This window comes from Conger conger, chromosome 10 (assembly GCF_963514075.1).
Source record: "Conger conger chromosome 10, fConCon1.1, whole genome shotgun sequence".
In the NCBI taxonomy this organism is placed as follows: Eukaryota; Metazoa; Chordata; class Actinopteri; order Anguilliformes; family Congridae; genus Conger; species Conger conger.
Window position 1 is genome coordinate 19,477,696 of NC_083769.1, and position 66,310 is coordinate 19,544,005.

General features: G+C 39.9%; 1 protein-coding gene across 1 annotated transcript; it reads left to right on the forward strand.

Moving 5' to 3' along the window:
* The first annotated feature begins 15,679 nt into the window (after positions 1 to 15,679).
* On the forward strand, positions 15,680 to 53,500 carry bcas1 (brain enriched myelin associated protein 1). Its single transcript, XM_061259070.1, has 24 exons — positions 15,680 to 15,788; positions 15,957 to 16,000; positions 19,079 to 19,160; positions 23,583 to 24,052; positions 24,651 to 24,929; positions 25,527 to 25,805; positions 26,404 to 26,682; positions 27,280 to 27,558; positions 28,157 to 28,435; positions 29,033 to 29,311; positions 29,909 to 30,187; positions 30,784 to 31,059; positions 31,566 to 31,844; positions 32,464 to 32,733; positions 37,263 to 37,445; positions 39,594 to 39,653; positions 40,600 to 40,749; positions 41,107 to 41,145; positions 43,070 to 43,285; positions 44,187 to 44,240; positions 46,601 to 46,708; positions 47,178 to 47,240; positions 49,537 to 49,788; positions 51,547 to 53,500. Exons 2-24 carry the CDS (start codon positions 15,980 to 15,982, stop codon positions 51,613 to 51,615), a joined length of 4,545 nt encoding a protein of 1,514 aa, XP_061115054.1. The 5' UTR covers positions 15,680 to 15,788; positions 15,957 to 15,979; the 3' UTR covers positions 51,616 to 53,500.
* Positions 53,501 to 66,310: the final 12,810 nt, after the last annotated feature.

The window sequence follows — 66,310 nt, forward strand, 5'->3', positions numbered from 1 at the left end:
TATTTCAATGTGAAAGGCAAAAATGCTTCTGTGAGTAAAGAGCCAGGGGAGCCTCTGGAATTAATGAATTTGTGAAAAAGATTCATTTTTATAAAATGTATATAAAATTATTGTAATTCTTTGGCTGATAAAAAATATTACACAAACTCATAGAAGAGTGATCTGGTAATCATGGAAATGCTCAAAAGGTAATAAAAAAAGTACTCTATTAAGTAAATGTCTTCTGAATGCTGTGTGATTGTGATAAATCTATTATTTTGGAAGACATGCTGTAGCTATCGTATCGAAGACATAACTGTTGGTTTGGAATCTTGAATTAGTTGCATTTGAACTGCAGCATACAGTAACTTTTCTGAATCCATTCTCTAAATGTGGTACCATACATGGGTGGCATTATTCCCCGGTGACTTCATTGTTTGGGATGGGGCTGTGAATATTTGAAATTAGATCAATTATTCTTAAGGAAATAGTTGCCCTTGAAGATCAGCAGCATACAATAAGGTTGAAACACAGTCAGATCAGGGTGATGGAGAACATACTGAATAGTAATACAATATTTTGAGAATGCATTTAGATGGTCAGTGATATAAAATGAGGTCACGACGATGAAAATGCCCTCTATTGTGGAGCCAAAGGTGTTTTCACTGTCTTCCTCAGAGAAGTTCATACATGGGCTCTTCTTGTTCCAGACAGCCTATACAAAACACAGATAATATCATTCATGTGTACAAGTACTTTTGTAGAAGTATGCAGTGGCGAAATGGACAACAATGATAATTCCTCCAGAGAAATTCTTCGTAAACAATGGACATTCTATGGACGTTTCTCCGTTTTTAGAATTGCATTACTGTGCTTTTGGTTTGCTGGACCCTTGCCGTGAAAAGGACACTGACATTACCTTATTTAGTGTAATATATGGATTTTTTAGTATTGTCACGTGGGAGTGACTGGCAAAAGATGTGCTGCGGGCCTCCTTCCCTCAGCTGCCAGAAAGGAGCAGTCAGCAGTTTCTCTTGGAAGTAAAACAGGCAGCGATTCCAATCACCACCTCAGGAACTACATCCATTGTGTCGAGGTATCTAAATGTGCAACTCTGTCTTTCGCAACAAACTGGAGGACAATAACAATTCTGTAAATCCATGGAATGGCTGCTGAAGGGCTGTGGAGCCCTTTTTTAATCCATGTTCACAGGGAGAATTTTAAAATGCGCACGCCATTGTGGATAATCCGTCGAGGTGCCAGCAGGATCCAGCGTGAGAAGACGTGATCGAGCCTCCGCATTCCGACAGCCCCACCTCTGCTGTTTACTGAGATGATAAGATTTATCCCTCCACCTTTGCTCCTCTGAATAGACCATACAATATGCAAAAAAAACATGCAAAAATGCAACCTACCGTACAGTAGGGGGACCAAATGTAGGTAATATTAACAAATTGTAGGTCTTGTCAAAACAAAACTCATTTCAATGCTTTCACGTGTCAGATTTGAATTGCCTGTGGACACAGCAGCAAATGTATCACTCCTTAGGGGCAGGCTTGTAGTTTGATGGAAGTGCAGAAAATTGGCTTCAACTTTGTGGACATGCTGCAAGTGCACCCTTGGTATGCGGCCTAGATCAGTCATATCTACACTAGCATGCTTCATATTTTTGAAGCATATTCAATGGTGTTCATTCAGATGATCTTGGCTCTTACACACCTTGGATTTTGCCCAGCTTCCATTTAAACAGGTAGGTGTTGAAATATCAAGGTGAAGTACATTCTTTGCTCAAGTGTGCAATGACAAACCACCTGCCTGGGTTCAAAAACTGCGAACAAAGACTGGCACCACACTTTTCACAATTAAGTTCCCATTTGTAAAGGTCAACGCACTTGAGCGGAGCTATTATTAAAGCATTCCCCGCTAGCCACGTATGAAGCACGCGGATAATGGTTCGAAAACTCTGCGAATCCGGGAGTGTAGAACACATTGTTATCGTCACGCCCAAATGGCAAGCTAAGTGCACGTTTCACAGCTGTATGCTGCCGATCGATCCATGGCAATAGAGACCTTCTGGCTGGCAGTCACCGTTCCGGCGGATAATTAGCCTCTCACTGAGCGGTTGGGAAGTGCCTTTCGCTCCAAAAACAGAATTTGCGATGTGAATAAAGCCGCCAATGCACTTTCACCTTCGTCAGATGTGAATATTTAGCTCCGGTTTCATTTCTGACTTTTTTTGGTTTTTGGAATGCTAAACCCTGGGGTGTATCTTATATGAAAACGGCTGGTGTGGGTACAGGTTTTTGTTTTAACCTGATTCTACATATCATTGCCTTAATGGAAGACTGTACCCACACCGGCCCTTTCTGGATGAGATTGGACAGCCAACAGGTCTGACTACCCTTATTATGCTGTCTGTGGTCTTCAGACCATTACCATGCTGATGTGATAGCAAAGCTACGGCCATGTCACTGGCTGCTTGCATTCAATTCCCATCATAGACTCCATTGCATTCAATTCCCATCATAGACTCCATTGCATTCAATTCCCATCATAGACTCCATTGCATTCAATTGCCATCATAGACTCCATTGCATTCAGTTCCCATCGTAGACGCCATCCTTGCCGCAGATCACACCAAACACTCCAAGCAGACCTCCGTTTGGCCTTCTGTCCGTGCACTGGTGAACTGCTCTTCAATGGTGGAACACTCTTTTCCAATCGGACAGAAAGGCTGCCTGTTTTCCGTCAATGTCTGAAAACCCCCCTTTCCAGACTACATCTTAATTAAATGATCCCTTCCCTTTGTTTTTTCAGTGGCACTTATTTGATTGCAGCCTTGCCTTCACTGATCTCAAGCCCTAGTGATGTTTACTTACAACAACGGCATTGAACATCTTAAGTAAGTCTCTTTGGCAAAAGGCTGCTTCCAGATGAATACATTGTATATTGTAAAGCTTCAGAAGTGCACTTTACTCAGAGAGCCTGCTAACATTTTCTGTAATGTAAACACATGAAATGTATGATGCAATTATGTTAAAAAAATACAAAAGCTTTGTCAAGTGGTGCGAATCGAACAGTTTGGGTGAATACAGTTCTACAGAGAATAGCCCTGGCGGCCGTACACACCAACCAGAGTGATCCTGCCAACTGTAACCCTCCCTAATCGGGTGATGCAGGCGTGGATTATAAACTCCCCCAAGAGACCCCGGGCCCCTGTCGACATTTACACTGGCATGTGTCAGTGTTCGTTTCTGGACCGCAGAGCATATCACTGTGCCAAAGTCAAACTGAAACCAGGGGTGCACAACTCCAGTCTTGGAGGGCCATTGTGTAATGTGGGTTTTGATCTAACCAGTTACCATGGCTTAGCTGTAGCTCAACATTTTCAAGCAAATAATTAAGAGCAGAAGCTGGAACCAAAACCTGAAATGGATTAGCCCTCTCTGCACTCCTGACTTTCACAGTGAATAACTGGTGTGTGCCACCACCTATTGATCTGTAGTGTAACTGCATCTTTAAAGTGCAAAAAACATGAACGATATTCTGACAGAGCAATGCCGATGGTGACTGGTGGATATTTGCAGGTGCCCTGTGTGAATTACCAGGTAACCAAGTAACCACCAATCACTGTCAGCATTGATCAATTTGTTGTTACGAATGTACATTGTGATTGGTGGAGCTCGTCTCTGATATGCTCATTGTTATGACCATGACATCCCCTTGTTAACTTCCCCTGACCAAAAGACCTGAACAAAAGCTTGTGATTGTGCTTACTTAATTGTTATAAAAATACTTGAAGTTTGCTTTGGCTCAATTACTTAGATTCAATAATTGAAGAATCAATATTATCCATGTCAACAGACCAATGGCTAACCTATACCTTAAAATATACCTATCCCTATTAAAACTACACAGGCTATTTAAATTATTCATATTATTCTTGGAACTTCATTTTCTGTGCATTTAAATGAAAGCTCCACAAAGACCTGTGAATTATGAAAGTAGCATCGATTTCTTCCGGCTGAACAAACGCTTGAGTTCTCTCAATCGATGGGATTTGTCAGACGAGGGGAAATGAGGCTGGAGTCGGCCTGATCTTTCCGGGCGATTAAACGTGCGGACGTTAGGATGCAGGGCCCACATAGCCTGCGGCTTCTGAATGCGGCCCCCTCAGGGACCAATTTAAATAAACATTCTTGGAGTTCAAACTCCCATTTGAACTTTCTACTCTATAGCTTGCCATGCAAAAACAGCGGCAGGGATTCCATTTGTAATTTAATTTCAAACACGCTGCCGTGAATCTTCTGGATATCTAGAATGCAGAACACAGGCTTCAATATATGTAGGCTTCAACAAGTCGTCAGCGAATGCCCATGTACATTTGAATTATTCAATTTATTTTCCTATGCAGTCCAATTTAAATTTAGTTTTAAGTCCTTTGTGTTAGTTCTTATTTTGTTTTTGTTTTGTCATGTCTTTTAAGAATTTGCTTAAATACGTTTTAGTTTTTATTCGAGGGGGAAATAAAGTGATGCAGGAATCAATCACCTTTGTTTTAACAGGAAGAGAGTGAAAGAATCAACTTCAAATTCACTCATTACACAATTATTACTAATACATTTTTACAGCATATAATGTATTTTCATTTAAGAAGAATGATTATTTTTTAATGACTGCTACAATTCACAGATTAGTAAAAAGGTAGATGGCCTGCACACTGACATACAAATGGAAAAAATCGAAAAATGAGGCTTTAGCAAAGGTTGAGCATTTTGACTTTATAATAAAGCTGTATTTTTCTGTTCATTTTCAACCAACACACCTGGTTTCATAGTTCAAGATAAAAAAATCAAGAAAAAGGTGAAAACTTGTCCTACAGTATTTCACAGATAAAAATGAACAGCAACCTCAAAACAGAAGTATGATTATTTAAGCCAGATATTTTCAGCCAGGAAATGTGGGGTCAAAAGCCAGTAGTGCAACCATGTGCAAATGTGCATTTAAAACAAGGACTCAAATGACACTATACACTGTCAATAATGTATTGAAAGTAATCCCAGGCTTAGCTCTGTCTTTTTTCTCAACAAAGGCCTTGAGAGCTAACAACATTTTTGTTTTCAGAAAACATTAATGCACAGGGTAACACATTGCCACCTAGTGGTTACATGTATATATAAAAATAAAATAAAAACCTCAATTTGCACGTATTAGGTACCTAAAGGTTATTCATGAGTGTGTGCATATAATCAGAGCTTAAAATAATTAACAATGAACAATACAGTCACATGGTCCTCCATTTGAAAAATAACTAAAAATTAAAAAAACAAATGAGTACACAAAGCATGACGAATCGTCCTACTGCTCCTGAAGTGAAACTATAAATGCAGCAGCAATGCAGGCAGGGGGTAAGTGCATGTTTTGCCATCAGCAGTGATACTAGCTAGTAATCTTGTTCCTAGTAAAGTTCACACAGGTAGCCTATATACAACAGCACAGGATGACCCACAGACCCCCAAAAAAGAATAATTGTGCCTCCCCTTTTGCTTGCATGCTGTACAGCAATGATACAATAGGGATTAGAAAGTCACGGACTGTACTCCAAAGTTACTACTTACACCCTTAAACTCTAAAGCCCAGGGTTTGGGCCCAGGAAGTGCCACGCCCTAGGGGTTCAAGGTTTTAAGGTGTGTTCCAGATTGTCGTTTCTTACCAACCCTCAGTTGCGCAATCCCTCAGGTCCTAGAATCCGTTTTTCATGGCATAATGACATAATCAAAAGGAGAGCCCTCAACTTGGAACATAGTCATCACCTTACTAATAGAAAATGGAGACAAGTTTAATCAGTTTGAGTACACTGGTCACAACCATGTGAACAATGCCAGTGGATGTTGGTGGGTACTTCACAGTACTTCCTGGTAATTCTGCAATAAGGTGATGTCATGACTTATGTCTTACTTACCCTCCATTCTAAAAACACTCAAGAGATTGGTTGTTTACTGATCAATTCTTTATTTACTTCTGTAAAGGAGAGACCGACAGTCTGCACCCTTTAATTTTCCATGCTTTATTCAGACTAGTAGAAGGCAGAGGGAAACAGATTATTTTTTTAAACCCAACACCATATTTTCTTCTTTTTCTTTGCTATCTGTTTGTGCTGTACAATCAGTGGGCACATTCCAATTTCTTATTTTTCTCCTCTTTTTCTTTTACTTGCTCCTCGATCCAGGTCCGCCATCTTTAAGGACATTCCAACCTGTTAAATGTTCCTTCTCAGAGCAAGAAGTAGAATTTAGGTACACCCAAACTTTCCTTTGAGCAAGAAAACATCAGCACATCCTTTGTGGAAGTATTTTTTAGAGAAGCCCGATGTTTAAATGACCAAACTGTGAATTCACCTCTCCCCATCTGCCACCTCTGTAACTGATGCAGCTTCGTACTTTCAAAGTATTTCAAAGAGCAAGGACATACCATTTGCCTTATTCACATTTTCTCGATTTCCCCGTCTTTATCCTTTTCTTGCCACTTTTCCTAGCCTCTCCTGATAGGCAGAGCTAGGAAAAGTATCCTAACTCTGACTTCCTATCTCTCAAAAAGCTCTTAACCCTGGCTGGCCAGCATTCAATCCCAAACGCTGACACTGTCTCTACACCTCACAAATCTCACTAAACAATCTCAAAACACTCACTAATCTCTCTCTCTACACTAAGGGGCTGCAGTGGTTAAGGAGGCCAGGAGGGATGGGGGGCAGACAGGGTAACAGATCCAGAAGGCATGGCGGGAAATCAAACCCCTGCATACACGGTTTGCACGTACAGCTTGAGAAACGGGCACCCTACGGACTGCGCTTTTTAGCCAAAATTAGCACAGTTCTTCAGCTAGCTGTAGAGCTAATTAGTGAAATGAGCTGGCTGAGTTCATGGGTGGAAGAAACACATGGCAGGAGTTTTTATTTCTGACCTCGGGACTTTGCACCTCTGCACACACTTTTCAATCTTACCATTTCATGGCCTTTAAAAAAAGACGGGCTTGAGAGCTTTGATTCTCACTGTGCCTCAAACACGAGGATAAACATGACCCGATACCGAAAACCCCGGCAGCTCCCCTGGCAAACCAAGCACATTCACTTTTATTGTCATGCAAAACTAAATGAGGGATTTGGCAGGAGATGCAAACGTGGGCGTTTTCGGAAGATTGGAGGGGAGCGGGAAGGTTTGGCAAATTTCCTGCCCGCACTGCTACGTGATTCGTGTGGAAAGTTCATTCGGTGCCTGTCCCTTGGGGGACTTGGGGGACTCGGCCTTCGGCCTTATCATCACGGTCTGTGCATGATGATAAAAAGACACAACTGTATTACATGAACGCCAAAATAGCGGGGTCACTTTTGTTTGTGTCTGCAACTGCATTTGCGTGATGTCATTTCAGTAATATAGACCAATATACAGCTGTACAAGTACAGAGACTGCCATTTTAACTTACTGGGGTCCATTAGAATGTGTACAGTAATAATAATAACCAAGAAGAAGAAGATTATTATGCAGAAAGATTAAATAGCATAAAGCACTGTTCGAAACTAATTTACATATGTACTGCAGCACCCTAGTCCTGGGAGGCCACTGTGCATGCTGTTTGACATCCATGTTTTTGAAAAAGAATGCTGTGATTTAAATTCGCTCACAAAACTCAACACGTTTTGTGTTTACCATCAACCCTCTTGTGTGGCTCTATGAGGAATCTCAATTTGCTCATTTGCAAAGTTACTCTCTCTTTTCCCTCACTTTCTCCTAGCTTTCAGGCTCGTATGTGAGCCTTAGAGGATTAATAACATTAGCACAGCTGAATCCTCCTGTGGTGGTCTGGCTTTGTGTGGGTGTGTGGCAGTGTTCACACCTCTGACGTGTGACATGTCTATGTCTGTCTTCGCAGCCTCACGCAAAAAAATTCAAAGCCAGTAAAGTGTGGTAGCCAAGCAGAATCCTCATTTGTGGGGGAATTTCAAACAATCATGCTCCAAAGGGTAATGCCTTATGATAAACCCAGTAGCCCTAATATCTAGGATGTGAAATGGTAAATGAAGGAGCGTGAATTCTGGATTTTTTGTAACAGGCACTCCCCTCCAGATACAACAAATCCAGAATTTTCCACTTCAGGATACTTTTTTGGAACTCAAGCCCCTTTTCCACCAGAAGAACAAGGGGCATGGTTGTAACACTCTTTTTATCCCTGATTGTAAGATTAAGAGTACATTTCTGAGGTCTGCAATTTATACTGAACATCACTGTCAAGCGCAACAGTTGCCAAGAATTGCCAGACCACAAGCATAATTTTTAAATACTGGCAACAATAAAAGCTTTTAACTCTAAAACTAGGATAAGTGAATCTTGCCAGTCCAAAAGCTGTTTGCGAGGTAATTATCACTGGAAATGGACTGTCCATTTGTAATATAAATTAACAACATTTTATATACTGTCCATCTTGTAATATAACTGACTGATCTACAATCAGTTTTCCCAGCTAACCGTAGCTGCTGTGAGCTAAAAAGCAATAACTGATCTTAGATCAGTATCAGTAAATATTTGCCCAGTTGCCTTTCCACATGCTACTGCTGCTAGGGAGAGTGAGAGGCAGAGAGCGAAAGGGGTGATTTTGTGCTTTCAGTCAGAGCGCCATTGATTTATCACTGGTGTTGATTTACCATGCTCCTTGTAGTTTCTTCATGCGGCCTTGGAGGAGCTAGCATCAATGGGAATGATAATCAAGGCAAACAGAGTCTCTGTTTCCTCATCGCCTGATAGCTTGAGGCCTGTGGCTAACAGCCGGGAACAGACTGCTGAGGCCATACTGGCTGTTGAATCTCATAGTCCCTTGAGACCTGAGATTCAGAGAAGCTGTTTACCTTTTCACAATTGAGTGTGTCACATTTCAGATTTGTCTGGAAATGGTATATAGTCTGGCCAGTAAAGACAGAATGGCCACTATCAGCCAGCCATCGGCATAGTCATTTGTCCAGCAGTGTTCTATTAATCGGCTCTACAGCAAGCCAAGAGCAGACAATTGGGGTGAGGTAGGTGAGATAAGGATCAGCTGTTGAAAGATGCAAATTAGTTGGCGGGCTGCTGTAGTGCAATTTTGCAAAACCTGGCAGAGGGAACGCTGGCGCTGATAGAGGTTCAGTTAGTGTTCGCTTGCCAGGATGTTGCTCAACCCTTTGAAGAGTAGATTTTTGGGAATGTTTTTTTTTTTTCAAACTTCCAAGTCGTTGTTCCAGAACTCCATTACTTTCAATTACCTGTAGTGATTGTTTCATTAGCTATATAATGTGTTTTCATCACATATTACTGTATCTTACACCTTAAATGGTTTAAAAGGATAAAACTGTTGACAGGACCTTTGAGACAGAATTGGGGCAATAACGGGCTTCCCGCTGCTCTTCTTGCCATAACTAACTTTGCTTCCCATATCAGCACTCCATTGTTGTAGGCTGCTGTAGAGTCGAATGTTCTTATTTTACCTGTAACGCAAACCTGTATATTCCCCCCAGGTCTGCTCAGACCACAGTGATCAGATGCATGTGATCAGTGGTGGAGGTGCCAGCTTGGTCTCTTTGTGTTCCTGCTAGCTGCAGCTTCAGCTCAGTAAGTCTGTGGCTAGCCCTTTGGGGCCATGTTCCAGGCAATAATAGACACGTTCAGACAGATACAGTGGGTTCCAGAATTATTGGCACCCTTAATAAAAATGTAGAAAAAAGGCTGCATATAATAAACAACATTAATAATGATACATACACTCACCGAGCACTTTATTAGGTATTTATTAGACTTATTTTTTAGACTTTTACTGCTGTAGCCTATCCACTAAGAGTTATGATGTGTTGTGTGATCAGAGATGCTCTTCTGCATACCACTGTTGTAATGTGTGGTTATTTGCGCTACTCTCACCTTCCTGTCAGTGTTGACCAGTCTGGCCATTCTTCTCAGATGTCTCTCATTAACAAGGTGTTTCTGTCTGCAGAACTGCTGCTCACTGGATTTAAATTTTTTGCACCATTCTCTGCAAACTCTAGAGACTAGAGACTAGTGTGCGTGAAAATCCCAGGAGATCAGCAGTTTCTGAGATACTCAAACCACCCTGTCTGCCACCAACAATCATTCCACGGTCAAAGTCACTTAGATCATGTTTTTTCCTCTTTCTGATGGTTGCTGTGAACATCAAATGAAGCTCCTGACCCTTATCTACATTATTGTATGCATTGCACTGCTGCCACACAATTGCCACACAAATCGCATTAATAAGTAGGTGTAATAAAGTAAAAATGTTCCTCATAAAGTGCTCGGTGAGTGTACATGCCCAAGCCATTTCCTCCATATTTTATAGATGAAGGGGACCATGGGCTGTTCCTTCCTTTGCCCACAATTTTGGCTTTCTTCATTTTGATAATGGTTTATTTTGGTCTCATCTGTCCAAACTTTGTTCCAGATCTTCTGGCTTTTTGGCAAATTCTTTCCTTTCTTGCTGCTGTTTTCACCTTGCAGTGTAGCCTCTTTAAAAAAAAAAAAACCTACTCACACAAAGTAAAGACGAACAGACAAACTCCATCACACCACCCCAGCCTTGTCAGGAACAAATGCGTAACACTGCAGTGTAGCCTCTGATCTGCTATTGATGTCTTTTTTGTAATGGTGGCTTAGCATATTTCCACCCCTGGACTTCTGCATGTCCTCCCTCTCTCTGTGTCCAGCGGTGATCATGTCCGACACTGATTTAATGCGGGCGGTAGTATTGTGCAGGTAGCGAGGTCAGGTGGTGGAAGTGGAGATTGGATTGGATTGTATGCTGCACAAACCCTTTCACATGGAACACAGCATTCATTCGCTCTCCTCGGGCAGCGAGAGTGACAGGCACTGCGATTGAAAGCTCCCGCTGCAGGCTCCCCTGGGTGCGGGGATTGTGGGAAGATTGAAAACAGCCTCTGGTAAGCTGCTAGCATTGTGCACCAAAGGCCCTCCATCATCCGGTTTATGCTTTTCATTCCAGCCCTTGACTTAGCACTTAGTTTGAATAACAAAAAAATAACCGATAACAACCATTTGGATACAAACCCTGCTTTTTCATTTTAATTAGTTATTGTGTTCATTCAGGTTATTTTTATTCTGTTATTTTTTAGGGCTTATTATAGGTCTTTCAGTGGGAAAAAGGTGCCTTCTTGACCTCACCAATATTTCTGATATTTGACACCCATAATGTAACCTTAAAGTAATGACCACTGGTCTACATTTCAGAAAGAGAACAAACCATTGTTAAGAAAATTAGGGCTAAAAGGCACATTTGCACTCTATTATTGGCCTGTCTTGCTCTACTTTCAAAACCAACAGTTTGCCAACCGTAAATGGTAAAAAAAAATGTCTTGGTCTCGTAATCACAAGCATTGCTCTTACACCACTAATTTATAACTTAAAATCAATAATCAAATCATTTTAAAATGTTGTTTAATTGTTGTTGTGTAATGTTGTTTATTTTCTTTTTTGGGGGCTGGGTTGTATTTTTTTCTTGCTCAGGGGTGAATTCCCTCATGGCAGATTGACACTTCTGCCAATTCTTTGGCCACCCAGTCACCTAGCTCCTCATTACTTCACTACACATGGCATTTGTCGCAAAAATCTTCAAAAAACCACAGGAATCCCACAAAGAAGTGAAAGAAGAAGACTTGCCATTCAATGAGACCCCAGACATGCACACTTATCTTTACTTTCAGGCACTTTACTTGATCCTCCCAAAATGTATTGACTTTGTCAATGAACTTGTCCTCCATAAATGTGCACAATTGTAGTTTCTACCTTCATTGTAGGTGATGACATTTCTTTTCAGTCATATATGACCCAACAAATTCTGAAAACAAAAATCTGTCTTTCTATGGGGACAAGCTAGGCTATGAAGTGATACATACCCACAGAATGGGGTAGGGAATTTAAGACTATGCTTTTTGGCATGACAGTTCTGCTGTGAACATGAACCGTTACACCTGCCTTACATTAGTTTACCACTAGAGGGAACCATAATTACACATCCGGCATATTACAAATCAATTTTTTAACTTTCTATGAACACTGTATTCTGTTTGGATTTAACCTTTTATGAAACTATGAAACTATGAAACTATAGAATTTTGGCTAAATGCTGTGTTTTGTGTTTATGTATTTGTTATTTTTCATTGCGGTTAAAGGGTTGTATGAGGTCTTCGGTGGGGCTGACACAAGCATTATTCCCTCCGAGATACCAACAATGGAGTTCACAAGCCAACCACATTGGAATCTTGCCTCCGCCCCCACTGGGTAAATTGACAATGTGGTACTGTTCATACCGACGTCGAAATCACAGTTTGTCAGTGCCTGCCATCCATTAGCATCAGATGCAGCTGTGAAATTTTACTCCAAGACCTATTTCTTAGGAGTCGGCATTCTAGAGTCTGATACTGAATAATTAGAACACAGTTAAGAACTGAACTACCCAGCCTCGCCTGTAAATGTAAAAAAAAAAAAAGCTAAGGCGTGTCTTGCTCAGTAGCCTATAACTATAGTCAAGTAAAAATATTAGCCTACTTACTATAATTAGATTTAAATAGTATTGCTTTAAAATATCTTTATTGCTTTATAACTTGCAAACGCAGGAAAAAACAATCAGCGAGCAAACCTACATATTTCATAGCGGGTGTTCTATGAATGTATCTAGGCCTGTATATTCCTTCTCTTATGAATGCGCTGGCTCTCGTGGCCGTAGGCAAGACTCCAGTAACGGCATGGAATTTTGTCAGAGGAATAGTTATGGCATTGTTACTGCTACTCACAGCTCGCTGAAAGGAACAGGCCTGCCCCCTATTATTTCAGAACTTACAACAGCTTTATAGTTACTGGCAGAGCACAACATTTGGTCTATTGCATTGTTCGTTTTTAATTACCATGATGACCAGAAAATATTAGATAGCCTCCACTCTCAGAAAGCATTTTGGCTGGTCTCCATAGAGGAACAGTTTTTAGTTCTTTATGGGACGCTCTATCATAGAAGTGTGAAAGCTCCCAGACAAAGAACCATTTTTTGCCCGACAAAGAAGTCTTGGACTAGATAGGGTTGATTACAGGGTTTCTCTTCTGAGAATGTATGTTAAATACCCAGCCAGTGAAATCCATCTCTCTCTCTCCCTATCTCTCTTTCTCTCTGTGTATAACATGACTCGCCAAAGACTATGGGGCCATTTACAAATGCATACTGCACTTGCCTTCCTCTGCCCTCAGTGTATTTTCTTTAGCTGTCTTTTCACTGGCTCAGAGGCTGATGTTGGGTGCAAGCAAATTAATTGACTTAGCCAGCCAACTGCACACACTGGGTATGTTTGTCTACCTAGAACTTTGTTTGCTACGTAAAACAACAGGCAACTTCTTTATATCGGCATTCATGGTAGTGCACCTTATTGAGTAGCTGTTATGTGCCATTGCAAAATATTACAATACATTACAGTCATAATCTGTATAACAGCCTATGAGAGCAGCTAAAAAAGAAACAAAACTAGCAGAAAATCTGCCAAAAATGCACAGCACATGTTTCCCCTGCACAGAATTCTAAGCAGAAAATGCAATGTAGAGGAAACAAATAAAATCTCATGGGGTTCACAAATGCAGTCCTGGGGTCTATCTGTGGGTTTCATTCCTGCTACAATTACAATTTCTGTATTTTGCCCAACTGTTCATTGTTATTTATTAGACACATTTAATATACACTCAGTGAGAACTTTCTTAGGTATTTAGTGTTTATCCACTTTGAGTTATGATGCGTTGTGTGTTCAGAGATGCTCTTCTGCATACCACTATTGTATTGCATGGTTATTTGCGTTACTGTCACCCTATCAGTCTGGCCATTCTCCTATGACCTCTCTCATTAACAAAACATTTCTGTCTGCAGAACTGCTGCTCACTGGATGTTTTTTCATGTTTTTCACACCATTCTCTGCAAACATTCTCTGAGACTGTCTGGCACCTACAATCATTCCCAGGTCAAATTCACAAAGATGACATTTCTTCCCCATTCTGACATTTGGTCTGAAAAGCAGCTGAACCTCTTGACCACGTCTGCATGCTTTTATGCATTTAGTTGCTGCCAAATGATTGACTGATTAAATATTTGCATTTACAAGCTGGTGTACACCTAATAAAGTCATCACTGAGTGTATATGCATGATGGTTCACTTTGTCATGGATAAATGCAACATACAGTTTCTGCATTCCAGGACTTTAGATCTTTGCCATTTAGAGTCTTACATGGCAAAGAGTTATTTTTGAAAGAGGTTACATTTTACAAGAGTTATAAATGCATATAGGGGGGGCCCTAATCCTAAAAAGGGTAGAAAACAGGTTTAGTGGAACTAAACCATTTGTGGCAAATGAGCATCACAAAGCATTAATGAAGCACATGAGGTGAACCTGTATTGTGTTAAAGTGTAAGGGGAAATAATTAATGAACCATGTATGCACATGTTTTCAACAACTTTAATTAATCAAGTTTGGCAGTAACAAACACCAGTGCACACCACAGGGGCCTAGTGGAGTTTGAAAACCCCTGTTGTGAGCATGAAAGCCTCTTTCCAAGTGAGATCACAGCAGCTATCTCCACTCAGTCTCCCAGTGTGATGTGGTAAGTTTGCTGTGTGCAGGCAGACATGTAGTAATGTAAGTTCGGCAGCACTGCCATCAGAACAGATAAAAAAGTGAAAAGGACTGGGGTTCAACTTCAGGCCATAGTTGAGGTTGCCCTGCTGTACAGTTTCTAATCTGCACATCCAACCAGAATACCTATTCAGCAGTTAGCATCCAGCGTGTACTACTGTGAAAACGGTAGTGCTTTATCTGTCTGGCCAAACCTTGGTGCTAAATGGTGAGAGAACTGTGTAAGATTTGAGGTGACTCAGAAGTGACTATGGGGCAGTCTGTAGCCCTGTGGCTGAGCTACATGACTGGGACCCTGAAGGTTTGTGGTTCAAGCTCTGGTGTAGCCACAATAAGATCTGTATCTCCTTTACACAGGTATTTTACTTCAGTTGCACCTGTCCAGTAAAACACACATACACAAACACAAACACACACACACACACACACACACACACACACACACCCACGCACATACACACATACACACACAGACTAGGTATTGCAAGTGAGCTTGGAAAAGTGCAATGCTAAGCAAACAAATAGTATGTTTGAATGATTTACTTGGCCCAAGAATATCCTCCACTTGCATCCGGCTTCCAAGCAGCCACACCCAGCTTGTGTGTCACTTTTGGAGTGTCTCAGTCAAAAAACAGATGTCATCAGAGCTTAACTATTGATGCATCACTCATTTCTTTCATGCCAAAAATTGCCAAGAGTTGGTTTTCACAGCATTCTCTGCAAACGTTCTCTGAGACTGTCTGGCATCTACAATCATTCCCAGGTCAAAGTCACAAAGATCACATGTCTTCCCCATTCTGACATTTGGTCTGAAATTAAGATATCAGTTATCGACTAAGATATCAAAGATGGATTTCATAAGTGTACAATTGCTTGTGGCAAATCCTCAATGTCAGAACTGATCAACAGAGCTCCACCCCTGATCTGCAGAAAGGGATGCACACGTATAAACACAGTTGGGCAGGTAGCACATTCAGTCATTTAGCCAGGGCAGCTACTGAAGCTAACACGGATAACGCACTCAGATTAGTGCAGACTCCCAACAGAGTCGACCTCTGTTCCAGAGTCAACACAACGTGCTTGGAAAAGGAATAAAAGGTAAGGAAATAGTGTCCTGGTGCATGGCATTACTACATGCAATTTTCTTATTGCTGTTAATAATGGTTTGTTTCATTTGATTTATTTTAGTTATTTAATCAGAGAATGAGTTGGAGAGAGAGAGAGTTAACTTCAGACTAGTTTAAATGAATTTATGTTTTTCTTCAGACTCATTGAGAGCTTCAAGCAAGATGGGTAATCAGGAATCTCAGGTATCTTTGTGCTTACATTTCACTTTGTGAGAAAAATTTGAAATTAAAGAAAAGTAAATGAAAATATTCAGTTTGAGTACTAACCTTTGTACAATTCTATCTTCTTACTGCAAATGAATAATCTGATAAGATACTATTCACTGTTTACATAAACCGAGATCCATTGAACAAAGCCTATATCATTTTTACTTTGTTCATATGCAGCCTTTTCTAACAGCTTGTAATACTACCTTAGAGTACACAGTGCCAGCTGTGTCTGCTCCTACAATATTGCAGAAAAAGTATTTTCATTTGCCTAAATATATCTAGGCCAGTTATGGATTTTGGTTTGTTAAACCTTTTTATGGGAGTTTCAGGATTCTTAACAGCTTAATATGATGACGTTCACAGAGAAGGCGTTCAAGGCGTTGGTAGCATATCCCTTGCTTGCAATAACTGCATCAAGCTTGCAACCCATTGACATCACCAAACTGTTGCATTCTTATTTTGTGATGCTTTTCCAGGCTTTTACAGCAGCCTCTTTCAGTTGCTGTTTCTCAGGGGTTTCTTCAGGAGGTGAAATGCATGCCTAATTGGGTTAAGGTCTGGTGATTGACTTGGCCAGTATAAAACCTTCCCATGGTTTTGCTGCATGTTCCTCTCAATTATTTTGGACGCATTTCTCCCTAAGTTGGCAGACAGAATTGGAGACTTCTGAATTCATCCTGCTGCTACCTTCACAAGTAAATATTAGTGAGCCCATTCCAGAAGCAGCCATGCAAGTGCAAGCCATGACACTTCCTCCACTGTGCTTCACACTTTGTCCTTTCCATCACTTTATCAGAGGTTAATCTTTGTCTCATCAGTCCATAAAACCTTTTTTTTTTGTTTGTGGCTTATCTCTGTAATCTTGCCTTTGATTCGTACGACTGATGAGTGGTGTGCATCTTGTAGAATTTATTTATTTTTCAGGACATTCCAAGTTGTTGTACACACTATCCCAAAAGCTCTGATCGATTTCCCCTTTTTTCTTCAAAGGAGACATTCAGAACTATTTATTATTTAACCAATCAATCTAAGAGGAGACATCTGGGCAACAGGAAACACCTGTCAGTCACATGTTCCAATACCTTTGCACACTTAATCATTGGGTCTGATACAAAGTCTGATATGTTCTACTTTGTTTAACAAATCTGAAATTTGGATCTGTCGTCTCATATACATCTTTTCACCTCAAACTCAATTGTCTTCAGTGTATAACAAAAACAATGGAATTGGCCTTGCTGTTCCAATACTTTTGGTGGGGACTGTATGCTATATTAAGAAAGCATTGTGAATGAAATTCATTCATTCATTCATTATCCTAACCCGCTTATCCTGAACAGGGTCGCAAGGGGGCTGGAGCCTGTCCCAGCATACATTGGGCGAAAGGCAGGAATACACCCTGGACAGGTCGCCAGTCCATCACAGGGCACACACACCATTCACTCACACACTCATACCTACGTGCAATTTAGACTCTCCAATCAGCCTAACCTGTATGTCTTTGGACTGTGGGAGGAAACTGGTGTACCCGGAGGAAACCCACGCAAACACAGGGAGAACACGTAAACTCCGCACAGAGAGGCCCCGGCCGACAGGGATTCGAACCCAAGACCTCCTTGCTGTGAGGCGGCTGTGCTATCCACTGCACCATCCGTGCCGCCTGAATGAAATTCATGAATACTTATTTTCTATTACTGTATATTAACAGAATATTAAGAATGTATCCCTATGTTTCTGCTGATAATTCACTACAAACACTGCTTACGTATCTAAAGCACTTTTAGTCTATGTGCTTACGCTTACAGGTTTTTATGATAATGGATGTTTCTCTGTTTTTGTCTGATTTGTGTCTTGGTTCTAGGTTATATTTAACTTACATTAAGTGTTTTAGGGATGTTGCATATAAACCCACTGGCTGGGGAATGTTATTAACTAATGTTGTAAGTTGTTACCACTTCTGCTCATTTAATTTACACTCACTGAGCACTTTATTAGGAACATTACTTTATTAGACCTACTTATTCATGTGATTATCTAATCAGCAAATTGTGTGGCAGTAGTGCAATGCATACAATCATATAGATATGGGTCAGGAGTTTCAGTTAATGTTCACATCAACCACCAGGATGGGGAAAAAGTGACTTTGACCGTGGAATAATTGTTGGTGGCAGACAGGGTGGTTTGAGTGTCTCAGAAACTGCAGATCTCCTGGGATTTTCACTCACACTAGTCTCTAGAGTTAGCAAAGAATGGTGCAAAAAAACAAACAAACAAAAAAATCCAGTGATCAGCAGTTCTGCAGACAGAAACGCCTCAATGAGAGACATCAGAAGAGAATGGCCAGACTGGCCAAAGCTGACAGGAAGGTGAAAGTAACGCAAATAACCACACATTACAACAGTGGTATGCAGAAGAGCATCTCTGAACGCATCTCTGAACACAATGCATCATAACTCCAGGTGGATAGGCTTCAGCAGTAGAAGTCTAAGAAAATAAGTCTAATAAATACCTAATAAAGTGCTCAGTGAGTGTATGTGGATACATTTTGCTTCTCTTAACTAGTCACTGTGGATGAGTGCATCTGGTGCATCTGCTTAATGAATTCAATGTCTTGATGGCATTTTTGAATTTGAGGGATATGAAGGTTGTTGGGTGATGTTGTAATTTCTATATACTCAGTATGAAAACAGTATATCTCATGCGGAGAAAATATGTTAATATGTTGTTTATATTTGCAAAACTAATGGATGATGGTAGAAATTCTAATGGATTTAATTGCTGCAATGCTTTATTGAACTGTAAATGGTTCCAAATATGGTGTTGTGATCCCACATCCACTCATATTATTGATTTCTATGAACAAATGTATCCTGACAAACAAAATGCATATGCATCTGATTGGTTAAACATGACTCAAGTTTGAAGTTGCACAGGAGCAGCCCTAAATGATGTAATTGAAGATTGATGCCTCAGCGGACAATGGGAGAGGATTAATAAAGCTCTAATGCCATCAGCATCTCATGACTGCATTGCTAATGGGCTTATTTGTTTTAGGTTGAGCCTGCCAATGCAAAGCTGCAAAATGGAGCAGCAAATGGCCATGCAAACATTCCATCTGAAGACACGGGTGAAACTGGTATGTACATAGATGAAAGCACCCAGAGATGTTTCTTTGGTTAAGGGTTCAATTTTGAGGTGTCCAGCTGAACTAGTTTGTTTGCAGGTTTCAATAAAACTTGTTAACAGTACAAAAATATGTTTTTGTTCAACTTGAAAATCTGAACTAGGCATGAAAGGGCAATGCCATTATGTGCTTAATAGTCAGGTCTCTATCTCTTTGTGGATCTTAACATTTTTACTTTTTTCAGCTTTTCAAACACTATATTTAAATGGGATGATGTAAAAATAGCAAATGTAAACAAATGTAAAAATAGGGACTCACAGTAAACACATATACAATGTCATACCGTATGTATAAAAATGTCATTTCCAGGCATTGTCTAGTTAATTATGTTAATTTATTATGTTGGCTCTATTGAAGTAATGCTTGTATCATATGATTAAAATGGGTGTAGTGTATTTGTCTCCAGCAGTACAATAATTGTCATATGGCATTTTTGTCTGGACTGATTGGTTGCACTGTGTGTAAACTTTGGGTGTAGCTTTTGTCATGGCTGAATTGCTGTTTGATCGGTCCTTGTGCAAATATTGTTATTCCTGTGATAAACGATTCCCATGCAAGGATTTGCCAAAGTGCTGAGGATCTTGCAGAAGGCTCATACTGATAGCAGAGAGTTAGATGTTGCCACAGGCAAACACAAGGTCATGTGTGGCAAGAACTGTCATCTGTCATATAGACTGTTATCAACACTCTATTGAGGGTCAAGACTCCAGTCACAAGTATTGTGAACTCATGCTCGTGCTGGATGAGCAGTTTTCTGGAATAATTGTATGCCTGCCAGACCATGCTGGGAGGGAACTCCTTTGGTAAAGTTGTGTGCACTCTTGACTTTGCTGTGTTCCCCTCGGGTGTGGCATTCCTCACCATGTGACGCTGATCTGTGGGCCTTTTTTTTAAAACAGTGCGAGTTTGTGGCATGTCAAACATGTAGATTTGAGACAGAATGTTTAATTTGGGATTATTGTGAGAAAACCAAACAGACACATGTGACAGTCAGCTAAAGTGTTCATTGGTGAGGTAAATAGAATCAGTGTGGTGTTCTTAGTCAAAATAATTATGTTATGGTTCTTGTATAGAATGTGAGGATTTGCTTTATTTAATATAGGGCTGGTTTCACAGACACAGATTAATCTTAGTCCTTGTCTAAATTTACGATTGAATCGAGTCAAGGACTAGATTAAAATTTGACAAAATAGTAGCATCACTCATCAAGCACATAATTACTGTACTATGAGCATAACCAAGTTGACATTCTGACATGCCCAAATTCTGATTATGACTCTTGTTAGTAAATTAATCTTAAATTATTATTAATTAAGTATTTCTTTCTGAAGAACCATGATTTTATGAAGGGAGGCTCCAAATGAGAAGCAGCAGTTCAAGCCAACTCAAACATGTCTGGCTCAAACTTGTGAGAACCAATGACATTGCCGGAAACCAATCTCACATACTGTAGCTTCCTGTGTGCTCCAGGGACCGGGTCTATGCTAAACCTGAGATAAAAGCTGGGGAAATTCTTGACTGGACATTCCAATGTTGAATAATAATAATAATCATCTCAAAATTTCTGTTGCTTACTTTTAGTTAATGCTGTAAGAATTGACATTTACATATACAGTCCCCTCCAAAATTATTCAAACAGCATGGTCAGTTCCTTTGTTTTTGCTTGACACTGAAGGCAATTGAATTTGAGGTCAAAAGATGTACATGAGACGAGATTTCAGCTTTTATTTCCTGGTATTTTTATCTAGATTTGTTAAACAGCTTAGAACATAACACCTTTTGTATCAGACCACCACATTTTTAGGTGAGCAAAAGTATTGGAACATTTGACTGCTGGTTCTTGTTGCCCATATGTGTCCTGTAAGATTGTTTTGGTTAAACAATAAATAGTTCTGTATATCTACTTTTAGTTTTGGTTTTTCTTTGGGAGAAAAGCAAGCCATTTTGAAGCTTATAAAAAAAAGAGGGGAAATGCAAGCATTGAGGATAGCTTGTACTACAACAACTTGGAATGTCCTGAAAAAGTAAGAAACCGCTGGCGTGCAAGCAATAGACATTGAACAGGTCGATCAAGGAAAACAACAGCAGTTGATGACAGAAACATTGTGAGAGCTGTGAAGAAAAATCCCAAAACATCAGCCAGTGACTGATGTCACAAACAATTTCCATAGGGGCTGAAGGTTCTTAGAATCAACCGTTTGAAGAAGACTTAGAGAGCAGCAACATAGAGGCTATACCACAAGATGCAAAAACCACTCATCAGTAGTAAGAATCGGAAGGCAAGATTACAATTTGCAAAGAAGTACAGAGATGAGCCACAAAAGCTCTGGAACAAAGTTTTATGAACTGATGAGACCATGATTAACTGCTAACAAAGTGATGGAAAGGCCAAAGTATGGAGAAAGAAGGGATCTGCTCATGATCCAAAACATACAAGCTCACCTGTGTCATCATGAAGTGTCATGGCTTGGGCTTGCATGGCTGCTTCTGGAGTGGGCCCACTAATCTTTATTGATGATGTAACAGATGATCTACACAAACATTCTGTCTGCCAGCTTACAGAAAAATGCATCCAAAATAATTGGGAGGAACTTCATCATGCAGCAATGCAGCAAGGCAATGACCCAAACCACACTGCCAACAAAACAAAGCACTTAATTAGAGAGAACAAGTGGAAGGTTTTAGACTGGCCAAGTCAATCACCAGACCTGAACCCATTTGGGCATGTGGTTCACCTCCTGAAACAAACAACAACTGCACTAAAAGCCTGGAAAAGCATCACAAAAGAAGAATGTGTAAAAACAAACAAATTGGCCTTGCTGTTCCAATACTTTTGGAGGAGACTGTATTTTACTATGCCCAGCCAACCTGTACCATCCAAGCTGTGCAATCATATTTTGCACTTTTATTATGTGATCTTTGAGGTGCATATTGCACCATTACATGTTTCAATGAATTCTAAAAGTGATGTTTATATCTTTTGTTGCCAAACTACAAAAGAAATAGAGCATAATACATAAGTAATAGGTCTATTCAGTTATTCACACCAATGACTTTACATTTTGTACAGTTTAAATCAATTGTTACTTCTTGAATATTATGAAGTAATTGGAGAAGCAGGTGTGCTGTCATGTACATAAAGTACATAAAAAATATCTTAATTAGCCACATCACAAACCCACAGACATAGCTGTGTAAATAATTTAAAATGTCTGGATTCTACTCTCCATAACTGTTGTTCATTTTTTGCTGCCCTTCTCCTGAAACTCCAGAGAATGTCGACCAGGACAAATGCAGTTGCATTTTTTATGAAACTGCATTCTTTCATGAATTTTTTAAACAAAATTGAAATGATGGAAGTTATGCTTCTTCCCTCCCTAATGCAAGCTCTAGGGATAGCTTTACATTCTTCATTCTCATTGAGCCTGCTTCCATTCAGTCATGAAAGGAAACAAATAGTTTTGTCTCACAGTTTTTCTTTGTTCATACAGGATAAACAGCACATACTAAAGCTATTCTTGTTAAAATGTTTCAAATTTATAATAGATTTATTTTTCAGGCAGCATTTAGCTGTGATGTGCATTTTAGCGTTTGACTAATTAGGTGTTTACTGTCAGACACCAGAACACTGAACCCAATAGCAAGACCACAGGAAATGTACTGAAAGTTAAAGTCTTTATTAACTTCCATGCAGTTCAGACAGGCAGGGGTCGATTTCCAGCAAACAGTAATGGCAGAGATCATATTTCATATTTCACCTGCTGAGCAGTAGGAGATGAAATATCCCTAATTTGCAATGGAACTTATGTACATTTCTACATGTGCAAAGTGATAGCACTCTCATTCTTGAATAAATTCATTAATTTTACATGTTTATGATCCAGCAAAGACACCTTGCTTTTTGGGGTTCCAGAGATATCAAATAGGTCAGATGAAATAAGAACAGAGAGTTCTCTTGCTCTGTGTTTTACTATAGCAATCAAAAACACCTCCTCCCCATCAGCAAATAACACAATGTGGTTGTTGTTCTGAATAATGGCATGTTTGTTCAGAGGTAATGTTTGCTGAGTTAGCTGTGCACTCAGAAGGGATGTGTGCTTCATTCTTCCCATTCTGAGCAAACCAGCTCCTCCTTCATTATGTTTTTAGGCGAGTTGCATCCTGCAGTTTATCTAATGGTAATTTTCAACAGTGGCCAATGAGATGACCATTTAGGGGCTCCCCTGGAGGTCAGAAAACCCACGTGCTGCCAGAGAATGACCCTTTGGTTGAACAGACGGCCACATTGTCTGCCCACCACAGTATGTTGCACGGTGAATTCTCCCAACACAGGGACTGTTAGGCTGCATAATTGACATCCTCCCTCTCTTGCAGTTCCCTCTGAAGCAGCAAGTAACAAGCTACAACAAAGCGGTGAGCTCCCCTGCCTCTCCACGAAGGAGGCCAGCCCCCCATCAGTCAATGAGGTGGATGGCGGCAGGGACATCACCAAGGGCACCCCACCAGCTCCCAAGAGCGACGTGCTGCTGTCATTGTCATTGTCACCCAGTACCGATGCCCCCAAGGAACCATCAGACCCCCCGGTCAGCATCGAGGTCTCTGTTAAAGAAGAGGCCAGCCTCCAGTTTCTTAAATCCGCACCGGAAACACCAACTGAGTCTGACTCCACCCCCAAGGAGGAGGAGAAGGTGGAGAAAAAGGGCTTTTTTAAAAATGTTTTTAAGAAGAAAAACAAAAATGAAATTGAGGACGAGAACAAGCCAACTGTGGTGGAGTGCGACAGTCCACCTGAAGATCAGGCCCCTTCAATAGAGGCTGAGGTTCTGACCAATGGCGTTCATTCTGTAAGTATTCCAAGAGTACTAGTCTATTCTACCTTTTCAGTTCTATTTTCAAAAAATGGAGAATGCAATTGTCTGAGAAGTTTCTCAGCACTTTTTCTCCCTTACAAAGAATGAACGATGCAGTTCATATCCACACATCAATTAGACATGTACAGCATGAGTTGAGAGAGAAACACAAGTGCTAAAAATGCTAAATGGAGATATGCTGGTCACCAGTGACAACAGCCAATAATTTTATGCCTTCTGCATGTACACAACCAAATACTTTTACTTTATTTAATTTTACCTTTTCTTTAGAAATGGGGTCAGCTTGTGTAATTACTGTGTAATTGTCCCAAGACTTATGGAGCTTATGTTTTTATGTCTAACACTCCAAAAATGTATTTAATTACTGGTTTACTATTTTCATAAACAGCATTTGTATTAATAAATGGATTTATTTCAGTCCAATACAGGCAAAAAGGGAAGTCAAGTACCAAGGAACATATAGAACCTTAACTCAATAAAATAGAGTTGTTTTCAGTTAAATGAACCTAAAATGTATTTCGGTGTACACATTTCATGGTAAAATGAACTAATGCATTTTATTTCCCCAAAGGAACCCTCAGACCCCCCTGTCAGCATCGAGGTCTCTGTTAAAGAAGAGGCCAGCCTCCAGTTTCTTAAATCCGCACCAGAAACACCAACTGAGTCTGACTCCACCCCCAAGGAGGAGGAGAAGGTGGAGAAAAAGGGCTTTTTTAAAAATGTTTTTAAGAAGAAAAACAAAAATGAAATTGAGGACGAGAACAAGCCAACTGTGGTGGAGTGCGACAGTCCACCTGAAGATCAGGCCCCTTCTATAGAGGCTGAGGTTCTGACCAATGGCGTTCATTCTGTAAGTATTCCAAGAGTACTAGTCTATTCTACCTTTTCAGTTCTATTTTCTAAAAATGGAGAATGCAATTGTCTGAGAAGTTTCTCAGCACTTTTTCTCCCTTACAAAGAATGAACGATGCAGTTCATATCCACACATCAATTAGACATGTACAGCATGAGTTGAGAGAGAAACACAAGTGCTAAAAATGCTAAATGGAGATATGCTGGTCACCAGTGACAACAGGCAATAATTTTATGCCTTCTGCATGTACACCACCAAATGCTTTGACTTCATTTAATTTGACCTTTTCTTTAGAAATGGGGTCAGCTTGTTTAATTACTGTATAATTGTCCCAAGACTTATGGAGCTAATTATTTTGTCTAACACTCCAAAAATGTATTTAATTTCTGGTTTACTATTTTCATAAACAACCATTTGTTTTAATACATTGATTTATTTAAGTACAATATAGGGAAAAAGGGAAGTCAAATACCAAGGAACATATAGAACCTTAACTCAATAAAATAGAGTTGTTTTCAGTTAAATGAACCTAAAATGTATTTCGGTGTACACATTTCATGGTAAAATGAACTAATGCATTTTATTGCCCCAAAGGAACCATCAGACCCCCCTGTCAGCATCGAGGTCTCTGTTAAAGAAGAGGCCAGCCTCCAGTTTCTTAAATCCGCACCAGAAACACCAACTGAATCTGACTCCACCCCCAAGGAGGAGGAGAAGGTGGAGAAAGGGGGCTTCTTTAAAAATGTTTTTAAGAAGAAAAACAAAAATGAAATTGAGGACGAGAACAAGCCAACTGTGATGGAGTGCGACAGTCCACCTGAAGATCAGGCCCCTTCTATAGAGGCTGAGGTTCTGACCAATGGCGTTCATTCTGTAAGTATTCCAAGAGTACTAGTCTATTCTACCTTTTCAGTTCTATTTTCTAAAAATGGAGAATGCAATTGTCTGAGAAGTTTCTCAGCACTTTTTCTCCCTTACAAAGAATGAACGATGCAGTTCATAACCACACAACAATTAGACATGTACAGCATGAGTTGAGAGAGAAACACAAGTGCTAAAAATGCTAAATGGAGATATGCTGGTCACCAGTGACAACAGCCAATAATTTTATGCCTTCTGCATGTACACAACCAAATACTTTTACTTTATTTAATTTTACCTTTTCTTTAGAAATGGGGTCAGCTTGTGTAATTACTGCGTAATTGTCCCAAGACTTATGGAGCTTATTTTTTTATGTCTAACACTCCAAAAATTTATTTAATTACTGGTTTACTATTTTCATAAACAGCATTTGTATTAATAAATGGATTTATTTCAGTCCAATACAGGCAAAAAGGGAAGTCAAGTACCAAGGAACATATAGAACCTTAACTCAATAAAATAGAGTTGTTTTCAGTTAAATGAACCTAAAATGTATTTCGGTGTACACATTTCATGGTAAAATGAACTAATGCATTTTATTTCCCCAAAGGAACCCTCAGACCCCCCTGTCAGCATCGAGGTCTCTGTTAAAGAAGAGGCCAGCCTCCAGTTTCTTAAATCCGCACCAGAAACACCAACTGAGTCTGACTCCACCCCCAAGGAGGAGGAGAAGGTGGAGAAAAAGGGCTTTTTTAAAAATGTTTTTAAGAAGAAAAACAAAAATGAAATTGAGGACGAGAACAAGCCAACTGTGGTGGAGTGCGACAGTCCACCTGAAGATCAGGCCCCTTCTATAGAGGCTGAGGTTCTGACCAATGGCGTTCATTCTGTAAGTATTCCAAGAGTACTAGTCTATTCTACCTTTTCAGTTCTATTTTCTAAAAATGGAGAATGCAATTGTCTGAGAAGTTTCTCAGCACTTTTTCTCCCTTACAAAGAATGAACGATGCAGTTCATATCCACACATCAATTAGACATGTACAGCATGAGTTGAGAGAGAAACACAAGTGCTAAAAATGCTAAATGGAGATATGCTGGTCACCAGTGACAACAGGCAATAATTTTATGCCTTCTGCATGTACACCACCAAATGCTTTGACTTCATTTAATTTGACCTTTTCTTTAGAAATGGGGTCAGCTTGTTTAATTACTGTATAATTGTCCCAAGACTTATGGAGCTAATTATTTTGTCTAACACTCCAAAAATGTATTTAATTTCTGGTTTACTATTTTCATAAACAACCATTTGTTTTAATACATTGATTTATTTAAGTACAATATAGGGAAAAAGGGAAGTCAAATACCAAGGAACATATAGAACCTTAACTCAATAAAATAGAGTTGTTTTCAGTTAAATGAACCTAAAATGTATTTCGGTGTACACATTTCATGGTAAAATGAACTAATGCATTTTATTGCCCCAAAGGAACCATCAGACCCCCCTGTCAGCATCGAGGTCTCTGTTAAAGAAGAGGCCAGCCTCCAGTTTCTTAAATCCGCACCAGAAACACCAACTGAATCTGACTCCACCCCCAAGGAGGAGGAGAAGGTGGAGAAAGGGGGCTTCTTTAAAAATGTTTTTAAGAAGAAAAACAAAAATGAAATTGAGGACGAGAACAAGCCAACTGTGATGGAGTGCGACAGTCCACCTGAAGATCAGGCCCCTTCTATAGAGGCTGAGGTTCTGACCAATGGCGTTCATTCTGTAAGTATTCCAAGAGTACTAGTCTATTCTACCTTTTCAGTTCTATTTTCTAAAAATGGAGAATGCAATTGTCTGAGAAGTTTCTCAGCACTTTTTCTCCCTTACAAAGAATGAACGATGCAGTTCATAACCACACATCAATTAGACATGTACAGCATGAGTTGAGAGAGAAACACAAGTGCTAAAAATGCTAAATGGAGATATGCTGGTCACCAGTGACAACAGCCAATAATTTTATGCCTTCTGCATGTACACAACCAAATACTTTTACTTTATTTAATTTTACCTTTTCTTTAGAAATGGGGTCAGCTTGTGTAATTACTGCGTAATTGTCCCAAGACTTATGGAGCTTATTTTTTTATGTCTAACACTCCAAAAATTTATTTAATTACTGGTTTACTATTTTCATAAACAGCATTTGTATTAATAAATGGATTTATTTCAGTCCAATACAGGCAAAAAGGGAAGTCAAGTACCAAGGAACATATAGAACCTTAACTCAATAAAATAGAGTTGTTTTCAGTTAAATGAACCTAAAATGTATTTCGGTGTACACATTTCATGGTAAAATGAACTAATGCATTTTATTTCCCCAAAGGAACCCTCAGACCCCCCTGTCAGCATCGAGGTCTCTGTTAAAGAAGAGGCCAGCCTCCAGTTTCTTAAATCCGCACCAGAAACACCAACTGAGTCTGACTCCACCCCCAAGGAGGAGGAGAAGGTGGAGAAAAAGGGCTTTTTTAAAAATGTTTTTAAGAAGAAAAACAAAAATGAAATTGAGGACGAGAACAAGCCAACTGTGGTGGAGTGCGACAGTCCACCTGAAGATCAGGCCCCTTCAATAGAGGCTGAGGTTCTGACCAATGGCGTTCATTCTGTAAGTATTCCAAGAGTACTAGTCTATTCTACCTTTTCAGTTCTATTTTCTAAAAATGGAGAATGCAATTGTCTGAGAAGTTTCTCAGCACTTTTTCTCCCTTACAAAGAATGAACGATGCAGTTCATATCCACACATCAATTAGACATGTACAGCATGAGTTGAGAGAGAAACACAAGTGCTAAAAATGCTAAATGGAGATATGCTGGTCACCAGTGACAACAGGCAATAATTTTATGCCTTCTGCATGTACACCACCAAATGCTTTGACTTCATTTAATTTGACCTTTTCTTTAGAAATGGGGTCAGCTTGTGTAATTACTGTATAATTGTCCCAAGACTTATGGAGCTAATTATTTTGTCTAACACTCCAAAAATGTATTTAATTTCTGGTTTACTATTTTCATAAACAACCATTTGTTTTAATACATTGATTTATTTAAGTACAATATAGGAAAAAAGGGAAGTCAAATACCAAGGAACATATAGAACCTTAACTCAATAAAATAGAGTTGTTTTCAGTTAAATGAACCTAAAATGTATTTCGGTGTACACATTTCATGGTAAAATGAACTAATGCATTTTATTGCCCCAAAGGAACCATCAGACCCCCCGGTCAGCATCGAGGTCTCTGTTAAAGAAGAGGCCAGCCTCCAGTTTCTTAAATCCGCACCAGAAACACCAACTGAATCTGACTCCACCCCCAAGGAGGAGGAGAAGGTGGAGAAAGGGGGCTTCTTTAAAAATGTTTTTAAGAAGAAAAACAAAAATGAAATTGAGGACGAGAACAAGCCAACTGTGGTGGAGTTCGACAGTCCACCTGAAGATCAGGCCCCTTCTATAGAGGCTGAGGTTCTGACCAATGGCATTCATTCTGTAAGTATTCCAAGAGTACTAGTCTATTCTACCTTTTCAGTTCTATTTTCTAAAAATGGAGAATGCAATTGTCTGAGAAGTTTCTCAGCACCTTTTCTCCCTTACAAAGAATGAACGATGCAGTTCATATCTATACATCAATTAGACATGTACCGCGTGAGTTGAGAGAGAAACACAAGTGCTAAAAATGCTAAATGGAGATATGCTGGTCACCAGTGACAACAGGCAAGAATTTTATGCCTTCTGCATGCACACAACCAAATACTTTTACTTTATTTAATTTTACCTTTTCTTTTGAAATTTGATCAGCTTGTGTAATTACTGTATAATTGTCCCAATATCTATGGAGCTAATTTGTTTTAGGTCTAACACTCCAAAAATGTTTTTGTTTAATTACTGGTTTACTATTTTCATAAACAACCATTTTTATTCATAAATTGATTTATTTAACAGGAAAAAAGGGAAGTCAAATACCAAGGAAAATGTAGAACCTTAAATCAATAAAAATATAGTTTTATACAGTAAAATTAACCTAAAATGTCATTTGGTGTACATGTTTCATGGTAAAATGAACTAATGTATTTTATTGCCCCAAAGGAACCGTCAGACCCACCTGTCAGCATCGAGGTCTCTGTTAAAGAAGAGGCCAGCCTCCAGTTTCTTAAATCCGCACCAGAAACACCAACTGAATCTGACTCCACCCCCAAGGAGGAGGAGAAGGTGGAGAAAAATAGCTTCTTTAAAAATGTTTTTAAGAAGAAAAACAAAAATGAAATTGAGGATGAGAACAAGCCAACTGTGGTGGAGTGCGACAGTCCACCTGAAGATCAGGCTCCTTCTATAGAGGCTGAGGTTCTGGCCAATGGCATTCATTCTGTAAGTATTCCAAGAGTAATAGTCTACTCTACCTTTTCAGTTCTATTTTCTAAAAATGGAGAATGCAATTGTCTGAGAAGTTTCTCAGCACTTTTTCTCCCTTACAAAGAATGAACGATGCAGTTCATATCCACACATCAATTAGACATGTACAGCATGAGTTGAGAGAGAAACACAAGTGCTAAAAATGCTAAATGGAGATATGCTGGTCACCAGTGACAACAGCCAATAATTTTATGCCTTCTGCATGTACACAACCAAATACTTTTATTAAATTTAATTTGACCTTTTCTTTAGAAATGGGATCAGCTTGTCTAATTACTGTATAATTGTTCCAAGATTATGGAGCTAATTATTTTGTCTAACATTCCAAAAATGTATTTAATTTCTGGTTTACTATTTTCATAAACAACCATTTGTTTTAATACATTGATTTATTTAAGTACTATACAGGAAAAAAGGGAAGTCAAATACCAAGGAACATATAGAACCTTCACTCAATAAAATAGAGTTGTTTTCAGTTAAATGAACCTAAAATGTATTTCGGTGTACATGTTTCATGGTAACGTGAACTAATGCATTTTATTGCCCCAAAGGAACCCTCAGACCCCCCGGTCATCGAGGTCTCTGTTAAAGAAGAGGTCAGCCTCCAGTTTCTTAAATCCGTGCCGGAAACACCAACTGAATCTGACTCCACCCCCAAGGAGGAGGAGAAGGTGGAGAAAAATAGCTTCTTTAAAAATGTTTTTAAGAAGAAAAACAAAAATGAAATTGAGGATGAGAACAAGCCAACTGTGGTGGAGTGCGACAGTCCACCTGAAGATCAGGCCCCTTCAATAGAGGCTGAGGTTCTGGCCAATGGCGTTCATTCTGTAAGTATTCCAAGAGTAACAGCCTACTCTATGATTTCAGTTCTAGTTTCTAAAAATGGAGGATGAAATTTTCTGAGAAGTTTCTTCACACTTTTTCTCCCCAAATGGAGTTTTGCTGGTCTCCAGTGACAACAGGCAATAGTTTTATGCCTTCTGCATGTACACAACCAAATACTTTTACTTTATTTAATTTTACCTTTTCTTTTGAAATTTGATCAGCTTGTGTAATTACTGTATAATTGTCCCAGTATTTATGGAGCTAATTTGTTTTAGGTCTAACACTCCAAAAATGTTTTTGTTTAATTACCGGTTTACTATTTTCATAAACAACCATTTTTATTCATGAATGGATTTATTTAACAGGAAAAAAGGGAAGTCAAATACCAAGGAACATATAGAACCTTAAATCAATAAAATATAGTTTTATCCAGTTAAATTAACCTAAAATGTCATTTGGTGTACATGTTTCATGGTAAAATGAACTAATGCATTTTATTGCCCCAAAGGAACCCTCAGACCCCCCGGTCAGCATCGAGGTCTCTGTTAAAGAAGAGGCCAGCCTCCAGTTTCTTAAATCCGTACCAGAAACACCAACTGAGTCTGACTCCACCCCCAAGGAGGAGGAGAAGGTGGAGAAAGGGGGCTTCTTTAAAAATGTTTTTAAGAAGAAAAACAAAAATGAAATTGAGGATGAGAACAAGCCAACTGTGGTGGAGTGCGACAGTCCACCTGAAGATCAGGAACCTTCTATAGAGGCTGAGATTGTGACCAATGATGTTCACTCTGTAAGTATTCCAAAGTAATAGTCTACTCTACCTTTTCAGTTCTAGTTTCTAAAAATATAGGATGAAATTGTCTGAGAAGTTCCTCAGCACTTTTTCTCCATTACGAAGCAATTACTGTATACGATGTATGTTGTACGTCGCTCTGGATAAGATCGTCTCCCAAATGCCATTAATGTAATTAATGTAATGCATAATTTTTTGAATATTTGTCATATAAACAATTCCTTTCATTTCTACATGATGAGAGCAAAAAAAAAAAAAAAAATACGCTTTAATAAGCTGAAATTCTGCACTTATGTAACAATATGAAAATTGTTTGATTGCAAATTATGGACTATAGAGCCAAATCAAGAAAGAATCGGCCTTTGTCCCAAGACTTATGGAGCTCATTTTATAAAGTCTAACACTCCAAAAAAAAAATTTTTTGTTTAATCAGTGGCTTCTAATTTCATGAAACACAATTTTTCATAATTAATTGCTTTATCTAAGTCAAATACCAAATAAAACATAGTACCTTAAATCAATAAAATGTAGCTTTACCCAGTTAAATTAACCTAAAATGCATTTCGGTGTACACATTTCATGGTAAAGTGAACTAATGCATTTTATTGCCCCCAAGGAACCGTCAGACCCACCTGTCAGCATCGATGTCTCTGTTGAAGAGGAAGCCAGCCTCCATCTTCTTAATTCCGTACTGGAAACAGCAACTGTATCTGACTCCACCCCCAAGGAGGAGGAGAAGGTGGGGAAGAGGGGCTTCTTTAAGAAAGTTTTTAAGAAGAAAAACAAACATGGAATTGAGAATGAACCAACTGTGGAGTGCAACAGTCCACCTGACGATCAGGACCCTTCTATAGAGGCTGAGGTTCTGACCAATGGTGTTCATTCTGTAAGTATTCCAAGAGTATGTTTTCAGTTCTAGTTTCTAAAAATGTAGGATGCAATTGTCTGAGAAGTTTTTCAGCACTTTTTCTCCATTACGAAGAATGAAAGATGTAGTTCATATCCACAAATCGATTAGACATGTACAGCATGAGTTGAGAGAGAAACACAGTTTTTAAAAAAGAAAAATGGAGTTATGCTGTTCACCAGTGACAACAGGCAAGAATGTCTTCTCCATGTACCACCAAATACTTTTACCAAATTAAATTTTACCTTTTCTTTTCAAATTTGATCAGCTTGTGTAATTACTGAATAATTGTCCCAAGACATATGGAGCTCATTTTATAAGGTCTAACACTCCAAACCTATGAAATATAGTTTTATCCCATGTCTTTCGGTGTACCCGTTTACTGGTAAAATGAAATAATGCATTTTATTTTACATGCTGCTTTCCCCACTGTTTGTCTGTATTTTCTGACATTAACAGAATTGCGTATTCTTACCGTTAAGGTGACAAAAGGTGACAAAACAAATGCTGAAACTCCAATAGAAGAGACCATTAGTGGCCCTAATTTGGCGATACTGAGCAAAGAAGAAATGTTGGGTGATAATACCCACAGCACATTGACAAAGGAGCCAGAATCCATTTTAATAATTAATAACCTTGCAGATGATTGACGAGCTGGAATTCTCTGGGACTGACATCCTTGAAACATCTGATCCAGTTTGAACTGTAGAGCTTGTTGTGGAGGACAGTCTCAAATTTGAGGAGTAATGGAACTCTCTAAAGCCAGAAAAAAACACAGTACTTCCAGAAGTCAAGAATATTTTCCAGGTAGAGGCTGAGAAGAAAGTAGAAACTGGAAGCATCAATGTTACCACGCAACTATCGGAGGGCACACCCGACATCATACTGGATTGCACCAGTTTGGACAGGTATCTGAGTGTTCATTTCTGGAACATGTTGACAATGTGGAGACCATGATCGAGACAATTGCTCAACTTGATGAAGACATTAAGGAAACAGCCAAATTGCGATTCCTTGCAATCTGAAATCTGAGTCTGATTGTTTGGAAAGCACAGAAACAGCATTGTGTGACATTGATGAGGTGTGTACAGAAGAAAGCATCAGCTGCCCTAATGTGGAGATCATTCTGAGCAAAGAAGATGAAATATCGGGTGATGATCCACACAGCAGACAGACAGAGGAGTCCATTTCAACAATTACCAATGAAGAACTTCCCAGTGCCCCAGAGGTGTCTTCAGACAAAAGTATTCCTCAAGTGCCAGAAGATTGTGCTAGCCTTCCAAGCAGTTAAGGGGTCTTCCCCAGCTTACCTACAAAAAATCATCAGACCCTACACCCCTGTCAGACCTCTTCGTTCAGCCCCCACAGGCCTCTTGGCACCTCCCCCTCTCCGAACTTCCACCTCACGCTCACGACTACTGTCTGTTCTGGCTCCACGGTGGTGGAACGAACTCCCCGTTGAGGTCAGAACTGTAGAATCTCTTCCCACCTTCAAGTGCAAACTTTTTACTTTTTTGTGTATCAGTATTTTTAGTTTGGCTAGGTAAGCAGTGTTTGGCTAGTTAAGGGGTTTGGTCATACTTTTGCGTTTTGTTTGTTTTTCTGTTAAAATAATAATAATAATTTCAAATTGGCCCTGGTCCTTATCTTTGTTGTACTGGTAGCAGTTGTACTTCCCTCTAGGGTCTTTCAGCACACTTATCCCTGGTTATGGGTATGCACTTGTTGTACATCGCTCTGGATAAGAGCGTCTGCCAAATGCCATTAATGTAATGTAATGTAATGTAATTGTATCTGAGCCAATTGGAACTGTAGCGCTTGTTGAGGAGAAGAGTCTGGAGGAGAACAGTCTACTTCCAGAAGTTGAAACTGTTTACCAGTCTGAGACTGAGAAGGAAGCACCAGTTTTTACCAGTTTGGAACCAGGCAAAACTGAGTCATTTAAGTGTTCATCTCTGACACCTACTGATAATGTGGAGACCACAATGGAAACAATTCTCCAATTTGACGAGGCCATTGACGTAACAGAGCCAACATCTGATTCCTTGTAATCTGAAATATTTGTGGAGACAAGCCTGAGCAATGGAGATGAAATGTTGTGTGATGATCCACATTGCATATTGACAGAGGAGCCCAAATTAATGTCAACCGCCAATGAAGAAATGATCTATAATCCAACAGCAGAGCTTTCCTGTGTTGATGTATCTTCAGAAGAATTCCCCAAGGTCCAGAAGAAGAGATTGAAACCATAAAGATGATACAACAAGAAGTTGGAGCACTTGATGTTGTTTAAGGGTATGGGGTATGTGCACACAGTCTACACAGCCATTGGAAGGGTCCAAACAGAGTGCATCCCTTTAATGACAAACACCAGCTTATTCTGCCCTTCTTACAATTGCTGTTCCAATTGCAAGGCTACCTGAATAGAAGGCACTGAAGCATGAGCAAGCAATGTTCTGTGATTGTTGGTTTTAATGCAGACTACAAGGGAAACAAAGGATAAAGTCCTCTAAAAGGAGAATGTTGGAATGACATTGATAGTTACTATCCCTAGCCCTCTTTCATCCCCTGCCTACATCCATCTGTTTTTCTGCCAAATTCAGATGGTAAATGCATTGGTATTATGGGCACGTATTGGCATAATGGTTTTTCTACTGGGGCTAATTATAAGTGAAGCTTGAAATCTTTACATTGCAGTGTTATGGCAAATAGAACTTGATCATGTTAATGTATTAATGCATTATCTTATGCATTGTGGATGATGAAAACCAACAGATGTGCAATAAATTATCATTTTAGATTAATTAGTCTGGCTTCTTCTCCTGCTTTAAATGTGTTTGCCCTTCAACAGCTCCACCCCATATACAGAACGTTTACTTTGACAAAGTAACCTTCTTAAAGACTATAAACCTTTATTGCATTGTCATATTCACAATTTCAGTTAAATGTTAATTATACGTTTCTCAGTGAGAACACATATTAGTGTATTTTAATTTAGAAAATATATTTATAGGTGTTCAATTTCTTTCATTGTATGCCACTAAAGGTAATAAGGTACAGTACACTTGTCCAGTCAGCCAGGTATATTTGCTAGCTGTTTTCAGCAAACGGCTAAAAAGGCATCTTTTCAGACTAAGCCTTAGTGTTCTTTAAAAAAAACAAAAAAAACACTGCTCTTCCTTTTTCACATCATCAGGCATTCACTTGGCAGCTGTACTTATGTGACTGTACTGTAATCCTGCCCATCTCTAGCACTAGTGGTGTTGGCTTACCTTGTAAATATCATTTTGTATTGCTTTGTGTTGCTTTGGCTAAAATGAAATGGAAAATTTTACATCAAATTTTACAACAAAATGTCAATCCGTACAACAGTACATGACGTTCAAATGCAGTTAGTACATTAATTAACACATGTCAGTGCATTTATCTTTATCATTTATTTGATCATTTTTTATTTTTTTAAATGTATTTTTCTAGATCTTATTCCCAGCTTCCTGCCAGAGGAATATTTATAAAATCCATGTTTTTTGTTTTAGAAATATTGCAGATGATACTGGTATATGTTCCAGCTGTCATAAACAAGCTGCCGTTGGTTAAGATATGAGTTTACAGTGGCCCTTTTCCTGAAACAAAACTAATTTCTAAAGTGTTGCTATAAGAATCGCACAGGCCCCTTATTGTGTTGATGTTAAACATTATGGAGAGTGAAAGAAGAATGGCATAAGTTACTTACAGAAGAGGAGACAGTATGAGCAAATTTAGCTATTGTTTAAAACTGTTGTTCAAGGAGATAAAGTCTATCCTAAAATACATGGGTAACCGTCCCTTGATGGCCGTGGGAAGGTCCACACAGTTGCCAATAGCCCACTGAGATATTTAACTGCTATTAAATGTTGATATATTTGCCACAATGCTGAGAACATTATACTGAGTTAGTTGTGCAATGAAAACTCAGGAACAAGAGTCAAAAGAACTGATACTGAACTGAATGGGATACTTTTCCATTTTAAAGTGCAACAATCAGGTAATTTTATTTCATTGAAATCTGTTGAAAGCTCTTGCTTAAGACTGGGTTGAGGAACATCAGAATTTCTAGATATCTCTAGATAAAACTCAGATGTCATTCAAGCGTTTCCCTCTCCGGCAAAATCTGGCTTGAATGACATCACCATATGACATCACGTATCTCATGTGTTAGATCGATAAACATTTACAAAGTTAGTTGACAGCACTGAAATTAGATCAGACCACTTTTGAGTCGGCTGACATATCTCCGCGCCTAGGGCATGTCCAGGCTGCGAGGCCAGAACATTACTGAATACTAATAGTGCAGCACAGATAAGGCTGCGCATTAATAAAAGGCTGATTGTTGACGCAGCCCCGAGTGGGCAGTGGCATGGCTGGAATATTTGTGCTCCCCGTTTCAATGCCACAATTAATGAACGAGAGGGAACGCAAAGCAGCTTTCGTATCTATCTGAGAGCCAATTCTTTGGATTTGCCCTGTAGGAGCCCTGCGACGTAGACGGGACCACCACTGTGGGGACGGCTTCAGAAGGTCAGCTTCCTAACGGCACCCCAGCTGGAGGTGAAGCCCTCAAAGTCAGCGGTGAAACGGTTCACCAGGTGGACACTGAAGAGCAGGACAGTGGGGCAGAGGACAGTCCAGTGATGAACTTTTTCAAAACTCTCGTGAGTTAATTTACCCTTGCGCTTGTTAGTTTTGTTGTATGTTGTATGGAGTTCATCACTGCACAAGCTGCATGTGTAGCAATGTTAGATGTATGTTTTGGTAATATTTTGAAGATGTGAAAGCGTGTTTACACTGTTTCAAAATTATAAAAGAACCTACAAAATGACAGGTGAAAGTTTAGGAGTGGCTGGTCAACAGATTGTGATCTGTTCAGTTAAAAGACGACCAGTTGCATTCATTCTGAAATGTATCTTTTGCACATATTCTAAGCACATAGTCCACATACTCTTGACATGTGCTAGGCTTATCTCAACAAAAACATGTATTTATAAAGTATTTCAATTACAGTCGCTTTTTTCATGCAATTAATATTCCTTGCTTCTTGGGAGCATTGTTTACTCTATAAAAATGTTAAAGGAATTAAAGCTTAAGAAATAAATCTTCCTCATGAATTAGTGGTGAAAGAAAAGAAAATGGTGGTGTTTCTTGTTCTGTTGTTGTCATTGTTTGCAGCCAGCTGTGGATAAGACATTCTGCAGAGTTGAGACAGAAGATGATTAATCCAGAACGCAGTGACCCAGGGCTGATGTCATTGTGTTGAGACTGTATAGTGCTGTCAGCGATCGCACTCATTGTGTGCGTGAATACGTGCGGCACAGAGAGAGGAGGGGCAGGCGGGGGAAGGGGGAGGGGGCGAGTGGGCGAGGACGTCCCTCGGAAATGCATGCAATAGCAAGCGTAGGCAAAGTCCTTGTCAAGAGTTGCGTTCGGTCTGCTTTAGTTTCTGTGGGGTTGAGAAGGCATTTTCTTTTCCACTCCACATCTCAGTTTAGAATGTTGCCAACCCCATTTTAAGAGCTAAAACATCCACTGACTGAGCATGCCTTGCCGTTTAAAGATGGCTCGATGCTTTAGCTCGTAACGGAGGCTGTGAGATGGGCATCCACGCTGCCCCCAGATGATGGAAGTGCAGGCCTATGCCATCTCCACAGTACAAAAACAGGAACAATAGGGAGCATCGACATGGCGTGCAAGGGGTTCTTTGGCCGTTTATGTATGCATGTATGTGTGTATGTGCGCGTGTGAGAAAGATACAAGGCCCAACCTTGACACCACTCCACTCTGAAACAGTTGAGGCTGGACAATCAAACTGATTTTAATGGATGCTTTAATTGTTATACCCACTGTACTCTCAGAAATAAAGTGCCTAAAAAGATGCTAATGCTTGTCTCTGGGGTGGTACCCTCTAGATACATAAAAGTGTATCCCTAGGTAGACCTGTACACCAGCTTGTTAATGCAAATATTTAATTAGCCAATCATGTGGCAGTTACTGAATGCATAAAAGCATGTAGCCGGTTCAGCTGTTTTTCAGACCTCATGTCAGAATGGGGAGGAAATGTGATCTAAGCAATTTTTAACCATGGAATGATTTTTGTTGCCAGATAGGGTGGTTTGAGTATCTCAGAAACTGCTGATCTCTTGGGATTTCCACACACAACAGTCTCTGAGTTTGCAGATAATGGTGTGAAAAACCAAAAACATCAGTCTTGTGGGCAGAAACATGTTGTCAATGAGAGAGGTCAGAGGAGAAGGGCCAGACTGGTCAAAGCTGACAGGAAGGTGACAGTAACACAAATAACCACACATTACAACAGTGGTATGCAGAAGAGCATCTCTGAACACACAACACGTCAAACCTCTAATTGGATAGGCTATAGCAGCAGAAGACTTAATAAGTCTAATAAAGTGTTCACTGAGTATATCATTAATTTGTACCTTTTTTGTTTTGAAAATGTACTCATTTGTACGCAAAGAGAGCATTACTGTAATGTACTTTCAGGGTACATTTGGGAAATGTACCAAAATCAGTAAAAATGTAACTCCACTGTCACCTTATTTCTGAGAGTGTGGGGAAATAGTACAATATCCTTGTATCTCCGTTCTCGGGATCCAATTTCGACCCATTCTTGTCTTTGGCAAACCAAAGGTCTTTGGTGAAGCCACTCTTACCTCTGCCACTCCCCACACAGGACTGTCATTGGCAAGGAAGTCTAACATGCGAGAGTGACGTACGGTATTGAGCGCTGTCCTCCAGTTATGTGCCCAGTAGATATACTTGTATTCTGTCCCGTCTCCCTGGCATAGGTGACCCCCAGTAAAGCTCCCAAAGATGAGGGAGCCCCTCCCGCAATCCCTGTGGAAGAGGTAATTCGCCCTGACTCTCACTAAAAAGCCCTCCGTCACGGAAACACCGCCCATTTCCTACCACGCTTTCCAGATCTCTGGATGATTTTGCACAACATAAGTATTGCATGATGGGAACACTGTTTTTTTCCCTTTTATTCTGTTTGTAAATCACCTCAGTGACACATGACTTTCACCTTCCAGCTCCTCCATGCATGTTAGACTGTGTGTGTGTGTGCGTGCGTGTGCATGTGCATGATGCTATAATTTCATAAAATAACCTTCCACTTTTACAGCATCCGTTCTGTCCTTGTGATGGCCAAACACCACCTGGATTTCTTTCAGTTCACACATGGATAATCAAAAAGGAGGCCAGAGATGCATGTCTTGCTGAAATCAGGGCAAACTAAATCATTAAAACTGCTGAGTGCACTGATGTGTGTCACTCTGGTTCTCTTCTGCTTGGGAAATGGTCAATAGAGGGAGGTTCTGCATGTCCATGTTATTCTTGAGTGCACTTTTGTACCTCTCTCAAGCAGTGCTTGGCATGAGTGGGGACCATATGGCAGGTGAGGCAGCTCCATCCTTTTCAAAACTAGCCATGTGCAAGATAACCGATTTAAAACTGATTGGTCGACATGCTGCTTCAAAGTACTACTTCAGCGGAACATTCTACGCTCACCTGAATCAGACTGCAAAAAGGCAATAACTTCATAATGATAAGGACATGGCAATATTAGCAATATTTTTTTATTGTATTCGCGTGCTCAATTATTAGTTGCCTGTGGCCCTGGTTTATGCATGACAAACCACTCCAAGCTGTGCAGTTGTGAACATAAACCTCTACAGGGTGGTTAAAACAGCGCTACGTCACACCACCCTGTCCAGCTTTATGTTCGTACACCTGCGCAGCAGGTCGGCGTCTATACCTTAATGTGTCCGATTCGGGGTGGCTGTCCCGTCGCAGGTGAAAGTCAGCGAAGAGCCAGAACCGAAGACTCGAGGCGAGACAAGCCCTGTTAGCCCAGCTGCCAGCCCATCGATGGCAGAGCCCAAAGCTCCGGCTACTGTGAAAATATCTGTGGTCAGTCCATTCAGCAAGCTCTTCAAATCAAAGGTACCTACCTTATACAACATGACACTGTTCCTAGTAGCAGTAAGAGTAGGTGCTGGTAGTGGCAATAGTGATAGGTTGTTGCAGTGGAAATACTATGCAGTACAAGTACTATTAGTAGTAGGTGCTTGTAGTAGTATAGCAGCAGTATAGTTGTCGTAGGATTGGAACTGCTTTATAGCCAACCATCACAGCGTGACATTTAGAGATAATGCAGAACATATTTATGTCTTCCATCTGAAAAACAGGCAATATTTATAAAACATGTATATTTGGAAAGAATATTAAAGTGAATGCATATGTTGCTACCTGACATGTGTCTGCTTGATGATTTTCTCTTCTTTGTTTATAATCCTAAAGCAGTCCTCGAAGGGTGCCCAACCAGAAACCACAACAAAAGTAAGTCTGTTGTTTTTGTAAAACAAATTGAATTAATTGCAGCCACGGTAGTAGACAATTGTTTTCAATGTGCCTAGAAGAGCCAGTAGAATTTTTACAGGGAACCAAACCTCAGGCCTTTCATCATGGGGACAGATAGATGGTGATTATAATTTTCTCTTTTTGAATCCTGCCAAGTTTTTTTGTTTCAAGGGATATTAAAAATCTTTTTAATTGTTTTATTGTATGTTTTCAGTCAGTACAGTTTTTGTGTGCAATGAAGGATATTGTAGGTATTTTACAAAGGTTTCTGATGACCTGTCCTCAATTTTACAATAGGTAGTATAGGGACATAAATAGTATATAGTATACTTAGTATATAGGGGCAGTTTACTATATGGTTTAAAGCAAGAAAATACTTTGTAACTCCTAGCAGCTTATACAGTGATGTTATGCCTCTAGAGGCTAGAGGCATGCTGCTACAGTACTTCTCTAGGTTTCCTAGATACAGCCTACCCTTCCTCACTAAGGGCAGGTTACTCACGCACCCAATCGCATGCATCATCAATGAACGAGTGGGCTGGACCTCCTTAGCTACATGTAGGCTTTGTCACAACCTGTTTTTATAACACAACCTGTCATTCAGAAACTCCCCTCCTACCTCTTGCCTCCTGCCTTGGAATGTTTTTACATACTGGGCTCGTCAGCAAACTATGCTTTTTAAATCCCCCACCCCATATTGAAATTAGAAAGAAAATGTTTTTGCTTATTATGCTCCATGGTCATGGAACATGTTACTGAACAAACTGAATCTGGACTACCTCATTTTAGTGAATTCAAAGGCAGGGCCTGCAATATCGTAACTGAGGAAATGTTTTAATACATTTAGTTTTTTCAGTTTAATCTATGACACATTACTTTAAAAAATATATATTAATAATATTTCTAAACTTTAGTTTGTGACTGCTGCCTCTTGTATTGGTTACAATCAATTTTAATGTTCTTCTTGCATTCTCAGTTCTGGTGCAAAGTCTTCATTTGCCAGTGATCCACACTGCCAGTTCTTGAATGCCTCATGTTAGCCAAGCTACGTTCTTATTGATTATTGAAAGAACTTTATTAGGTAGACCTGTTCACCAGCTTGTTAATATTTAATCAGCCAATCATGTAGCAGCAACTACAGTAAATGCATAAAAGCATACAGACATGGTGATGTGATCTAAGTGACTTTGACCGTGGAATGATTGTTGGTGCCAGACAGCGTGGTTTGAGTATCTCTGAAACTGCCGATCTCCTGGTCTGCTGATTTTCACACACAACATTCTCTAGAGATTGACGAGTATGGTGTGAAAAAAAAAACATCTAGTGAGCAGCCGTTCTGTGGACAAAAGCATGTTGTTAATGAGACAGGAAGGTGACAGTTCAGATAACCACACATTACATTGTGGTATGCTGAACAGCATCTCTGAACATACAACACGTTAAGCCTCTAAGTGGATAGGCTAAAAAGGCAACAAAAAAAAAAAAGTCTAATAAATACCAAATAAAGTGCTCAGTGATTGTATATATATTTAAACTAAAACACTGTGTAATGCTGGCACTTGAACACGATGAGTATGTCTCTCATTCACAGCTAGCCAAGCTGTTCCATTCCATTCCTCATTGCGTAAAAATTATATATGTATGTCAGGAAGTTAATATACCTTTAACAAGCTAATTTAACTTCTAAACTAGTCTTTTGTTTTGTTTTGTTTTACCTGGCCTCCGCCTTACCCCCTTATTCTGCTGATAGAACCCACCCAGAAAAGTCTTGTAGTTCACTTTATTAATCCCTTATCTTTAGTCTTTCTGGTTAACATAGACCACTTTAGTTGCCCTTCTTTGTGTATTTTTTTAATTCTTCTGTATTCATCCGAAACCCCACTTATTCACCTGCCTCATACAGGAAGTGGATGCGTCAATGGCCACCAAAGCCCCAAAACCTCCACCACCTCCCCCACCACCTGAGCCACCTAAACTGGAGGTGAAAGTGGACTTGGAAGCAAAAGCCTTGAACAGTGCTCAAAAAGAAGCACCCAAAGATGCAGTGAAGGAGCCTGAAGCTGCCAGCAAGCAGAAGCCTGCCAAAGGCAGTCCCTTCCTCAAGCTGTTCCATCCAAAGGTAAGCCATCGCAAGCAGTTGGTCATTATACTAAGAATGTGTGACTGGTGTCGGGTTAGCAAGGCATCCAAGCAAGCAAGCAATCATATCGCCAGTGGGACCAGCTGTTGGTTAGTCTGCGTGCAAATTTGCTTGACAGTGGTCCACTATCATTCCACAACTATTTTACATTCTTTTAACAGCTGATGCTCATGTTGATTGTCTGCTGGCAGATTGATGTAGAGTTGATTTGTTAAAATGTTAATGGACCGACCGACAGCTGTGCCGACAGCAGGCCACAGGTGGGTTCTGTGTGTTTGCTTGATGGGCTCATACACTCTCAGAAATCAAGTGACAGTGAGGTACATTTTTGTTCTTCAAGGATCAAATTTACCAAATATACCCTGAAAGTACAGTCAAGTTCTCTTTCGGTTCAAATGTGCATGTTTTATCTCTGAGTGTGTAGGGTCAACCTGGGTCCTGATCTACTGTGTCATTTGGCTTTGAACCAATGATGGTGTTCTTTCCATGGAAACAAAAGTTCTTTTGATTGGTTGAAACAAGTCAGTGATTGACATAGCTTGTGGTACCTCCGCCCACTATGGTGTTTGTGCAGATCCTGCTACCTCATCCTGCTACTCATGCTGCTGGGGGTAGATGCATGTGGCCTCTGTTCAGACGGCAGGGATACATGTATGAATCTGGCCTGTGTGTTTGTGTTTAAGCGATGGACAAAAAGACATTAAAATGTACTTTGTACAGCGGCACAGAGCTATAAGCTGTACAAAAAAAGAGTTGGGCAGCCCATATGCAGTACAAACATGCTAATACATATTTCAAATACATATATATATATTTTATGCTGTCCAACGCTGACAGTAAGATTGCCTCAGGTTTATGTAACTCTGCTTTGCTCCTGAAGGAGGAGGAGAAACAGGACGAGGAGCCACAGCCAGTTGAGGAGGAGGTAACTGAGGTAGATGATCTGTCTGTGTAGTGTCTTTTTTCTTCACCGGGTTTCTCTTTTTCCTAATGGTGGTGGGCATAAGGCTCTACAACCCTGTTCTTCAAATCAAGGTGCTCGAGGACTGAGGACCACTGGTATTACACCCTCTCTTTTTCCGGCGAGTCATGTATGACACAGCCTGGCCAAACGGCAACACAAGGAAAACTGGGTCCAGACTTGAGGATCCCTGCTCTACAATAGCTCCGAATGTTTCCAGAACATGGTGCCCCCTGGTGGCACATCACACGAGAGCAGAAGCTTTCAATTATTTTTCTGTGAACCACTGAAAGAGTTAGAAAGACCTTGATGGACCACTTTAGATAAAACAGAATGACATCTGCATATCTGAAAAGTGTAATAAGGGCAATCTTATTTTCAGTCTACTTGGGCCTGTTTGAGCAAAACCATACAATGTCAACCTAAGTTGTGGCGTAATACCAGCTTGCAAACCAGCTTGTGTCACAATTGTTAATGTAATTCTCATAAACATTCAATTTCACCTATGGTCCAACTGGGGGTTTCATATTGACCACCATCCATGGACCACATTGGAGAAGCACTCAGAGCAGCGATTGTGCAGTTCAGCTGGTGCACTATGAAGTGAGCAGAAGCTATGGCTGACACCACTTGCCTTGGACGACACGTGTGCTAATCCCTGCTATTCCAATTTCAGACAAAGCCACAACTACTGTCTACAAACAGTACAAGTACAGATTGGGAGAAAAGGGTGGCATAAAAAAGGAAATATTACATTACATTACAGGCATTTAGCAGAAGCTCTTATCCGGAGCGACGTACAATCAATATACACATATAGCCCAGAAAAAAAGAGTCTGGCTAAGTCAAGTCAAATCATCATTTATTTTGCAGAAGTCTCAACACACTACATTTAAAAACATAGGATAGTAAGTGATAATACATAATGATTGGACAACAGCAGAACCGTCATCATAAAGGTCAATGATGTTCTTTCTCTGTGAGACAAAGGCCCATTTCTTAAACATTTTCTAATAAAGAGGTATAGCTGGGGTGGAGTTTTGTGAGTCCTACTTTTTCTTTCTCTTGGGAAACCAATGGTTGCCAGAGTAATTAATCTTCACACACATGTGTGTACACACACACTTTTTCTACAATTTGTGATCAGGTTAGAGAATCATTGATATCCTTTGGATAACCCCCTCTTCAGACAACAGGTTTTTCATTGGAATCTGGTGACTGAGATGGCCATTGCAGAACATGGTTGTTGTTTTTGATCAACCATTTCTGTGTGGATTTTAATGTATGCCTGGATTCGTTGTCCTACTGGACAATCTACCTATGACCAAGACTCAGCTTCCTGGCAGAGGCAACCAGATTTTGTGCAAAGATGTCCTGGTACTTTGTTGAATTCACTGTGCCATTGATCTTAAATAGTGCCCCTAGACGACTGGCAGCAAAACATCCCCAAAACACCAATGACCTACAGGTAGTAGGTATGAGGTGCTTCTCCTTGTATGTATTCCTTTTGTATAGCCAAAACGTTCCACTTTAATCTCACCCGACCAGTCATAATTCCAATAAGGTTTGGACAAGATGCTTGGTTTTTTTTACTGTGCACAGAAAGGGCCACCCTTCGTGCCATTCCAAGAGTTTGCTGGTATGGAGGGGCTATTTATTATTATTATTTTTAACTTGGTATTCAGGCTTTGTATTATTGCCCTAACAGTGCTAAGTGGTATGTTTAACCATTTATGTATTTTTTTGTACCCATTACCTGACTTGTGATGGTCAAATACCATCTGTGTCTTCTGAAATGACAGTTCTTTGCCTTTTCCCATGCTGAAGGGATTTTGCATTCTTATTACCTCAGTTTTATTCTCTAGTGAAATTGAAATTGATGGAATGACACAATATACTCAGCCCCCAGAATGGCAACTAACTAAATTAAAGTAAAATGTATTGCCAATTTCACTTTGTTTGATTTTTATTTATATGCAGATTCCGTCCCATCATCTCCATTCTGGAGCCCACTGTACACATGTATAGGAGGTTCATTTCAGAAAAAGCTCATGATAACTTTGTGGCAGCAAATGGCCTATTTGCTGCCACAAAGTCCTCGAAGATGGAGGCAAGATTCCTGCATGTTTGATTTTTGATGATGACTGGAGTAATGGCAGGACATTTATGGACCATAAATGAAGCGTTATCATTTCTGTCCTCTTCTACAGTTCAGATGGCGGGCATTCACCCCTTCCCTCCCTCTCAAAATGATGGCTGTAACCCACAGTGACAGTCTGTAGCTGAAGATGCTCATTCTCTTCTCTCTGTTTGTTCTTCCTTCGATGTTTAAGATGGATTCAAAGGCGAAAGCTGCAGATGTCCAAATTACCCCAGGTCAATCTCCAAAATCAGAGAAGAAATCAGGAAAGTCCAATCTCCTCTTCCGCTTGAAACCTTTGGTAAGGGGACTCCTTGCTCTTCGTCACACCTCCTCCTCTTCATCTCATTGTGGTGGGGTCATAGGGACGATTGTGTCATTAGCCGTGCTGAGATCACAGTGCTTGTTGTTCGCTGAACTGACACACTGCAGTGTTTATATTGTTTGGACAGTCTTTAGTGTTAGCTGAAGGACTTGAGGATATACTGTGCTTGTTATTCACCTGACTGAAGGAAATACAGTGCTTGCTGTTAGCTGGGCTTAAGGAATTGCAGTACTGTTAGCCTGACTGACATAAATGCAGTACTTATTGTTAACCAGACTGAATAAAGTGCAGTACTCACTGTTAGTCTGAATATAATTTACTGAAAGGAAATGCAGCTATAACTGTGAGCTGGAATGAAGGGAATGCAGTGGTTGCTGCCGTCCGGACTTAAGGAACTGCAGTATATGAGATGATAATGGAATGATGTGGATTTGAGGTCCTGCAGAGCCTGCAAGTCCCGGCGGTCCCGGTGTGTAGCCACAGCGTTCCGGCCAGTTCTGCAACCGCGGTAAATGGGGAAAAGCCAGATAATTTCACCTTAACATCACCGGTCCCTTCTCTAAATGGGTGTGTTGTGGTGGTTTAAACTCCTAACCGCACTGCTTCTCACTCCTGTCTCACGGTCCTGACAATCTCTTAACACAAGGCCGTTCCCATTGCTCGTTCCCCAAAAGACACAATAATTTCCAGTAATATTTCAATGAAGAAATAAATCCTCATTCATCCATTTAAGTTTGTTTGCTAACTGCTAACTGCTAACTTGCGCATGTAGTCCTGAAGGAAGTCATGGTGTTGCCATGATGTCATTCTGTTGTGGTGTCATTATCTGTATTCCTTAGTTTAAAAAATGAAAAGATAGAAGACAAATGATATCAAACAATATAACTCAGTTGTGGGCCCTCAGATTCTTTGGCGTGACAAAATGGTAGCTGGAATTCTGAAATATAAAACGCAGGTGTGCAGTAACTGTTTGGGCTTATATAAAATAACCAGTTCTGACAGGCTGCAGGTTACTCCCGCAAAATTCTTGCATTCTTGCAAGCAAGCTATCCAGTCCCCAAGAGTGATAATATATGAAGACTACTATTAACAGTTTGTAAAAACAAAGAACCAGCAAAACAAGTAGTAACTCCAGTCTAGCAAATGGTCATTCAATTGTTTACTATATAAACATTTCAATTTAGTAGAATCCAAATTCAAGTCTCTTCTATTCTATCACAATTATACTATTTTCTTTCTTCAAAAACATCTTAGAATACATGTCAGTTACTAACAAACCGAATTATGAGTGAGACATGCAGCAAGTATTATCTGAAAAAAAATGTCCTTATACTGAATGAGGCCTCAGTCCACCCACATAAATTCCAGGGCTGTTGCCATTCTGGGGGCCAAAAGGCTGCACAGATCATATGCAGACATGACTCAATGCACTGCAGAGCTAGCAACCATGATCTAGAAAATTTTATAAACCACCTTGATTTGCCTTCAGGTCACTTATTTTCTTACCCTGAACACCCTGAACACACATTATTTTCAGTTTTTGTGCGTAATCGTGTGTAATCTTCAGGAATTATTGGAAAATTTTGATTTGATTTCATTTGTTTTGCTTCTTCATTAACCTCATCCCTGCCATTGTAATTCCATGGACAGTGCTCTGCTATATTCTTATGTGACATTGACCAGAGCAGACCTGAGTCAAAGACTTATTTGGTAAAATTCAAACACTCCTGCAGAACCATGAGTGTTCATCAAAACTTAAAAAAGATCACAAATCTGGAGGAAATTGCACCTGATCATTTGTCAAAATCATAATGTGAGGTTTAATGGCCTTATTATTCTGAATTCATGTCTGCATAAGTTCGGAAACTAAGACAAATTCCAGCAGATTTCTCAAGCTTTTTTTCGTATTTGCGTGTGTATGTTGACTTTTTAAGTAATCATACATGAAAAGCATGTTGACAGAACTTGTGATTAGCATAAGTTGATGCCACTAAAATATCATATATGAGCTTGTAAATCCATTGCTGGCTATTTAAAGAGGTAAAAAGACGAGAAAAAACGTATCTGACGCAGAGTTTGAAGTGCTGTTCATAGATATGCAAGCCAAAACCCTATTTTATTCCGTAGTCTAAGCTGTGGATTGCCAGAGCTGGGGAGTAAAGCCTGATGAGATATGTGGCTGTTGTGAACTCTATCTCAAGCTCCATGCACTGTGCAATAGCTAAAACTAAATTTGACATTAAAAGGGAGGCAGAAAAACAAATGTACCCAAATGGAGCACATCAGCCACAAGGGAAGGCCAGAGTTTGGCCCAGTCATGTACTCTGGAGGAACACATAGGCCAAATTCTGACATCACCCTGGAGGATGACAGCAATACATTTTCCCTGTCCTTGCACAGAGCCAGAAGGAGGTGTTGCAAGCCTCAAACAAAGTGCGCCATGTGCCAAATCTTCTAATAAAGCAGTAAATGTAATGAAAAGAGAGGTCAGCCATAGCAACGTAACCTAAGCTATGACTTCCATGCCCTATTTATAGCAAACATAGTTTATTAGAATTTATATTCAACTCAAAATTCTAAATAAAATATGAATGAATGGAATAATAAAGGCACAATTTAATTTACACACACGATACGAACAGGTCAGAGCACGTGTGAAATCCATTCGGATCCTATTAACAAACTAACACACAAAACACACTTTGATGCATCCCACATTGCTTGTGTGAATGCATTTCCGAATGTTTGAGGCCCAATGTGAGGCAGGCTTTGTGTAAATAAATCCCTGAATCTATTCGCTCAAGACCCCCGACACCAAAGCGAAGGAAGCCACATCGGTAGTCGTGCCCACCGTCACCACGGTTACCACCCAGGCCATTGTGGTGGAACCCAGGCCTGCCGCAGAGGCCGAGAAGATGAGGATCGTGAGGCAGGAAGCTGCCCCCGCGGACGGGAAGTCTGTCTCCGGGGCGTCGCAGTCAGGAGAGGACGGCACCTCCAGCCTCACTAGGAAGTTGGAGAAAAGGAACTCCATCCACATGTTCTTCAAAAGCCTGGTAGGCCACAGTTACACCTCTGCTCAGCATTCTCCTGAAGGAGAGTTCAACTCCGGTCCTGGCTAGCTGTGCCCCTTAAGGATCCTGTGGCACTTTCAAAAGGGTACTAAATACAAACAGATCGAAACTGTGTCTTCCGCCCATCCCTCTTTCTTACTTCTGGAAGTTTCTGACAAGCTGCCATTTTAAGTTATGAAATCAAGGAAGGATGCATTATTTCTCATCACTTGCCTCTTCTGGCGAAGGATGCGCATATGTATCGTCATACAAACTACGTTTTGTGAATTCACTGACCTGGCAAAACAGACTGACTTGTGACACGGCACAAGTTAATGCGTATTAATAAGCTGATTCCTCCGGCCTGGTTTCCTCGTTTCCTCTCTTCCTTTTGTCCTTGTTATGCGTTCAGAGGGAATCAAGGTAAGGAAAAAAGGATTCAGCTGCAACTGGGGTGTTAATGTGTGACTTGCTCAGATTCCCACAAAATTGGCTCTACATCTGGACACCCTTCGTCATACGTGTGATTGGCTAAACAGTCATCCTCTAGACACAGTGATTCCCCAGGTTGTCTCTCCAAAACTGAGAATTGAGCTCTGGGTTGATGTTTAATTTTAATGCCGTTTGGCAGATGCGCTTATACAGAGCAGAGACCTGATGTGGTTAAATAATGGGAAACAAATGAAGATCATAAAGACTGCAGAGTAGTTATGTCGCCCATCTCACAAATGCATTGAGCACATTTCCTCAAAAAATGGCCGCTGGCTTGTTAGTTGGTATCATATTTGTATCAATTGATCTGTTGACAAAAATATGTAGCAGTTCATGTGAGGCGCTATTTAAAAATTTATATGTGTCAATATATCAGTTTGAATACATATCATTTTGACTTTAAAATGACAAACAATGTTCTGTCAATCTGAAGTGCCTCACCTGCTTCTAGGGGGAGTTATCTTCTCATCCACTAGATGGAGTCAGCCACTCACAGGAAATGAAAAGAATGCTGTTGAATTGTCTGACACATAAAAAGGCTAAATTGGAAAAGAACAAACTGGTTTGGAAAGCACAAGGACATTTCCTGACCTGAAACCAAACTAAAACCCTTATTTAGTATTTTACATTTATGTGAAACCACACACTGTCTGTTCAAGCATTCAGTCAACTGAAATATTAAAATTGAATCTGTGAGGTACGTATTCAGCATGGTAAGCATTGTTGGCCTGTGTACAGAGCTATGAATTATTGGCTCTTGGAACACTCCTGAAATGTATAGAAGGAGAGGGCAAGCTTCCCCAGTTTGCTGGATGTGCCTTGGATGTCATCTTTAAGTCCCAAGGAACATTGCAGGAATAGCTTTGGAATGTTTAGCATTTTTATTTTCAAGTCAAAAAAGAATTTGATATGGATGGATGGTGATTCGTGATCATTTCATGAAGAATGTTTGTAATGTTAATCTGTAATCTGTAATCTAAATGCTTTCATTCAGCACATTCTCAAAATGTGTTTTAGACATACCCTCTTTGATGTTTTTTCAGAACTAAATGATGATCATCAGGCGATGTTGTCAGTAAGTTAATGCTTGCCATGCCTGGAACAGTTTCTCTGTGACTCGCGTTACTGCTTGACTGCTTGGGGAGCATTCTTATCAGGGCATTATCTTACAACCAATCAGAAATCTAACCAGATTTTTCCCAAACATCATGGAAGCGTTGTGTGTTCGCTGTGTGGTAACTTCTGGAACGTGTTCTCTTTCGCACACAGGCTCCAAAGCGGCAGTCTGAGGCCGGAGTTCAGACCGACCCCGTGACCATAACTTACCCGGCCAAATAACAACACCCCCAAATCAGGAGCTCCCGAGTGCCTACTTTCTTCTTCCAGGGAAAAACAGACAGCAAATGTATATTTATATTGAAAACAGGTTTCCTTTTTTCGTTGTATAGGAGGATGGATGTGGAGGGTTTGTGAGGTTAAAAGCAAGTCATTGTGACTGTTCGTGTGGGGACTGTTGTTTCACATGGGGTGGAGAAAGGGGAGGAGCCAGGAGACAAAGAGCTCATTAGAAGGTTGCCTCGATGTGGAAGTGAAAAGTATTTTTGATTGGGAGTCAGGTTGATATCTGATGCAGGGAAAAGACAGGAGAGATGTTATTGATCCATTTGAAGGGACTGTAGTGTTTTAAGTATCACCTATTCTTTTATACACAGGATTCACTTTAATAATGCTAAACTTTAAGCGTATTTATCTATTCTTTGTGGTCTAATATGACTTATTTTGTCTGGTTGTTGTTGTTTTTTTCTTTTTCATTTGTTAAAGAAAAGTCTCCCCTGAAGCACTAAAACTTTATTGAAATAGTGTTCAGCCAGCCTGCTCATTGAAGCAAACAAAATACATTGATGCTGCACATGTGAGAGGAGGTTTACTGTTGAAGCCCTGTGCACCCTGCCACATAATTAGCAGAATCTCCGGAGCAGAGATCTGTGTGTTCAGCCTGGTTATAATCTCATAATTCCAAAATTCAATCTAGGTGTTACAGAAGTGGATAGGTCCAGTAAGGCATAAACAAAATGCCCTCATTGGTTTAACTCCAGATAACACATTTAGGCATTCTGTTTTTACAACTAGTAAATCACATTATCAGTTTGGACTGAGCTAAGATTAACCGGATATGATGTACAGACACACAAAGGAATGTTACACTTACTTAATTTTTTTGAAGACTTGTTTTTTTCCCTTTTTTTTTCTTTCATTAAAAAATGACTGAGGCAATACAGAAACAATTTGCATCACAGACATCCCAAAAGCCAAATTCAGGAATGGATGTCATATCACATGAAAAAAATTAGAGTTCTTTAATATAAGTACTTCCTCCACTGATCAGCAGCTCACTATTGACAATAAACTGTGAACACAAGTTATCACCAAATAGCACCAAATATCACCAAAAATAAATTCTCTCTTCCTCTCGAATGAAGACAATGTCTGAATTTGAGGGTGCTGTTATATAACCAGGGTGTTTATGGGCCAGGGGAGACACTGTCTTTTGAGACCAACTTTTAATGATTTCTAAAGTTTCATTACATATTTATTTGAAAGGACACTTAATATATCCGTAATTATTTTAACACATGCTCTTGTAAAAGCATGTTTATATCAGCCAGGTTTGCAATTATTCCTTATCTCTTTAACGTCAAGGGCATTTTCATAGGCCTCAATGGTGGCCTTCAACCTTCATTATTCTGCATGCCATTTTTTATGTAAACCTTGTAAATCTGAAGATGAATTTCATGTTCTGAAGAAACCTAATTGAAAACATATGGGGTAATTCTGTCTGATGAAGTCTGTAGTGAAGAATAGCCAATTAACTAATTGAGGTAAACCAATTATCCTGTGGGGTCTCTGTACATATGCTATGCAGTTTAGGAATATGTAGAAGAAAATCTAAGTGTAATTTATCCATGAAAATGAACTGGCAACAAATGCCCTAAACTGCAAATCTGTCCTTTCTCGTGCAGCAACTGATTCAAAAGATATTAAAGCTGTATAGTTAAATGCTTTTAGGCAGATTGCTCTGTCATACAAACTGTATACAGAGCAAAGCTTCATACAGTTGGTGTCCTTGTCTACATGTTGAATTCATAATATATATTCTGGTATTAATTCATACACATTATGATGCATATTATTCCAAATAAAGCCCTTGACAAGCGGATAATTATTTCTGTGTCACGTGTTTGTTTGAGGTCTGTTGGTGAATTAACTTAGAACACAAGGGCACACTGATAACAGTCTATCTACAATAACTCACTGTGTGGCTCAGACATCCTTACCAGACATACAGTGCAAAAGCCAGGTTCAAACTATTTTTCCTCTCTGCTTGACGAAATTAAAAGTGCCACTTCTTGGAGTTAATAGGTCACTGAAATGATAAATTATGCAATGTAAGTAATGGAAAACTTTTTACCACTGCTTAATTTCATCATTCAAAATGAAGGACAGACCACACTGCAGTGTGTGATTGAATTCCAACCTCAGAGAAATTAGCAGATGCTACTATAATAACAATATGCTGAATTTATGCTCAGACTATGGATTCTGGGATTATTGTGGAAACAGAGCCATTAAGATTTGAGCTGCCTCCCGTGGAAGTGCTACGTAGAAAAGAAGCTCTTGGGACATGCCTGTTACAGTAGTTAGTCCTTTGTGGTGAAATCAATGCCCCGCAGTCCAAATGCAGATCAAAAACTCCACCCCACTACAGCCTGCTATTCTCTGGAAGATATCCTATAACTTTCTGTGACCTTCCATGTGGGATGAACCTCTGCGACCGCAATAATAATACTATTATTTCATGTTTTTCATGGTAATATTACTATTGCTGCTATTATATAACAATAATAATAATAATAATAATAATAATAATAATAATAATATTGTAAGTGATAGTTGGTTGTGTTCTTAGTAAAAACTTTCTTTCAAGTTTTTCAACCAATTATTAATTCATTAATCAATTAATTAATTAATTAATTGTGATACTAGTAGATAATAGTTGCCTGTTCACCAGGGCAGGTGATATTCATTACCGTAAGACACATCGTCTGTAAACCATTCCTTGTGTAGGTTACAGCAGGTTGTCCGCTGCAGTCCATTGAATGCAGTTTATTCACAAATCATTTAAAAGGAAAAAATGGCTGGGACATTTTGATGACCATTACAAAATGGCACACAGTGCAAACATGGGTATTACACAGCCTTACACTTATGAACTGCAGGACCCTGAAGAGCCAGATGATGACATTCTGAATCCACACTTGGACCAACATGTTTCAGAATTGTGAGTTTATCTTAGGCCACGTATATAAAGCTATTTTACAAATAGAAAGCTACTTAAATCGCTAGCCTACTTCACAAGTCTGTACTGTAACAACCTGGAGCAACAGTTGGGAGAGAGGTAACTCCTCTCCAAAATGGGAACTACAAATCCTACTTGTCGGGGTTATTGCAATATTGCACTGCCTGTGGGCCTCCAGAATTAACACCCATTTCCTGCGGGTCTCTTCATGTTTTAGAAAAGAAATGTATCGCTTTTCTTCTATCCAGTGAAGGCGAGACACTTCCTGTTTAGCTTGCCTGCACAAAATGGCAAGATCATCATTTACACAAGTGGAAAGCATTTACTAATGTAGATCATACCCAGACAACCCCATCTAGCCAAGGTGCAAAGCAAGCCTTGGCACAGGCATACGTTTTCTTTGCAACAATCATTTGAAAATATTTCTGGACCATTTCTGAATGCAAAAAACACATCAGCAAATATCAGTTCCCTGGACCTTTAAATAAATATTAAATTGCAAATGTGCAAATAATTAAAAAAGAGAAGGTGCACCCTATCACAAAAAACCATTAATTGTTTTACCAAATCAATAGCTGTCACCATTAGCGTGAGCCTGGGTCTGCTTCCCAGAGCCTAGCCGATCATAGTGCAGGGTGACGGATGTCAGTCAAACACAACAGGGGGACAGATGTCAGTCAAACACAGCAGGGGGACGGATGTCAGTCAAACACAACAGGGAGACAGATGTCAGTCAAACACAGCAGGGGGACGGATGTCAGTCAAACACAGCAGGGGGACGGATGTCAGTCAAACACAACAGGGGGACAGATGTCAGTCAAACACAGCAGGGGGACAGATGTCAGTCAAACACAACAGGGGGACGGATGTCAGTCAAACACAACAGGGGGACAGATGTCAGTCAAACACAGCAGGGTGACGGATGTCAGTCAAACACAGCAGGGTGACGGATGTCAGTCAAACACAGCAGGGGGACAGATGTCAGTCAAACACAGCAGGGGGACGGATGTCAGTTAAACACAACAGGGGGACAGATGTCAGTCAAACACAGGGTATTTCACATATCCAGCATACTTCTGAGCCTTGGTTACCCTTAAGGTGTATACAGCAAGCTCCATATTTCTTTTTTCTTGATTTGGCTCTGTTGACTACAATTTTAGATTTGTAATCAAACTATTTACATTAGGCTAATTAAAGTTCTCATCCTCAGCTTTTATTTAAGGGTTCTATACACATTGGTATAAAAATGCAACACTTTTTACACATTTTCCCACATTTCAGTGTACCAAAATGTTTGGGGAAAATGGCTTCACGTGTGTTTCTGACGAGTGAGTTGTGTGGTTCCTTCTATAGCAACCTGTACATTATTTTTGGATTTAAAAAAAAAAGAAAGAAAAAACCCCTCAGTGTTTAAAAATTTGGGTGCTATTTTTCCTTTCCGTAAAACTACTGACTCAACAAGATATATGAGTGCTGAACAGTATAGAAATGCACAGTTCTATCTGTATAACCTGTATAAACAGTTGTTTATTTTGTAACGTGGGTTCCAAATGCTTGGACAATGCTTCATCTAGTTGCTAAGGCAGCAAAGTTTTTCAAAACCAAAAACTGGAAAATTCTTGTTTCATATACTGAAGAGAAAACTTACAGTAACAACCACTGGAAACAAGCAGGAGCTGAAGATGATTGCAATACAGGCCTGGCAGAGCATCACTGGAGAATATGCTTGGCACCTGCCAATATCTATGGATCACAGACCCCAAGCAGTCATTGCATGGAAAGGATATGGGCCATAGTACTAAACATGACTTCTTTCATTTACAGAACATTAATTTGTCCCAAACATTATGGTACCCTGAAATGGGGGGGACTATGTAAAATGTACATTTCCAAAATAGCGTAACAAGTGTAGTAAATAACAAATTGTATAAATCTACCCTTAAAGCTAATAATCTTAATTCTGAACCCCATGTGAATTGTTTGATGGTGCATAGCAAAATCAATAGTATGGAGCTCACTGTATATTTAGGATGTTCTTAAGTGAATATTCTAATGCTGGTGTAACAGCCAGTAGCGGAAATTGGAAGCAACAGAGTTCTAGAACAGTGATTAAAAAGCTAGCACACTCCCACAAGTATGTGGGCAAGAAAGGCAGTGAGAGCTTCTGTGTTTTTCTGCCCTGTTTATGGTTTTTGATCGAAAAGGCAGTCTGTACACAATCTCTGAATGTCAGTGCCAATTTGAACGAGTGAGAGTGCAAACGTAGGGATCAATGTGAATGCTTGTGCAACCTACTTAGAGACAAAGTCGAATACAGTTCCATTCACACAGGCACTCTGACGACCCCTAATAAATGAAAACATATTGACCGAGAGCTACAGTTCAGAGCCTCAGGGGTACAAACCTCAGATTAACAAATCGACTGGCCAGCCAAACTTGTTTCAACCCCAAGCAGTATGGACGTATGCCTTATCAGCATCACGTTTTTTATGATCATTGATGCAAAAATATTTGCATTAGCAACCGAAAAAAAGTCTTTATATTGATATATTGAAACGATTAAAGAGACTGTCAAAATGAAATGCTTCTCTTAGTACTGTTGCTAAAGAATACAGTGTTGGAAGGTCTCTGGTATCTAGTTTCTGACATAAAGAAGTGCAAACAAAAATGAGAGAAGGCTATCTTAAAAATAAATCTAACAGATGCATTTTAATGTAGGCTATTCTCCCTCGGTAACAGGTATGGCTCCTATACCATTGTAAGCTATTGTTGCTTTCCTTTGACAAGCAATATTTTCTCACCGCAGACGTCGCCTGGGTCAAACTATAAAAGACACACCTTAAAAGTAATACTCCTGATTTCTGATTCAGACGTGTAGTCACCATTTTGAGAAAGTCGAGCACAGTTCATCTCTGCTTGATTGAGTACAGCCATTCAGCCACACACATCTGATCGAGTTACAAATAACCCTTGACGACCACACCGCCGAGGCAAAGACAAACGGCTGGCAGCAGAGAGGAAACCGCATTAATAGAGGACTTAATGACCGAGGGGCCAAGTGCGCACACCGCTGGAATAGCAAGCAGGGCCGTTTTATCCTCCGAAACAAACTGTCAATTGCGGGTTGATTTCAGGGAATATTTTTACATTTATTAGCTAGAAACCTTAAAACGCCCCCCCCACCGCCCCCCCTTAGTGCTTATGAAAAATCATTGTCGGCAAATTGGATTTACCACATTTTGAAACATTGCATTCCCCTTGCACAGAAGTGCTCTTCATCTTTAAAACTCGCAGTAGTAATTTGTATGATTCATATCGGTCAGCATCGCGAAGCCGGCCTCCGGAACAACGTATTTTGGATGGCTCCATCTGAGCTCATCTGCCATTAGCAATGTGCCGTGGCTGCAGCCGGAATAACTCACACCAACTCTTTTGTTATTGGCGCCCGGGCGTTCTTACATTGCTCCTGTAATGGGTGTGATCAGTCAGAATTGTGCATTTAAGTAATTGCTGAGATTGGGGTAAATGGGAGACGGAAAAAAAAAAAGAAAAGAAAAGAAGGACCAGCGAAAAGTAATTCTTTTTCTTAAAGGCTTTGTGTCTGCGTATGATGTGAACTCACCTTTGCCGTGACGGCGATACAATGCTAATTCCTCAAGGCAAATGCAACCATTACTGCTGTCACCATCCATTACTGCACTTGACATGACCCAGTACACAGTGCAGCTTTATTCTCTGCTATGGAGACACAGATTTCTTTCAGGCAAAAAACCTGCTTCATGCAGCAGGCTAGGAGCCCTGATTTAGCGGGAAATAAATTCCGAGGGCTTTTGTCTTCCTTAAGAAACTGCGCCATCAAAGTCATTGATTCCCCTCGAGAATACGAACAAGAAGCGACTATCCCCGGGAGTAGTAGGCCTATGTCTATACAGAAGGGGTATCAGCGGTAAGCTAAAGCAAATAGCCTTTTAAGTATTCAAATAGGGAACAGTGTTTTAAAGTGTGTGTCACTGAAGAGAGATATGAGTACTTCAAGAAGCAGAAAGTTACAACAATCCATTGTATAAGGATTAGAGCACATGACCAGAAGGTCATAGGTTTTTAGTCCCGGCTGAGTTGCTACTGTTTTATATTCCTGTGAATGCAGTGCGGGAGTTAATTCCGTGAGGATGCAGCTTTGTAAAATTGTAGAAGTCACCCCAAACACTTTAAATCTTGAAAGTGAGTTATTTACGAACTGCAAACAGTGAGGAAAACTTGAGAAAATGAAAATGTTATGAAAAGGAAAATGCATGCATTTTAGCCTTCCAAGCAAGTGAAATGTATGCATTGTGTGCTGGCCCCTGAAGTGGGGAATGTTTTCAGGCTTACCAAAGCCCCCCCCCCACCCCACCCCAGGCAGAATTTGAACCTACCCATTCATCAATCAAAATGCTGCCAAAGGCCGATTCCAAGGTTTGCTTACATTCTGCATTTACCTTCAAATAAAGACCAAGACAGTGTCGTGTCAGACTGCAGACAAGATATTTGCAGTCTGAGGATTTATGGAATTGAGGGGAATTGAAAGGGTCATGCTACAGTGCCACAGAGAGGAGGCAATATTTTATTGAGATGTGGAGCCTACTGGATTTTCATCTTGCAAACGATGGCCCTTAAGGACTTGAATGAGGAATTACTTTTTAGCATGATGTTCTCACTGTCATTTCTGATGATTTGGCCTTCATTTCTTTCAGTATATACCTGACATTTAATATTTTCATGGCTTGGCCATGATGAATTGATGTATTAAGAATAGGTGATCCAATATGTATTGTGTTTGGATGTGGATCTTGCTTCCTTTTCCCTTTTCTTTATAGGGATGATTGATAACTGATAAGTGTTGTCCAAAGAGGAAAGATATGACACGCTAAACATATCCTATAACACGTTTAATAAAATGATCTTAATCACCTGATAAAAAAAAAAAAACAATCTCTTGTAATCTTAAATGTGCCATTGATTGTAATGCTTAGTGGTATGGCTGGTGAAATAGTTTACACACAATGTCTCTGTCAATCTGCGAGATGATTATTTTGCTTTTGTCAAAACCAATTTACATTTGCTTTTTATAATTAGCAATTTACATATATTATTTTCACATTTGTCTGTACAAGCAATCTGTTAAAAAGCAGAGTGGAATGTTTTGTTCTTTGTTTGAAAAAACAAATATGATAACATTTCCCCATAGAGGATTAACACATTTCAGGAAAAACTCGGAGGGCCCCTTGTAATGAGAGGTCCTGTTTCCAGGAAAGACTAGCACCTGTGTACATTACAAGTAGTGTGTGATTCAGCAGAAATGTTAAACCGTTGCCTTATTCGCCTCAATTTGGATGGGCGGCCTGTAGCCTAGTGGTTAAGATACATGACTGGGACACGCAAGGTCGGTGCTTCGATCCCCGTTGGGCCCTTGAGCAAGAACCTGCATTGCTCCAGGGCAGGATTGTTTCCTGCTTAGTCTAATCAACTGTACGTCGCTCTGGATAAGAGCGTCTGCTAAATGCCAATAATGTAATGTGTGCTTTTCCCTCAGAGTTTTTGTCTTTGATGTCTAATTGGACAGAGATATGGTGTCTGTGGGTGGACAGAGCACCTAATAATGGCACTTAAATGCAGACGAAGATATTCAGACAAGACGAGATCTCTGGCTCCAGTTGCATACTGACTCCAGCACTCCCTCTACCCCTCAGATGAGGCTTTGTGTTGCACCAGCTCCCGGCTACAGAGCCCCAACACATTAGTGCTGAGTCAGCTCTGATAGAGTGCACTTTAATTTTTACTGTACAGTATGTGGAATGATAATTGAAATGACACTAAATATTTTACTTTACTTTACTACTTACTTTTTTCACTGCATACAAGTTTGTATGTATGTTGTTACTTTGTTTATGTTTGTGTCTGATCTGGGTTAAGTAATCATTTGGAATATTGTCTTTGGACACCAATGAAAGTGATTATTTTGATCTCTTTTCACAAATATTCAAAACACAATAATTGTATTCTATTTGCAATTAGTTAGTAACATGTTCCAAGAAACATTTTTCATAATTATTTTCTCCACATCATAAAAAGCTTTGACAATCTTGGATGACTCCTACTAAGCCAATAATGGCAATTTGAGTAATTTGAATCAGATACATAAACACATGTATATTAATGACATGTTCTAGAAAGATGTACCGAATTCCTAAAAGCAGAAATCGATGATTGTCAGTGGAGTATGGCTGTGTTAGAGTAAAGGTTGACGTATGAGTTGAGGTTAATTGTGTGAGGGTGTATTTCCGGACGAGCCGTTTCAAAGGCATTATCTGTTCCTCCTCACACTCATTTGCATGAGCTGCTGCAGCTGCTGGCACCAGACCACCCCCCCCCCCACCCCCAAAAAAAACAAAACAAAAAAAACCTAACACAAAAACCCACAAAACACAGGTATAGAGCTGGCAACCACAGCTTAAAAAATAAAAAAAGTCCCCAAACTCTGGGAGATGGCTGACTCTGGACCATACACAGCAGGTGCCTGAAGTGTAATGACAATGACAGAATATAATATATTTAGCAGTCCATGTTTTTTGGAGAATTTCACACATGACCCCCCCTCCCCAAGAGAAAAAGGAAGTGGCTGTCCAAAACTAGCTCAGAAGAGGAACCTTCTTTGCTTCCTCTGGAGCCTAAAGCTCGTGTTATGCAACACAGTGTTTATATTGTATTTCTCTATTCTTCATTTAATTCCCCTAACAACATAACACATTAATGAGAAAATGTGTCTCTAGAAAATTAGAAAATTAGTCTCTTTCCGTCTTCCGCTGGTTGAGCGCCGTGATCCACGTACCTTCTGAAGGTAGAGCTAGACTAACGGAAGACAGGAGGATACATTTTCAGTGGTTATAGCTCCAGCCGTCTTTTCTGAAAACAACATCTCTCATTTAAAAAAAAAAAATTCCCACACATGTATTTCAAATACACGATGCCTTTAAATAACACAGGTTTGAAGTTGCTGTAAGGTCTATTTCTTCACTTTGAAGGAGGTCGGCTACTGACTGTTATTGGCTTCAAGTCTTTATGCTAATCTAACACGTTAGGCTAACATAGAAACCGGGCCAATAAATGCACAAAACTTTTAATGCAATCAATCATCTCTTCTAAGTCTGAGTAAGTTGGAAAAAGGGTATATTTCCCAAAATGTTGGTGTATTCCTTTAACTGATTTCTATGTATGCACCCATGTTCTGTAGACAGAACCAAACCTGATTTTCTTGTATTGTCTAGTTCACTTTGTTGCTCCCTTTGCGAAACCTGTAATTTTAATGTAATTAATTTGCACAGTCTGTATGTTTACTGCAGCCGTACAGGATGAACACCTTGCTTAGGAGATTAACTTCAGCTCACACACTGGGATTTCAGCACACAAACTTTCATATCATAGTTTTACATCCGGCCCTCCAGGCAGTATGCTACACCATACCACCAATGCTACATCAGGGATCTGGAACTCCTGGCTTCTTTTCAATCAACAATTTAGGCCTTAGAAACAAAACATTTGGACTTTTTAGCCTATCTATGACTTAAATAAAAAAGGCATACTAAAATGTCAGCAACTGTAAGCCTCTAGGATGGACAGGGATGGGCTACATACAGACCCCTAAAATGTAATCAAAAAGGTGGAGGCCCACATTACTTCTGGAAGCGATATGCAAAAGCAAAACCTCATATTACATATTAGATACATATTGAAATACTTATTTTTTTATTATTGCTGTATGTATTTGAAACACAACCTGCTGTAAAATGAGTGTGCTCTATTGATGCCACATAACCTGGATGAGCTCCCCTCAACCTTCTAGCCCTCCCACTAGCCAAGCTGAGAGGTCCACAGGGCATGGCCCCCTGGGAATACGTTTTTCCCCTTTTCCATGAAGTGAACCTAATCTTTGGCTCCGAATGCACAGACAGCTGAAAATCCCCTTATTTGCTTAATTTTACAACGTCCCTTTTGCTTTTCAGCCTAAGGGACCCATAGTAAGTGCATTTATACCATAAATAGAAAACCACCACTTGAGCACGAAATCAGCAAGGCAAGAATCAAACTAGTACCACAGATATGCATACCACAATACCTGCAAAGGAAAGAGACAGAAAGGTCTGTTTTTTTTATCGAGTTGAAGTTTCGAAAGGTGGCTACTGAACTAATTGTATAGTAACGCAGTTGTCCTGCACGTTTCAGTTGTATATCATTCAAATATTTTCTAATATGAGAATCAGAACATTTTAATACAGAGGTGTATCCCAGCTCCTTTCCACTTGGCTCTTTTCAGCCAAAACAAAACAAAAGAACATAATATCATTTGTTATACTAGCCACTTTGTTTCAGTTTTTTCTTGAACCGTTCTTAATGCATTCTAATCAAACAACACTGCCCACTAGTTTGAATAACTTGAAATGGTGGCTGAGACCTCATCTGTGGTCTGACTTCTTTTAGCTGAAAGCAGGACAATAAGCACAGCTGTGTGAATGCTTATGGCTCTGGGGAGCAGGAGGAGGGGGTGGAGGGTGGGGGGTTGGAACAGCAGGCGGGAGGGCCTGCTGTCTTCACAAATGTTTGTCACAGCTAGGGAGGCTCTGAGGCAGTGCGTCTGGAGAGCAAGGAAAGGGATCATATTTCAGGAGGCAAGGAAGACGCAGTGTTTCACCCTAACCCAACCGCAGACCCGCACCGTCTCTCAGCAACCGTCGCCGGCTCCAAATTATCACATTACCTTGCAATTAGCTCAGGCCAAGTGATAGCCTAATTCTCTTCAAATCATCATGCAGTGATGCAGTGACTGCAGTGTTCATTATTCCTGCAGATGTGAAATCGCACGCCTATGAGTTTGTATCCTGCGTTCGTGTAAACTGTTACACGTTGTCCACCCTGGATTTCTCCATTTGATTTGCCGCTTACCTCCCGGAGCTGTGGAGAAAGCCCGTTGCCCCCTGGTCTGTGAGCGCTGGGGTTGCATAGAGAGGGAGAACACTGGCTCCTTTGTCCGCCAGCCTGGTGATTGAAGCTCACATAATTGTCTTTTAAGCTTCACCATCAGGGTCCGGCGATATGTGAATTCAGAAGGAGCCTCCAACATATGTTTTCAAGAGGCTCACTTGGATTTATAGTATTTATACATTTCCTTATTTTCTTTTAGATCCAAACTAAATAGACTATACAAGCGAGTACTCACACAGTACTGGATATACTACAGTCAAGCGTTTGCTGTTTTTCCCTTGTTAGTACCATTTGCATTTAAATGAGTCATAGGATTTGGTGTGAGAACTGTGGTGAAGTATAGAAGTGTGCCTGTGTGCTACATATTTTTTCTCTCTTCCTGCTGCAAAGGAAGTATGCACCCTGTAACAAGCCTAGAAGTCACAGCCATCAAGTCTTCTTGTGAGTTCTAGATTTCACCATTCTTCTTTGGTGAAGAGTGAAAGCTGTTCGCTAATTAAATTTCAAATTATATTTAGAAATATATACTTTCAGTAGTCTTCCTTTCAACCAGTCATAAACAACAGATTCAGATGTCCAAATAAAATGACTTACACAAGGTACAGAATAGAGAATAATAGAAAGTAAAAAAACTAACAAAAAACAATTTCCACCGTCCATGTTAATTACTCCCTTCGCCATACCCCATTGGCAACACCCCCCCCCCAGTCAATGATTACACAACTCCCCCAGTACTACTAATCTATCACCTTGTAGTGCACACATCCCACACTGTATTCTCCTGTGGGTCTCTGGGGCTCTTCAAAGCAGTGAGGTTAACCAGAAAAAGTTCACAAAAAGATGTTTACATATATACCTTCTTGCCCTCTTAAATATAATGACCATAAGCTTTCCTGTGTGAAGAAGAAAAGGTCAAGATTTTTTGTTTCTTTTTAAAAAATTAAAACAACCCTAAATTAAAGGTTAGGGTTGCAAACAATTAGGTAAATATGATCACCAACAATTTTATTCTCTGTCATAATATCCCCTGAGTCAGTCTTGTGTCACGTGGTGTCATATTTGCATCATGTAACAGTAACAGTAGAAGGTAGTCTTTGACTCCCTTGATTGTTCACACCTTGGTGACTGTTGTCTTAATATAGTGGGTTCACTGTTCAGTGCACTGAGAATCCCCGGTGAGTTGTATATTATTGCACTGCATGGTATTATCTCATATTTCTTCACAGGACCTAAGTGCTTTGACAGGTTAATGGATACCTATGAGTTTTTTTGGAAGGGTCAGGGGGGTTATTTGTAACATTTTCTCAGACTGCAGACTGTTTTGTTGTATTTTTTGTCTTTGCTTTTCTTTTTTTTTTGAAAATGTTTTGATTTGAATAACACTTTTTATGCCATTATCCTACAGGTAGTGGATACATATTTTGAAGAACAATGTAAAGTGACATAACATGTAGCCAGTATGGCCTGTATGTACCATGGTGTAGACTCTATCAACATCTGGAATTCTGCAGGAGGATAACAACACCCAATTTCCACAGGAAGGTCAATCAGCTCCACTTAAGTGTCGCTGGGCTCACTCCAGAGCATCCCATAAATGCTTATTTGGGCCAAAGTCTGGTTAACGAGAAGAGCATTGCATATCTGGACAACATCAGTGTTGTGCCACTTAAGCTACTGATCTATGCTCAGTGATTAATTTATTAGCTAGACTGTCAGAATGTCATCATCTGACTATTCAGGGTCCTCCAGTTCTTATATGTAAGGCTGTATAACACTGATATTTTCACTGTGTGCCATTTTATAAAGGTCATCAAACTAACAAAAAAGTTTAATAAATACTGAATAAAGTGCTCACTGAGTGTATATTGTTATGTTGACAGACACTCCTCTCTGCAGGAAAAGTGCTTTTCCAAGGGGTGAAAACAATCACTCTGCACCATTCAGTAACAGATTCAGTTACAGTTTAGCATGGGTGTGATCAGCTGTGGGATAATCTACCACTCGAAGAGCAGAAATAATGTGATCTTTATACTGCAGGGGACTGGGAAGTGGGAACCTGCATCAGTGTGCCATGATAGCTATGACTGCTACTGTATATTCACGGAGCTCTTGTGATTGAATAACACACGAGTGTCAAATTTGTATTTGCACACATGCAAATTCTCAGCAAAGATACAGGTTGTATGGGACTGCATTACACTTTGTCAATGATTTGACATGATTCATCCAACATTTTTCACATTCGGCAAAATACTTTTTATTATTTCGTTCTTATCAGTCATGTGTGTTCTGAAATGTCTGTCCGGTTCTGTTTTTAGTTTGTTAGTTATCGCGTCTACTTGCCAGTCTACACTTTTAAGATCTTTATGTTAAAGTCCAAAAAAAGGGTGTGGTTCGGAGTGTGTTGCTGAAAAGAACCTGCAGATATTTCCCCGAATGGCATGCAAACCACAGCAAACATTTGCATACCTTTTTAAAAAGAGAAGAATGTATATGCATGTGTAAGGTACTGAGGACTCATTTTCTTTTCAGACAAGTCTTCACATGTGATCTTGTGCAGGCTTGGTTTGCATAGTATCGAAGCTATTAAGAGTGCTGTTAACCAATATACAAATCTCACTTCGTTTTCAAAGAAACATTTGCCTGAAGACACCCGGAGAA

What these genes read in the sequence shown, in the direction of transcription:
- bcas1 (XM_061259070.1), top strand. Translation starts at nt 15,980, where the DNA reads ATGGGTAATCAGGAATCTCAG. An exon ending in TGACCAATGGCGTTCATTCT is followed by an intron (nt 24,053 to 24,650) that starts GTAAGTATTCCA and finishes ATTTCCCCAAAG; the next exon opens with GAACCCTCAGACCCCCCTGT. An exon ending in TGACCAATGGCGTTCATTCT is followed by an intron (nt 26,683 to 27,279) that starts GTAAGTATTCCA and finishes ATTGCCCCAAAG; the next exon opens with GAACCATCAGACCCCCCTGT.